Source organism: Anomaloglossus baeobatrachus, chromosome 6, assembly GCF_048569485.1.
Source record: "Anomaloglossus baeobatrachus isolate aAnoBae1 chromosome 6, aAnoBae1.hap1, whole genome shotgun sequence".
Classification (NCBI taxonomy): domain Eukaryota; kingdom Metazoa; phylum Chordata; class Amphibia; order Anura; family Aromobatidae; genus Anomaloglossus; species Anomaloglossus baeobatrachus.
In genome coordinates, this window is record NC_134358.1 from 172,264,621 (window position 1) to 172,336,709 (window position 72,089).

The following is a 72,089-nucleotide window of genomic DNA, read 5'->3' on the forward strand; positions in this document are numbered from 1 at the left end:
ACTTGACCCCGCTGCATCAGTGTGGATGTCTAGATCAAAATTTGAAACCGGTGGTCTGATCCACAATGACCTCCCATTAAACTCCATTAAGAACTGTTCCCATACCGCCAGATCGTCCTTTAATATTCTAGCCAGCCGCACAAAGTGATGTGGAAAGGTTATACCTGAGGTAGCTGCAGCTAGGCGCCTACAAAAAACTCTACCCATTGGAATAATGCGACACGCAAAGTTCATTTTTCCTAACAGCGATTGTAGATCCTTTAATCTGATCTTACGGTGAGATCTAGCTTCTCTGACTGCCTCCAGCAGATCACTGACCTTGTCATCCGGTAATCTGCACTCCATTGTCTCACTGTCAATCAAAATTCCTAAAAACTTGATAAGTGTAGACGGGCCTTCTGTTTTATCTGATGCTAACGGTACTCCGAAACGCTTAAAAACCGACTGAATCGCTGACAATAATGAAGCACAAACAAATGACTTTGGTGGACATATACATAGGAAATCATCTAGATAATGCAGGACAGAACGCACGCCGGCTTCCTTCTTTACTACCCACTCCAAAAATGTGCTAAATGATTCAAACAAGGAGCATGAGATGGAGCAGCCCATCGGTAAACACAAGTCTACATAAAACCTTCCCTGCCACTGACAACCCAAGAGATGGAAGCTTTCTGGATGGACTGGTAGGAGTCTAAAGGCAGCTTCAATGTCTGTTTTTGCCATTAAAGCTCCTCTGCCGTACTTCTGTACCCATGCAATCGCTGTATCAAATGAAGTATACGAGACTGTGCAAAGTTCCTGATCGATTGCATCATTAACTGAGCTTCCATGAGGGAAGGACAGATGATGGATCAGCCTAAACTTATTGGGTTCCTTCTTTGGGACCACTCCCAATGGAGAGACTCTTAAGTTTTCTATTGGCATTTTGGTGAATGGGCCTGCCATGCGGCCCAGGTCAATTTCTTTGTTTAGTTTTGTGGAGACAATGTGAGAATATGTATAAGCTGAAGCAAGGTTACGAGAACAGGTTAATGGGCCTGAAGTAGATGGGATCTTAAAACCTTCTGAGAAACCCTCCCCCAGCAATTGTGCTGCTTTTCTATCTGGGTACCTGCTTAGATAGCCCACCATCTCCCCGAGTCTAATTGGGGTTTCCCCCTTTTTGGTTAATCTCTGCTGTTGGGGTTTTATTTCGTTTAAAGCATTTTGATAGGCTATGGTTTCCACTACAGAAGGTGCATTCATGTCTGTACCTGCATGTGTTTCCGAATCTGCACTGGCTATCATTGAACTGCCAGCAGCAACCTTTTCTGTTTGCTGCCGACAATCCGATTGCTGATGATCTGCCGACATAGCCCTGAAAGGGCTGATTAACCCCACGTGGCGCTGTCATGAGACGCATCCATAAACCAATATCTTTGTGATCCCAACGAATCCCTTGGCGACCAGCCTTTCGTTGGCGAAACTGCTCATCATAGCGCAGCCATGCTAAACCTCCATACACACGGTGCGCCTCCCCGATAGAATTCATGTAACAAAATAAGGCAGAGCAATGTTCAGGAGTTTTTTGGCCTATTACACTTGCTAATATGGCAAAAGCCTGGAACCAATTGGCAAATGTTTGGGGGGATGAGACAATACCGTCTTTCTTGTTCCTCTCTTTTCCTCTCATCAAACCTTACTCTATCCAAGTTATATTTTTCTAAGGGCAATAATGAAAATATTTCCACATATTCGTCGGCCCAAATCTTCTCCCTAACCTCCTGTTTCAAATGAATTCCTAGAGGACCCTCAAAACATACATATAATTCTCCTTTTGCTGCATCAGATAATGTAACCCCTTGTGAAATTACTGCGTCCTCCTGTGTCTGTGGATCAGCACACAACTGACTTACCACCTCCGATGTCCGGCGACCATTTCCACACCATGCAGCAATAGGAGAAGAAGTTATAAGTAAGCTAGACTGACTCAAAGCCTCCTTAACCCCTGACACTAATTGCTGTACTACTGAATTAAGATCCCATCCTACATTGCCGGGAACTGTACCCCCAACTGCGCCCACTGGACTCATTACAGGTGTTGTTACACTAGATATAGGACAAGAAAAAGTGTTCTCACCAATACCTGGCTGCGTCCTAGGTTGACCAGCCGTCCCTCACCAATACCTGGCTGCGTCCTAGGCTGACCAGCCGTCCCTCACCAATACCTGGCTGCGTCCTAGGTTGACCAGCCGTCCGTGACGTATTAGTTATAGTCTCTACAGCCCCTTCATTATTGAAGTGCTGCGTGCTGCTGCCCTCTAGTGGGGAGTCGTTATCTGTGTCATAGTCATTGTCTGGAATCTCTTCTGAGTCTTGTAGCTGTAGATTTATTGCTTGACTCACATCCTGAGCCGGCCGATGAAGTCTTTGTCTGGTTAAAGTACTTTTGCGCAGTTGTCTTTTTGGATTCCTACCACTCCTCGTGTAATGAGAACCCGGATCCGGAAATGTTGTGTGTCCTAAGCCCATCCCCCCGTGTTGGTTCAGTTCCTGGGGTGAGGCCGTATGATGTCCTCTAGAATGATGCAAAGATTGTTGAGGAAGTTCTAAGGATTCATGGTGGGCTGTCGTCACGTCAGTTGTAGCTTGTGTGGCTGCTTCTCTGGCTGGCACCTCAGTAGAGCTGGACTTTCTCCTTGCACTTCTTGGTGTCTCTCTGGTTAGATGATCTGGCTCTTTTCTCTGTACCTTGTTATTCTTGTACTGTAGTTTCCTTCCTGGTTTGTAAGAAGGATCAGAGGCCGTGCTGCGCTTTGCTCTTTTCCTAGAAGTAACAGAAGGACTTATGATCCTATTGTGAGTCCTATTGGCCATTTCAGAAGTTAGTCTCTCAGGAGGTCTTGATCTTCTTAGAGTTTGATGTTCAGATAGTTCAGAAGGGACAGATGCTGTATCCCGGGCATTCTTCAGCAATTCGTCTAGCTGGGCCTGAATCCATTCGGGCCTACACGTCAAAGCCGCAGCCTGAACAGTCTTCAGCAAGGCATCCATACTGCTGGTTCAGTCTTTGAGTCCAGGACAAAGGAATGACACCTTAACATGGGACCTATTTCTTATATGGCCCCTGCCCCCCATCTCTCCTCCTGCTCGCTGACCCCCCACCACATTCCTTAGGTAAAAACCCCATCCCTTACTCCTTAACCCTTTCCTGGATCTATCACTGCCTCAGTCATGTACGTTACGGCTATCTGCCTTCACTCTGCTTGACTGATGGACTAGTGAATTGCGCTCCTGGTAACCTAATAAATAAGACACCACACACTGCGTGACATGGATTAAAATTTTGGCCACAGCAGCCCTTTATTTTTTTATAAGAAAAAACATCAACAAGAAAAACAAGATTATCGGCCCAGAGATGTGGTTGTTATAAATCCCAGCCCCATATCCCCCTCCGCCGTGTACACCTAGCTCAAGGGGGAATCTGGGTATACCCCTTGATCATTTTCCTTGTGTCCGCTGAGCTCCTCCCCAGGGACCCATCTATTCCACTGTCCACTGAGCTCCTCCCCAGGGACCCATATTCCACTGTCCGCTGAGCTCTGGCCCAGGGACCCCATTAAAAACATAATTCTCCAACCAACAAAGAGGGGGTTTAAACAACCACATCCCGCCAAGACTCGCTCTTGTGACACCTTACAAGAGTGAGTTCCTCCACAACTTAATGGCTCGTTCTACTCCTTCTTGTATTCACAACATCCATATATCAATGCCAATGTCATTAAGATGTACCTTATCATCTCTCCAAAATTGTTCCTTTGTATTTTCAAGCATCTGGTGACGTATGGCCACCCCTCCGTTTTCCAACACAAATTTTGTTATTTTTTTATTAACCTTTATCCTTGTATTATTGATGCGAGCCACTGATCGCGCTGTTCTCCACATTTGTCTAGCTACTATATCCGACCAGACCACCACTGTTTCTGGGTAAGACCTCCATAAATTCAACATATCAAGCTTTATGTTCCTAACTAAATGTCTTGATGTTCTTATTGCTAAATCATTACCACCTAAATGGATAAGTAAGACGTCCGGGGGGCGGTAGAACTCCACATGATACTGGATTTCTTTCAACAGCTGATGCCACTGCATTCCCCTCTTTCCTATCCATGTCACCCGTGCCAAGGAACTGGGCAACCCCAACTGTTTGCCATTAGGCCTGACTGCTGCACGTAAGGCCCCCCAAAAAACAAATGAATGTCCCATGATCCAAACCAGGCATTGCTGTTCAGCTAAAACAAAAACAAAAACACAATTATCACACAATTGTCTAAATGAAGACACAACTACTATAAGATTACCAAAATGTACACATATATATACATGTACGCCATTTATAATAAATGCAATCTAATGTAACTCTTAAATCTGCTCGATTCCCATCTCCCGATTTTTTTAACTATGTCAGGCTCTAAGCCCCATCTAGCAGCTTCTGTGGCTGCTCCTATCCTAAATGAGTGTGAAGTGAATGCGTTTGGAGACTCTCCCAATATTGTCAGGCATTTTTTAAGAACTGCTGTGAATTGAAATTGTGACAATGACTTACAATCCTCATGAATTAGTAATGAACCTTGGATATTTGGCCTTATTGAGACATAGTTTCTAAAACAGATGACCGGGCAGGCCCTGGAACCGCTTAAAGGAAACAATGTGATCCATTTTCCTCTACCCTGTTGATCAGTTTTTTACTTTGCCAGAAAACATTCCAATCTGTCTGTGTACTGATGCACGTCCTCGGCTTGTAGACCCCGTCTGTCTGTGTACTGATGCATGTCCTCAGCTTGTAGACCCCCACTTCTGGTGGAGCTACTCGACACTAACTCGCTGATTCTAAAAGCTCCAAAAAAAGGCCAGTGTGAATGCACAACTAAAGAGTAACACTTCAAACGGACTGCTACAGACTCGGCCTCGTACACTCAGTATCTGCTGCAATAACTGGAAAGAAATCGGACGCCGTTTATCTCTGGTCTTCTTACAACTTTTTCTGTAACCCTTTAGGGCCTGCTTAACTAAAAAATGCTTTGTGTAATCAGTGAAGTCGTGCAACTTAAACCAAAAAGCTAATCCAGACATTTTACTATCAATACTGGACAATGAAGTACCGTCCACAAAGGCCCTGCTAATGTAAAATAACAACAAGGAAACATTGTCATGTACACTGGCATCATGTGCCACTAGAGCACACAAGTCTTCCCATTCCCTCCATGCTGACTGGTACCTCTGCCATGTGCTTACACCCACAGACCGTTCTATCAGAGCGTATGCGGTGTCACTGGCAGTGACCACAGAAAATCCGGACACTTCTTGCCTTGTACCTCTGCCATCGGGGCTAACGAACGGAATCTGTCCCACTGAAAACGAGACAGAGCATCAGCCACAGAATTGCAAACACCGGGGACATGCACAGCTGTAATCTGACAATTTGACTTTAAACAGCGCAGCACTAGATGACGCAGCAACGTAACAACAGGCAGGGAAGAAGCTGATTGTTTGTTGATGACTTCTACAACTCCCAAATTATCACAATGAAATCTCACTTTTCGGTTTTGGAAAATATTGCACCAAATTTCACAAGCAACCACTATGGGGAACAATTCAAGGAGTACTAAGTTTCGTGTTAACCCATTGTTTCTCCAACTCTCTGGCCACCTATCTGCACACCACTGTCCAGAACAATATGCACCAAAACCACTTGACCCCGCTGCATCAGTGTGGATGTCTAGATCAAAATTTGAAACCGGTGGTCTGATCCACAATGACCTCCCATTAAACTCCATTAAGAACTGTTCCCATACCGCCAGATCGTCCTTTAATGTTCTAGCCAGCCGCACAAAGTGATGTGGAAAGGTTATGCCTGAGGTAGCTGCAGCTAGGCGCCTACAAAAAACTCTACCCATTGGAATAATGCGACACGCAAAGTTCATTTTTCCTAACAGCGATTGTAGATCCTTTAATCTGATCTTACGGTGAGATCTAGCTTCTCTGACTGCCTCCAGCAGATCACTGACCTTGTCATCCGGTAATCTGCACTCCATTGTCTCACTGTCAATCAAAATTCCTAAAAACTTGATAAGTGTAGACGGGCCTTCTGTTTTATCTGATGCTAACGGTACTCCGAAACGCTTAAAAACCGACTGAATCGCTGACAATAATGAAGCACAAACAAATGACTTTGGTGGACCTATACATAGGAAATCATCTAGATAATGCAGGACAGAACGCACGCCGGCTTCCTTCTTTACTACCCACTCCAAAAATGTGCTAAATGATTCAAACAAGGAGCATGAGATGGAGCAGCCCATCGGTAAACACAAGTCTACATAAAACCTTCCCTGCCACTGACAACCCAAGAGATGGAAGCTTTCTGGATGGACTGGTAGGAGTCTAAAGGCAGCTTCAATGTCTGTTTTTGCCATTAAAGCTCCTCTGCCGTACTTCTGTACCCATGCAATCGCTGTATCAAATGAAGTATACGAGACTGTGCAAAGTTCCTGATCGATTGCATCATTAACTGAGCTTCCATGAGGGAAGGACAGATGATGGATCAGCCTAAACTTATTGGGTTCCTTCTTTGGGACCACTCCCAATGGAGAGACTCTTAACTTTTCTATTGGCATTTTGGTGAATGGGCCTGCCATGCGGCCCAGGTCAATTTCTTTGTTTAGTTTTGTGGAGACAATGTGAGAATATGTATAAGCTGAAGCAAGGTTACGAGAACAGGTTAATGGGCCTGAAGTAGATGGGATCTTAAAACCTTCTGAGAAACCCTCCCCCAGCAATTGTGCTGCTTTTCTATCTGGGTACCTGCTTAGATAGCCCACCATCTCCCCGAGTCTAATTGGGGTTTCCCCCTTTTTGGTTAATCTCTGCTGTTGGGGTTTTATTTCGTTTAAAGCATTTTGATAGGCTATGGTTTCCACTACAGAAGGTGCATTCATGTCTGTACCTGCATGTGTTTCCGAATCTGCACTGGCTATCATTGAACTGCCAGCAGCAACCTTTTCTGTTTGCTGCCGACAATCCGATTGCTGATGATCTGCCGACATAGCCCTGAAAGGGCTGATTAACCCCACGTGGCGCTGTCATGAGACGCATCCATAAACCAATATCTTTGTGATCCCAACGAATCCCTTGGCGACCAGCCTTTCGTTGGCGAAACTGCTCATCATAGCGCAGCCATGCTAAACCTCCATACACACGGTGCGCCTCCCCGATAGAATTCATGTAACAAAATAAGGCAGAGCAATGTTCAGGAGTTTTTTGGCCTATTACACTTGCTAATATGGCAAAAGCCTGGAACCAATTGGCAAATGTTTGGGGGATGAGACAATACCGTCTTTCTTGTTCCTCTCTTTTCCTCTCATCAAACCTTACTCTATCCAAGTTATATTTTTCTAAGGGCAATAATGAAAATATTTCCACATATTCGTCGGCCCAAATCTTCTCCCTAACCTCCTGTTTCAAATGAATTCCTAGAGGACCCTCAAAACATACATATAATTCTCCTTTTGCTGCATCAGATAATGTAACCCCTTGTGAAATTACTGCGTCCTCCTGTGTCTGTGGATCAGCACACAACTGACTTACCACCTCCGATGTCCGGCGACCATTTCCACACCATGCAGCAATAGGAGAAGAAGTTATGGGTAAGCTAGACTGACTCAAAGCCTCCTTAACCCCTGACACTAATTGCTGTACTACTGAATTAAGATCCCATCCTACATTGCCGGGAACTGTACCCCCAACTGCGCCCACTGGACTCATTACAGGTGTTGTTACACTAGATATAGGACAAGAAAAAGTGTTCTCACCAATACCTGGCTGCGTCCTAGGTTGACCAGCCGTCCCTCACCAATACCTGGCTGCGTCCTAGGCTGACCAGCCGTCCCTCACCAATACCTGGCTGCGTCCTAGGTTGACCAGCCGTCCGTGACGTATTAGTTATAGTCTCTACAGCCCCTTCATTATTGAAGTGCTGCGTGCTGCTGCCCTCTAGTGGGGAGTCGTTATCTGTGTCATAGTCATTGTCTGGAATCTCTTCTGAGTCTTGTAGCTGTAGATTTATTGCTTGACTCACATCCTGAGCCGGCCGATGAAGTCTTTGTCTGGTTAAAGTACTTTTGCGCAGTTGTCTTTTTGGATTCCTACCACTCCTCGTGTAATGAGAACCCGGATCCGGAAATGTTGTGTGTCCTAAGCCCATCCCCCCGTGTTGGTTCAGTTCCTGGGGTGAGGCCGTATGATGTCCTCTAGAATGATGCAAAGATTGTTGAGGAAGTTCTAAGGATTCATGGTGGGCTGTCGTCACGTCAGTTGTAGCTTGTGTGGCTGCTTCTCTGGCTGGCACCTCAGTAGAGCTGGACTTTCTCCTTGCACTTCTTGGTGTCTCTCTGGTTAGATGATCTGGCTCTTTTCTCTGTACCTTGTTATTCTTGTACTGTAGTTTCCTTCCTGGTTTGTAAGAAGGATCAGAGGCCGTGCTGCGCTTTGCTCTTTTCCTAGAAGTAACAGAAGGACTTATGATCCTATTGTGAGTCCTATTGGCCATTTCAGAAGTTAGTCTCTCAGGAGGTCTTGATCTTCTTAGAGTTTGATGTTCAGATAGTTCAGAAGGGACAGATGCTGTATCCCGGGCATTCTTCAGCAATTCGTCTAGCTGGGCCTGAATCCATTCGGGCCTACACGTCAAAGCCGCAGCCTGAACAGTCTTCAGCAAGGCATCCATACTGCTGGTTCAGTCTTTGAGTCCAGGACAAAGGAATGACACCTTAACATGGGACCTATTTCTTATATGGCCCCTGCCCCCCATCTCTCCTCCTGCTCGCTGACCCCCCACCACATTCCTTAGGTAAAAACCCCATCCCTTACTCCTTAACCCTTTCCTGGATCTATCACTGCCTCAGTCATGTACGTTACGGCTATCTGCCTTCACTCTGCTGTGCGCACTGTACTATACTGTGCGCACTGTACTATACTGTGTGCACTGTACTATACTGTGTGCACTGTACTATACTGTGTGCACTATACTATACTGTGTGCACTATACTATACTGTGCGCACTATACTATACTGTGCGCACTGTACTATACTGTGCGCACTGTACTATACTGTGCGCACTATACTATACTGTGTGCACTGTACTATACTGTGTGCACTGTACTATACTGTGTGCACTATACTATACTGTGCGCACTGTACTATACTGTGCGCACTGTACTATACTGTGCGCACTGTACTATACTGTGTGCACTATACTATACTGTGTGCACTATACTATACTGTGTGCACTATACTATACTGTGTGCACTGTACTATACTGTGTGCACTATACTATACTGTGTGCACTGTACTATACTGTGTGCATGACTGATGGACTAGTGAATTGCGCTCCTGGTAACCTAATAAATAAGACACCACACACTGCGTGACATGGATTAAAATTTTGGCCACAGCAGCCCTTTATTTTTTTATAAGAAAAAACATCAACAAGAAAAACAAGATTATCGGCCCAGAGATGTGGTTGTTATAAATCCCAGCCCCATATCCCCCTCCGCCGTGTACACCTAGCTCAAGGGGGAATCTGGGTATACCCCTTGATCATTTTCCTTGTGTCCGCTGAGCTCCTCCCCAGGGACCCATCTATTCCACTGTCCACTGAGCTCCTCCCCAGGGACCCATATTCCACTGTCCGCTGAGCTCTGGCCCAGGGACCCCATTAAAAACATAATTCTCCAACCAACAAAGAGGGGGTTTAAACAACCACATCCCGCCGCCAAATGCTGCTGTAACATACAATATTAAAATGTTAATACAATATTAATATGTTGATATGACATTGTCAATTTGGATACATTACTGATAACAATTGATACAATACTAATAATGTTGATAAAATACCGATGATGTTGAATACCAAAAACATTGTTAGAATATTGACAGTGTTGCAATGTCCTGATATTGATACATTTCCCTTTATTATAGGGAGGGTGGGTGGGACAACTGCTGGTTCAGTCTTTGAGTCCAGAACAAAGGAATGACACCTTAACATGGGACCTATTTCTTATATGGCCCCTGCCCCCCATCTCTCCTCCTGCTCGCTGACCCCCCACCACATTCCTTAGGTAAAAACCCCATCCCTTACTCCTTAACCCTTTCCTGGATCTATCACTGCCTCAGTCATGTACGTTACGGCTATCTGCCTTCACTCTGCTTGACTGATGGACTAGTGAATTGCGCTCCTGGTAACCTAATAAATAAGACACCACACACTGCGTGACATGGATTAAAATTTTGGCCACAGCAGCCCTTTATTTTTTTATAAGAAAAAACATCAACAAGAAAAACAAGATTATCGGCCCAGAGATGTGGTTGTTATAAATCCCAGCCCCATATCCCCCTCCGCCGTGTACACCTAGCTCAAGGGGGAATCTGGGTATACCCCTTGATCATTTTCCTTGTGTCCGCTGAGCTCCTCCCCAGGGACCCATCTATTCCACTGTCCACTGAGCTCCTCCCCAGGGACCCATATTCCACTGTCCGCTGAGCTCTGGCCCAGGGACCCCATTAAAAACATAATTCTCCAACCAACAAAGAGGGGGTTTAAACAACCACATCCCGCCAAGACTCGCTCTTGTGACACCTTACAAGAGTGAGTTCCTCCACAACTTAATGGCTCGTTCTACTCCTTCTTGTATTCACAACATCCATATATCAATGCCAATGTCATTAAGATGTACCTTATCATCTCTCCAAAATTGTTCCTTTGTATTTTCAAGCATCTGGTGACGTATGGCCACCCCTCCGTTTTCCAACACAAATTTTGTTATTTTTTTATTAACCTTTATCCTTGTATTATTGATGCGAGCCACTGATCGCGCTGTTCTCCACATTTGTCTAGCTACTATATCCGACCAGACCACCACTGTTTCTGGGTAAGACCTCCATAAATTCAACATATCAAGCTTTATGTTCCTAACTAAATGTCTTGATCTTCTTATTGCTAAATCATTACCACCTAAATGGATAAGTAAGACGTCCGGGGGGCGGTAGAACTCCACATGATACTGGATTTCTTTCAACAGCTGATGCCACTGCATTCCCCTCTTTCCTATCCATGTCACCCGTGCCAAGGAACTGGGCAACCCCAACTGTTTGCCATTAGGCCTGACTGCTGCACGTAAGGCCCCCCAAAAAACAAATGAATGTCCCATGATCCAAACCAGGCATTGCTGTTCAGCTAAAACAAAAACAAAAACACAATTATCACACAATTGTCTAAATGAAGACACAACTACTATAAGATTACCAAAATGTACACATATATATACATGTACGCCATTTATAATAAATGCAATCTAATGTAACTCTTAAATCTGCTCGATTCCCATCTCCCGATTTTTTTAACTATGTCAGGCTCTAAGCCCCATCTAGCAGCTTCTGTGGCTGCTCCTATCCTAAATGAGTGTGAAGTGAATGCGTTTGGAGACTCTCCCAATATTGTCAGGCATTTTTTAAGAACTGCTGTGAATTGAAATTGTGACAATGACTTACAATCCTCATGAATTAGTAATGAACCTTGGATATTTGGCCTTATTGAGACATAGTTTCTAAAACAGATGACCGGGCAGGCCCTGGAACCGCTTAAAGGAAACAATGTGATCCATTTTCCTCTACCCTGTTGATCAGTTTTTGACTTTGCCAGAAAACATTCCAATCTGTCTGTGTACTGATGCACGTCCTCGGCTTGTAGACCCCGTCTGTCTGTGTACTGATGCATGTCCTCAGCTTGTAGACCCCCACTTCTGGTGGAGCTACTCGACACTAACTCGCTGATTCTAAAAGCTCCAAAAAAAGGCCAGTGTGAATGCACAACTAAAGAGTAACACTTCAAACGGACTGCTACAGACTCGGCCTCGTACACTCAGTATCTGCTGCAATAACTGGAAAGAAATCGGACGCCGTTTATCTCTGGTCTTCTTACAACTTTTTCTGTAACCCTTTAGGGCCTGCTTAACTAAAAAATGCTTTGTGTAATCAGTGAAGTCGTGCAACTTAAACCAAAAAGCTAATCCAGACATTTTACTATCAATACTGGACAATGAAGTACCGTCCACAAAGGCCCTGCTAATGTAAAATAACAACAAGGAAACATTGTCATGTACACTGGCATCATGTGCCACTAGAGCACACAAGTCTTCCCATTCCCTCCATGCTGACTGGTACCTCTGCCATGTGCTTACACCCACAGACCGTTCTATCAGAGCGTATGCGGTGTCACTGGCAGTGACCACAGAAAATCCGGACACTTCTTGCCTTGTACCTCTGCCATCGGGGCTAACGAACGGAATCTGTCCCACTGAAAACGAGACAGAGCATCAGCCACAGAATTGCAAACACCGGGGACATGCACAGCTGTAATCTGACAATTTGACTTTAAACAGCGCAGCACTAGATGACGCAGCAACGTAACAACAGGCAGGGAAGAAGCTGATTGTTTGTTGATGACTTCTACAACTCCCAAATTATCACAATGAAATCTCACTTTTCGGTTTTGGAAAATATTGCACCAAATTTCACAAGCAACCACTATGGGGAACAATTCAAGGAGTACTAAGTTTCGTGTTAACCCATTGTTTCTCCAACTCTCTGGCCACCTATCTTCACACCACTGTCCAGAACAATATGCACCAAAACCACTTGACCCCGCTGCATCAGTGTGGATGTCTAGATCAAAATTTGAAACCGGTGGTCTGATCCACAATGACCTCCCATTAAACTCCATTAAGAACTGTTCCCATACCGCCAGATCGTCCTTTAATGTTCTAGCCAGCCGCACAAAGTGATGTGGAAAGGTTATGCCTGAGGTAGCTGCAGCTAGGCGCCTACAAAAAACTCTACCCATTGGAATAATGCGACACGCAAAGTTCATTTTTCCTAACAGCGATTGTAGATCCTTTAATCTGATCTTACGGTGAGATCTAGCTTCTCTGACTGCCTCCAGCAGATCACTGACCTTGTCATCCGGTAATCTGCACTCCATTGTCTCACTGTCAATCAAAATTCCTAAAAACTTGATAAGTGTAGACGGGCCTTCTGTTTTATCTGATGCTAACGGTACTCCGAAACGCTTAAAAACCGACTGAATCGCTGACAATAATGAAGCACAAACAAATGACTTTGGTGGACCTATACATAGGAAATCATCTAGATAATGCAGGACAGAACGCACGCCGGCTTCCTTCTTTACTACCCACTCCAAAAATGTGCTAAATGATTCAAACAAGGAGCATGAGATGGAGCAGCCCATCGGTAAACACAAGTCTACATAAAACCTTCCCTGCCACTGACAACCCAAGAGATGGAAGCTTTCTGGATGGACTGGTAGGAGTCTAAAGGCAGCTTCAATGTCTGTTTTTGCCATTAAAGCTCCTCTGCCGTACTTCTGTACCCATGCAATCGCTGTATCAAATGAAGTATACGAGACTGTGCAAAGTTCCTGATCGATTGCATCATTAACTGAGCTTCCATGAGGGAAGGACAGATGATGGATCAGCCTAAACTTATTGGGTTCCTTCTTTGGGACCACTCCCAATGGAGAGACTCTTAAGTTTTCTATTGGCATTTTGGTGAATGGGCCTGCCATGCGGCCCAGGTCAATTTCTTTGTTTAGTTTTGTGGAGACAATGTGAGAATATGTATAAGCTGAAGCAAGGTTACGAGAACAGGTTAATGGGCCTGAAGTAGATGGGATCTTAAAACCTTCTGAGAAACCCTCCCCCAGCAATTGTGCTGCTTTTCTATCTGGGTACCTGCTTAGATAGCCCACCATCTCCCCGAGTCTAATTGGGGTTTCCCCCTTTTTGGTTAATCTCTGCTGTTGGGGTTTTATTTCGTTTAAAGCATTTTGATAGGCTATGGTTTCCACTACAGAAGGTGCATTCATGTCTGTACCTGCATGTGTTTCCGAATCTGCACTGGCTATCATTGAACTGCCAGCAGCAACCTTTTCTGTTTGCTGCCGACAATCCGATTGCTGATGATCTGCCGACATAGCCCTGAAAGGGCTGATTAACCCCACGTGGCGCTGTCATGAGACGCATCCATAAACCAATATCTTTGTGATCCCAACGAATCCCTTGGCGACCAGCCTTTCGTTGGCGAAACTGCTCATCATAGCGCAGCCATGCTAAACCTCCATACACACGGTGCGCCTCCCCGATAGAATTCATGTAACAAAATAAGGCAGAGCAATGTTCAGGAGTTTTTTGGCCTATTACACTTGCTAATATGGCAAAAGCCTGGAACCAATTGGCAAATGTTTGGGGGATGAGACAATACCGTCTTTCTTGTTCCTCTCTTTTCCTCTCATCAAACCTTACTCTATCCAAGTTATATTTTTCTAAGGGCAATAATGAAAATATTTCCACATATTCGTCGGCCCAAATCTTCTCCCTAACCTCCTGTTTCAAATGAATTCCTAGAGGACCCTCAAAACATACATATAATTCTCCTTTTGCTGCATCAGATAATGTAACCCCTTGTGAAATTACTGCGTCCTCCTGTGTCTGTGGATCAGCACACAACTGACTTACCACCTCCGATGTCCGGCGACCATTTCCACACCATGCAGCAATAGGAGAAGAAGTTATGGGTAAGCTAGACTGACTCAAAGCCTCCTTAACCCCTGACACTAATTGCTGTACTACTGAATTAAGATCCCATCCTACATTGCTGGGAACTGTACCCCCAACTGCGCCCACTGGACTCATTACAGGTGTTGTTACACTAGATATAGGACAAGAAAAAGTGTTCTCACCAATACCTGGCTGCGTCCTAGGTTGACCAGCCGTCCCTCACCAATACCTGGCTGCGTCCTAGGCTGACCAGCCGTCCCTCACCAATACCTGGCTGCGTCCTAGGCTGACCAGCCGTCCCTCACCAATACCTGGCTGCGTCCTAGGTTGACCAGCCGTCCGTGACGTATTAGTTATAGTCTCTACAGCCCCTTCATTATTGAAGTGCTGCGTGCTGCTGCCCTCTAGTGGGGAGTCGTTATCTGTGTCATAGTCATTGTCTGGAATCTCTTCTGAGTCTTGTAGCTGTAGATTTATTGCTTGACTCACATCCTGAGCCGGCCGATGAAGTCTTTGTCTGGTTAAAGTACTTTTGCGCAGTTGTCTTTTTAGATTCCTACCACTCCTCGTGTAATGAGAACCCGGATCCGGAAATGTTGTGTGTCCTAAGCCCATCCCCCCGTGTTGGTTCAGTTCCTGGGGTGAGGCCGTATGATGTCCTCTAGAATGATGCAAAGATTGTTGAGGAAGTTCTAAGGATTCATGGTGGGCTGTCGTCACGTCAGTTGTAGCTTGTGTGGCTGCTTCTCTGGCTGGCACCTCAGTAGAGCTGGACTTTCTCCTTGCACTTCTTGGTGTCTCTCTGGTTAGATGATCTGGCTCTTTTCTCTGTACCTTGTTATTCTTGTACTGTAGTTTCCTTCCTGGTTTGTAAGAAGGATCATAGGCCGTGCTGCGCTTTGCTCTTTTCCTAGAAGTAACAGAAGGACTTATGATCCTATTGTGAGTCCTATTGGCCATTTCAGAAGTTAGTCTCTCAGGAGGTCTTGATCTTCTTAGAGTTTGATGTTCAGATAGTTCAGAAGGGACAGATGCTGTATCCCGGGCATTCTTCAGCAATTCGTCTAGCTGGGCCTGAATCCATTCGGGCCTACACGTCAAAGCCGCAGCCTGAACAGTCTTCAGCAAGGCATCCATACTGCTGGTTCAGTCTTTGAGTCCAGGACAAAGGAATGACACCTTAACATGGGACCTATTTCTTATATGGCCCCTGCCCCCCATCTCTCCTCCTGCTCGCTGACCCCCCACCACATTCCTTAGGTAAAAACCCCATCCCTTACTCCTTAACCCTTTCCTGGATCTATCACTGCCTCAGTCATGTACGTTACGGCTATCTGCCTTCACTCTGCTGTGCGCACTGTACTATACTGTGCGCACTGTACTATACTGTGTGCACTGTACTATACTGTGTGCACTATACTATACTGTGTGCACTATACTATACTGTGCGCACTATACTATACTGTGCGCACTGTACTATACTGTGCGCACTGTACTATACTGTGTGCACTATACTATACTGTGTGCACTGTACTATACTGTGTGCACTGTACTATACTGTGTGCACTATACTATGCTGTGTGCACTGTACTATACTGTGCGCACTGTACTATACTGTGTGCACTGTACTATACTGTGTGCACTATACTATACTGTGTGCACTATACTATACTGTGTGCACTGTACTATACTGTGTGCACTATACTATACTGTGTGCACTGTACTATACTGTGTGCATGACTGATGGACTAGTGAATTGCGCTCCTGGTAACCTAATAAATAAGACCCCACACACTGCGTGACATGGATTAAAATTTTGGCCACAGCAGCCCTTTATTTTTTATAAGAAAAAACATCAACAAGAAAAACAAGATTATCGGCCCAGAGATGTGGTTGTTATAAATCCCAGCCCCATATCCCCCTCCGCCGTGTACACCTAGCTCAAGGGGGAATCTGGGTATACCCCTTGATCATTTTCCTTGTGTCCGCTGAGCTCCTCCCCAGGGACCCATCTATTCCACTGTCCACTGAGCTCCTCCCCAGGGACCCATATTCCACTGTCCGCTGAGCTCTGGCCCAGGGACCCCATTAAAAACATAATTCCCCAACCAACAAAGAGGGGGTTTAAACAACCACATCCCGCCGCCAAATGCTGCTGTAACATACAATATTAAAATGTTAATACAATATTAATATGTTGATATGACATTGTCAATTTGGATACATTACTGATAACAATTGATACAATACTAATAATGTTGATAAAATACCGATGATGTTGAATACCAAAACATTGTTAGAATATTGACAGTGTTGCAATGTCCTGATATTGATACATTTCCCTTTATTATAGGGAGGGTGGGTGGGACAACTGCTGGTTCAGTCTTTGAGTCCAGGACAAAGAATGACACCTTAACATGGGACCTATTTCTTATATGGCCCCTGCCCCCCATCTCTCCTCCTGCTCGCTGACCCCCCACCACATTCCTTAGGTAAAAACCCCATCCCTTACTCCTTAACCCTTTCCTGGATCTATCACTGCCTCAGTCATGTACGTTACGGCTATCTGCCTTCACTCTGCTCTATACTATACTGTGTGCACTATACTATACTGTGTGCACTGTACTATACTGTGTGCACTATACTATACTGTGTGCACTGTACTATACTGTGTGCACTGTACTATACTGTGTGCACTGTACTATACTGTGTGCACTATACTATACTGTGCGCACTATACTATACTGTGCGCACTGTACTATACTGTGCGCACTGTACTATACTGTGTGCACTGTACTATACTGTGTGCACTGTACTATACTGTGTGCACTATACTATACTGTGTGCACTGTACTATACTGTGTGCACTGTACTATACTGTGTGCACTGTACTATACTGTGCGCACTGTACTATACTGTGCGCACTGTACTATACTGTGCGCACTGTACTATACTGTGTGCACTATACTATACTGTGTGCACTGTACTATACTGTGTGCACTATACTATACTGTGCGCACTATACTATACTGTGCGCACTATACTATACTGTGCGCACTATACTATACTGTGCGCACTATACTATACTGTGCGCACTATACTATACTGTGTGCACTGTACTATACTGTGTGCACTGTACTATACTGTGTGCACTGTACTATACTGTGTGCACTATACTATACTGTGTGCACTGTACTATACTGTGTGCACTATACTATACTGTGCGCACTATACTATACTGTGCGCACTGTACTATACTGTGCGCACTGTACTATACTGTGTGCACTGTACTATACTGTGTGCACTGTACTATACTGTGTGCACTATACTATACTGTGTGCACTATACTATACTGTGTGCACTATACTATACTGTGTGCACTGTACTATACTGTGTGCACTGTACTATACTGTGTGCACTATACTATACTGTGTGCACTATACTATACTGTGTGCACTATACTATACTGTGTGCACTGTACTATACTGTGTGCACTGTACTATACTGTGTGCACTGTACTATACTGTGTGCACTGTACTATACTGTGTGCACTGTACTATACTGTGTGCACTATACTGTGTGCACTGTACTATACTGTGTGCACTGTACTATACTGTGTGCACTATACTATACTGTGTGCACTGTACTATACTGTGTGCACTGTACTATACTGTGTGCACTGTACTATACTGTGTGCACTATACTGTGTGCACTGTACTATACTGTGTGCACTATACTATACTGTGTGCACTGTACTATACTGTGTGCACTATACTATACTGTGTGCACTGTACTATACTGTGTGCACTGTACTATACTGTGTGCACTGTACTATACTGTGTGCACTATACTATACTGTGTGCACTATACTATACTGTGCGCACTGTACTATACTGTGTGCACTGTACTATACTGTGTGCACTGTACTATACTGTGTGCACTATACTATACTGTGCGCACTATACTATACTGTGCGCACTGTACTATACTGTGCGCACTGTACTATACTGTGTGCACTGTACTATACTGTGTGCACTGTACTATACTGTGTGCACTATACTATACTGTGTGCACTATACTATACTGTGTGCACTGTACTATACTGTGTGCACTGTACTATACTGTGTGCACTATACTATACTGTGTGCACTATACTATACTGTGTGCACTATACTATACTGTGTGCACTGTACTATACTGTGTGCACTGTACTATACTGTGTGCACTGTACTATACTGTGTGCACTGTACTATACTGTGTGCACTGTACTATACTGTGTGCACTATACTGTGTGCACTGTACTATACTGTGTGCACTGTACTATACTGTGTGCACTATACTATACTGTGTGCACTGTACTATACTGTGTGCACTGTACTATACTGTGTGCACTGTACTATACTGTGTGCACTATACTGTGTGCACTGTACTATACTGTGTGCACTATACTATACTGTGTGCACTGTACTATACTGTGTGCACTATACTATACTGTGTGCACTGTACTATACTGTGTGCACTGTACTATACTGTGTGCACTATACTATACTGTGTGCACTATACTATACTGTGTGCACTATACTATACTGTGTGCACTGTAGGGTGTTACAGATAAGTCTCCTGTAAGTAGAATTTCCACTTTGTGAGGCCTCAGAGTGGTTCAGGATTACAATGTGATCCTTGGTCCAAAAAAACTAGTGCACCCCTGGCCTAAAAGAACATCAGCATAAGTCAGTGTGCCTGTGAGCGTCCATCGCCCTCCCGCTGTCTTCCGCTGTGCACGGCCCCAGAGAGCGCCCTGATCGCCGCCGTGCACGGCCCCGGTACGGCAGCTGCAGGAACTCCCGCGAGAGCTGAGCGGCCGCTTCCATACAAGGACATATGTCAGCCAATGTCTCATGACGTCATCCCGCCTGGAATGCGTCCCACCCTTCACTGGGACTGTACCACCTGCGGTACCGGCACACACCGCATACTCCAGTTATTCATCACTGAGTTTCTGCACAATATGTGTGGCCATTTATAGGTCATAGAGCAAATAGAAACAGTGTGAAGAAGAGTAATATTGTTTAGGAGAAAGGGTTTCCTTGGCTGCTCCTCCCCCATGCTCCTGAGTGGTTCGGTCCATCCGCTCCCTGTGGCGAGTAATGCGGAAGTGAGTGTGTGTGGGTGGAGCTGTGCGCGGGTGTTGGTCTGAGGCTGAGAACGTCTGAGTGACTCCGGCTCTTCTCCTCTCCGCTTAGTGTGCGGTAAGTGTGTACCGGGGTCTTTACAGCCAGTGTCCGGGGGCTGCACCTATAGTACCGGGCGGGCCGGCTCTTCGCTGTGAGGTATAGGGCAGGGGTGTAGCAGAGCTGTGCTCGGCACTCACCCACAACCGCCGGAGCACAGCGCATCACAGCTGCTGCCAGACATCACCTTCCAGAGTGGCCTGCCCAGCGTGCTGGGAGTTGTAGTGCCACAATCTGCTCGCAGCCCAGTCTGCACTGTGCTCTCCCTGGTCCAGGCACGGCTGCAGCTGGGCAGGTTGTGTCCTATCTGTCTAGGTGAGGGGAGGACGATCGTCCGTCAGCGGCAGATCGGGCAGGTCGGTGAATGCCTGTAAGGTGGAGTACGGGAGCCGGAGCAATCTGAGCACAGCCGCTTTATCAATGGACGATCGTCTGCACAGAAGTCGCCTGTGGTGAAAATCTGTGAGAGATCGTTCATTCTTCTCTGATGTTATTGAGCTTGTGGGGTCAGTCTGCACCACTGTGGCACGGCGTGTCTGTTCCATCTGACAACAGAGCAGGGCCCCTGGGCAGAGGATGGCGTCTGGGCCCCTGGGCAGGTGAGGGCCCTCACAGTCCAATGGTTCAGCATAATACACCCTGTTTCTGCTTTGGAGCTGGCCCCCTTCTCCCTCGGGCCCCTGTACAGTTGAAGGTATGGCATGGCCCCCACAGTGGTAAACCTCCACCCTGATGTGAGCTGGCGCCCCTGGCGGTAACCTCCCAGCATCTTGAGGGCAGAGTCATTGCTCCGCTGTTGCCACATAACCTTGATGCTGTTCTCCAGGAAGTGTCTGATCTTTCTTCAGCCTCTTGTGAGAGTAATTCTTTATCTAGATGGTGCACCCATGTTGGAGCGGTTTCCTTCCCCTCCGTTTTCCTGTCTCTGATGGGTGATGTATGAAGTCTGAGATGGGGTGACTTGTACTCTGGAGGAATGGAATATGTCGGGACCTTTATTAGAATGTCAGTAATGCCCCGATCAGACTTACTGTGGTATCTTACTAGAAGTGGCGACTGCTTTGGCTATAACTTTTTTTTTTCATTTCTTTTTAAATACTTTTCTGATAAGTCATCCCTCTCAGATTTCTGAATCACTAAAGTGAATCTGTCAGCAGGTTTTTGCCATTTAATCTGAAGACAGCATGATATAAGGGCTAACACCCGATTTCAGTGATGCCTCTTAGGGGTGCTTCACACACAGCGAGCTCGCTGCCGAGATCGCTGCTGAGTCACGCTTTTTGTGACGCAGCAGTGACCTCATTAGCGATCTCGCTGTGTGTGACACTGAGCAGCGATCTGGCCCCTGCTGCGAGATCGCTGCTCGTTACACACAGCCCTGGTTCGTTTTCTTCAAAGCCGCTCTCCCGCTGTGACACACAGATCGCTGTGTGTGACAGCGAGAGAGCGACAAATGAAGCGAGCAGGAGCCGGCATCTGACAGCTGAGGTAAGCTGTATCCAAGATAAACATCGGGTAACCAAGGTGGTTACCCGATATTTACCTTAGTTACGAGCCTCTGCAGCTCTCACGCTGCCTGTGCTGCCGGCTCCGGCTCTCTGCACATGTAGCTGCTGTACACATCGGGTTAATTAACCCGATGTGTACAGCAGCTAGGAGAGCAAGGAGCCAGCGCTAAGCAGTGTGCGCGGCTCCCTGCTCTCTGAACATGTAGCTGCATTACACATCGGGTTAATTAACCCGATGTGTACTGTAGCTATGGTAGGAGAGCAAGGAGCCAGCGCTCAGTGTGCGCGGCTCCCTGCTCCCTGCACACACAGCTGTGCGCTGGTAACTAATGTAAACATCGGGTAACCATACCCGATGTTTACCTTAGTTACCAGTCTCCGCAGCTTCCAGACGGCAGCTCCGTGCAAGCGCAGCGTCGCTTGCACGTCGCTGCTGGCTGGGGGCTGTTCACTGGTCGCTGGTGAGATCTGCCTGTTTGACAGCTCACCAGCGACCATGTAGCGATGCAGCAGCGATCCTGACCAGGTCAGATCGCTGGTCGGATCGCTGCTGCATCGCTAAGTGTGAAGGTACCCTTAAGGTCTGTGCTGTTTACTTTCAATTATTGTTTTAGCACCAGGAGCTTATCACTGCTCAGACTACTGACTACATTGCTGTGTGCCTGGCAGTCGGCACGCCCCCTCCTCTGATAATCTTCTCACCATGTATAGACAATGTACACAGAGAGCCTGGTGTGGCCAGGGGCAGCTTTCTCATCTCTACTACATGCTAAATCTAAAAATTGTGTCGGAAAGGCTGTGCCCAGTTATCTAAGTGATAAGTCGTTGGATTTGGGCTCTCTGCCTACATCATGCTGCTGTCAGATGAGGTAGCAAAAGCCTGGTGACATATTCCCTTTAATGTAACGGTCTTGGAGGTTTTCGAGGGGCTACTAATGTCTAAGGCGACTTATCTTAACATTGCAAAATCTCACAGACCCATCAACATGTTGAGATAATTAGGATTTTTGAAAAGCCAACCAAACTGCATGCAGATGTTGCTGGAGGAGGTTGCACAATCTCCGTGCTATTCTAAAGGCCCCTTTACACACTGAGACTTTCTAGCGATCCCACCAGCGATCCCAACCTGGCCGGGATCGCTACAAAGTCTCTGGTGAGTCTCTGGTGAGCTGTCAAACAGGCAAACCTGGCCAACGACGCAACAGCGATCCGGACCTGCAGAACGACCTAGCTGGTCATTGGGGACTTTGTAAAGCAGCTTTTTGAAAGGGAAGTCGCTGTAAAGGCCCCTTTTCACACTGAGACTTTCTAGCGATCATGCTGCACAGCGGGAAACAAAGGTCCAAAGAATGGTCCTGAGAGATGTGTAGTGATCAGCAACTTCACAGCGGGGGCCAGGTCGCTGATGTGTTTCACACACTGCAATGTCGCTGGGGAGGTCGCTATTACGTCACAAAACCGGTGACGTTACAGCGATGTCCTTTGCAATGTTGCAGTGTGTAAAGGGGCCTTAAGACTGTACGTTACTCCCGGCTGCTGCCCTGGTGACTTGTGCTGCCATCGCTAGTCCTGCCCTGTGTCGGCATCTGACACTGGTGTGCTGTGGGACGCTCCGCACATCGGGTCCGTACAGACAGGACTTCTGTTCTCATTCCTCTCATCATTGGATGCTCCATTTTGTTTCAAAATCAGGGGCATACTCTTCTGTGTGCCCGGAAATATTGCAGGTGGGAAAATAAACCTGACGCTGCCCGTGTGTGAACATGTCCTTAAAGAGCTGCCCCAGGAATAATCTATAAATATGAGCGGGTCCAGCTGTACGAACACCGTGTAATCCCTGTACAGTCAGGCCTGGCACAAATGCCAGAATATTATCTTTCTGTTAGTTTATAACTTGTATTTTCGTAGTGTGGAGTAAAGGCCCAGTCACACACAACGACTTACCAGTGATCCCAAAAACGATACAAGCTGATAAGGATCGCTGGTAAGTCGCTGGGAGGTCGCTGGTGAGATGTCACACAGTCAGATCTTACCAACAACGTAGTAAATATCAACGACCTGTATAAGGATCTCGGCGGGCGTTGGGACCGTGTTAGGAGGTCGTTGGTAGGTGTCAAACACAGCGATGCGTCCTGCCTAGCAGGTCATCACCTTTGAAGAAAATGGTCTGGACCATTCGGCAACGACTAGAGATCTCACAGCAGGGGCCTGATCGCTGGTAGGTGTCACACATAACGAGATCACTGGCGAGATTGTTGCTACGTCACAGAAACTGTGACTCCGCAACGATCTCGTTAGCGATTTCGTTGTGTGTGACGGGGCCTTTTGGGCTGCATCTACCCTGATCGTCTACATCTGGCCAATGTGGAGTAGTGTCTTAGGGGTATTTTACATGCTGCGACATCGCTAGCGATCTCGTTAGCAATATGAAATTCTAAATCGCAAGTGCGATCTTTTGGGAGCGCACATAGGTCATTTTACGCATGTGCGATCTCAAAAGATCGCACTTGCGATCTAAAATTTCACATCGCTAATGAGATCGCTAGCGATGTCGCAGCATGTAAAGTACCCTTAAGCCTGACTAGACAGGTGAACTGCACAGTATAATCCTTGAAGAGAACCTGTCTCCGGGTTTTTCCCTTATAAGCTGCGGCCACCACCAGTGAGCTCTTATATTCTGCATTCTAGAATACTGTATATAAGAGCCCAGGCCGCTCTGTATAACGTAGAAAAGACTTATTATACTCGCCTAGAGAAAAGTCTGGTACGACGGGAGTTGCTGCTCTTGGTCCGGCACCTCCTCCATCTTGTGCTATCGTTGATATTCTGCCCAGCCCCGTGTGCATGACGTGTCCTACGTCATTCACACTGAGAGTCCATGCACACTTTCATCTGCCTGGCTGAGGGTAAAGCAAAGTACTGTAATCCGCAGGCGCGAGGAAAGGTCAAAGACCGCATGCGCGCTACAATACTTTGATCTGCCTGGCTGAGGGCAGATCAAAATGCGCATGCGCAATGGAGGCCTCTCTGAATGACACAGGATGCGTCATGCACACGGGGCTGGGCAGGAGGACATCAATCAGGTCGGGCCAGGTCCAGGGCTCGGGCCAGGTCCAGGGCTCGGGCCAGGTCCAGGGCTCGGGCCAGGTCCAGGGCTCGGGCCAGGTCCAGGGCTCGGGCCAGGTCCAGGGCTCGGGCCAGGTCCAGGGCTCGGGCCAGGTCCAGGGCTCGGGCCAGGTCCAGGGCTCGGGCCAGGTCCAGGGCTCGGGCCAGGTCCAGGGCTCGGGCCAGAGCTCGGGCCAGGTCCAGGGGCGCACAAGTAGGCTGTAAAGCTTCATGTCCACTCATGCTTTGCTCTCCTTGTAGGTAACTAGCTGGTCTGGGAGTACACGGTTGCCAGTAATGTAGGCAGCAAGCTTTACACTGTTCTTGAGAGTAGACAGGATTTTTTAATAAGGAGTTAATTATACAAAGTTACTTGTTGTTACTCGCCTGTTGCAGAACTTGAGACAGCCTCTTTATTACAGTCATTCTGTAGTTGTTTTTTCTTCAGCATATCCTATTGACATGAACAATGTGCTGCTGAGTGATGATTTTTCTCAAGCAGGGTTAAAAATAATTTTACCTGACCAGCGTTTTGCTCTTTATTTGGGTGGTTGTTGGGCTGTTACAGGGTTTGTCCACTACTCTGATAACCCCCTTCTCAAGTACTATATTCCCCCTGTAATGTAAATTAGTACTCTGGTGCGGACGCAATTCCAGCAATATCACTGCCCGCTCTCCCAAGGCTTGCTTGACATTGTCACATGAGCCCTGCAGCCAATCAGCAGCTGCTTTACTCTCCTTTCGTGTGAATCTGTAATCCAGAAGAAGTGAGCGCTGCTGCCACTCTCCGCCTCCGGATGTCAATTTTGTCCAAAGGAAGTGAGTGAAACTGTTGCTGATTGGCTGCAGGGCTCATGTAACATAACGTTAAGCAAGCCTTGGGAGAGCGGGCATCGACATTGCTGGAACTGCGTCCGCACCAGAGGCGAAAATAGGTGGTGGTATTCTACATGGGAAAATAGTCGTTAAAAAGGGGATTGAGGTGGTCAGCCCAATAATCAGGAAAACTAGCATTTCTAGGGATACTTGTTCCCAATTATGAGCCAATGTGAATGCACCTTTAGGCCTCATTCAGATGGCAGTGTTATATCTCTTCTTTTTCACAATACCACAAATACCTATTATAATGTATGGCGCTATTCAGATGGCCGTGCGTCTTCACTCACTGTGTAGTCTATATAAAACAGATATGTCAGGTTTTTTTTTTTTTATGCAGGACGAAGGGCAGGGGCAATACAAGTCTGAGTCCGTGAAAACATGTACAACACATGGATGGCATCAGTGTACTGGCTGGGCGCTGTCTGTATTTAACATTGTAAAGGATAACAGAAGCTTTATAATTTATCCATTTGTGAAAGGCACTGACATACTGATGGGGGACACACAGACCCTCGGACCGGACAGTGATGGGGGGGAGGGGGGGCATGGACCCTCGGACCGGACAGTGATTGGGGGGGGGGCTCGGACCGGACAGTGATGGGTGGGGGGGCTCGGACTGGGCAGTGATAAGGGGGAGGGGGCGCACGGAGCCTCGGACCGGACAGTGGTAACACTGGTGCCATTTTTTTTTGTTTTTATAGACACATTTATACTCGTATGTGTGAATGAGGCCTCATTTGGTACACCTTACTTTGCAATGATATCCTCCTGCACTATTGTACTGAGAAATTGCGATCACCATGCCAGATTGAAGGACAGGGGAGGGAGGTTGGGATTGATATATGGACCAACGTTTCCTAACCCACCCAATGAATAGCCCTGTCTGTTTTGTTTTTTTTGTTTTTTTTTTTTAATCCACTTTGAGCTGGTTGACAAGGGCCCCTAGGCTGTTATGATCGCCTTATTACCACAGCATCCAAGCCTTTGGCCTCCTTTGTGATGTGTACATCCATTGATAATGGGGGTTATGGTCCAGGTAACCTATCTTATCAAATTGACACATCCCTTGTATATAAAAGCATACCTGGGTACGTTTGCTGGGTGGTGGTTGCGGTGTTGGTGGCCGTATACCCAGCTTTACCAGGGACAAGTACAGCGTAATAGAATTTTGAGAAACAATAACCAAACCCCTAGCCATAAATAACATAAGCAGGGATAATGCATTGCTGTGCACAGGAGTGTGATGGTGTAATGGGAGCAGCGTACAGACCGACACCAGGTGATGGTTTATGCACGGTGGCTCAGTGGTTAGCACTGCAGTCTTGCAGCGCTGGGGTCTTGGGGTCTATTCCCACTAAGGACAACATGTGCAAGGAGTTTGTATGTTCTCCCCGTGTTTGCGTGGGTTTCCTCTGGGGTCTCCGGTTTCCTCCCACACTCCAAAAACATACTGATAGGGAATTTAGATTGTGAGCCCCAATGGGGACAGTGTTGCCAATGTATGTAAAGCGCTGTGGAATTAATAGCGCTATATAAATGAATAAATATTATATTATTATTATTATTATTATTATTATTATGGGCAGGTACAAGCTCCAGATTGTACAGTGCTGTTCAGTGTCCATAGAAGTCCTGCACCTCTGAATAAGCAAGAATAAAGTGCTCCACAAGAGGGTATCCTTCTATGGAAGCCCCCCTGACAACCTGCAGCTCTGCAATACGGCCCCCCGAGGCTGCGCCCCATGTACAGACTTATGGACAGGGCTGCAGTCATCAGTTTTTGTAAATTGAACATGTTTGGTTTTTTATTTACACTTCGACAATTCTTTCAACTGATCGATTGCTGACCTTTCATTCACTCCTGACTCCCATAGAGTTGAATGTCCAAGTGTAATCCCCAAAAACCTGATGAGATGAGTGCATGGACGGACACATGGATCCATTAACACTGATGTGTGACCGGTTCCAATAATCTCTCTGAATCAGTTTGGTGTCATTCCTAAAAAATGGCTAGTACACGGATTAGGAAAATGGGTGTGTGAATATAGCCTAAGACGTGAATTTCATGTGGCGTAGACTACAACGCTCCATGATGAAAACCCAGGAAAAGAGCGGACAGTGCTGACAGCTGCCTTTACAATAGAAACCAGAGGAAAGAGCTGGGGGCCAGTGGGAAGGAATCACAGCACAGAGAATCCAGCATGGCTCCTAGACCAGGGAATAAGTGACCGGATGGACTACAGAGCGAGACGTCTGGGTGAGAAAATTGCTGGGTGGACGGATGTTCTTACAAGAACAAACCACGAGAGGGAAGACGCGAGCAGCAATCCTTGTAATTAAATCCACATGTACGGCTAGTGTGTTTTGTAAAACTGTATGTACACAGACGCACTGAGACATCTCAGCCAGCCAGTTCTCCTGCTCGGCTCTGTAGACGATGCATGTCCACAGCAGGACCTGTATATCAGGCTTCTTGCTAGAGGATGCATGACCTGTGTACAAAAAAAAAGCCAGGCTGTCTACAAGATTAGTGTCTGCAGGGATTTTTGTTCATTCATCCAAAAGATCAGACCCTGTTGGAGGAGAGGGCTTGTCTTCAGGCTCCGTACGGCCAGTGAAGTTCATCCACACCAAACTCCCCCAACCATGCCTTTATGGACCGTGCTTTCTGCACTGGGGCACAGTTACATGGGAACAAAAAATGTCCTTCCCCAAACTTTTCTTAGAAAAGTCAGGAGCATAGAATAGTCCAAAATGTCTTAGAAGAGGTCTAGGCCGCCCCTGAAAAACAACCCCTTAGCATTACTCCTCCACCAAATGTTTTAGTTGGCACAGTCAGGCAACTAAAGTCAGGCAACTGTTCTCATGGCAGTCATTGACCCGAGACATGTCTATCAGACTACAAGAGGTGTGAGACATCACTCTACAGAGCACATTTCCATTGTTCCAGTGGCTTTGTCCTTTACAGCTCTCCATCTGACGCTTGGTAATGTAAGGCTTGCATGCAGCTGTTTGACTGTAGAAACCCATACCATGCAGCTCTCAGCACTTGTTAATAGTAGGGAAGGTTTGCACTATACAGTTTTGGAAACAGTGATGTATGCTCCTCAGCACTCGGCCATCCCGCTCTATAACGTTACATGATCTGCCACTTCTTGGTGGTTCCTATCACTTCCACTTTTCAATAATAGCACTTGTAGGTGATCGTGTAATATTTAGGAGGCAAGAAATTCCGTAACCACATTTATTAGGGTACTTTCACACTTGATTTGTTTTCCTTCAGTTGCAATCCACCGTTTTGGAAAACAGTGGAATCGGTTAACGGATTCCGCTGTTTCCCATAGACTTGTATGGATGACGGATTATGCCAAAGGTACCTGCGTTGCTTGCGCTGGCTGACGCTGTGTTGCTTCCACCGAGTGGAAGGAATGCAGCATGTAACGTTAATTGCTTGCGTTAAAATGACACCGAGCGGCGGATTCCGTTACATCCGTCAATAGTTATAATGGATCACTATGGTGGCGGATTCTGTAGCAAAGTGCTTTACAATGGAATCCGCCGCTGGATTCCGCTAATTTCTACTGAGCATGCCCAGAATGAAAAAAATGAAAAAAAAAAACAAAAACTGAGCCGACGCATTCTGTTTAACGGACGCCAAACGGATGCAACGGATTCAACGAGTCCGTTATTTCACAGGAATCAGCTAACGGATTCCTGTAAAATAACGAACCCGTTGCATCCGTTGATAACACAAAAATAACTGATGCGTCAAAACGACGCAGCAACAGACCCAGCGGATTCAACTCAACGCAAGTGTGAAACTAGCCTTACAACGGTGGCCTCTTATTACAGAACTATTCCCGCATTCAGTGAGAACGACCCATTCGTTCACAGATGTCTGTAAAGACTGCTGCATGGCGGAAATAACACTGATCAAGGAGTAATATATCTTCACAAGCTGGGGGGGGGTTCTTTTACATCGTAAACGTGGTCCTGAGAGATGATACAGGAGTGTGATCAGCGCTCATAAAGAACGAACTGCAGCTATGTTCAAGTAGGGGTTCACATGAACCATTCACAAGGTCATATGCTCCCCCTTCTGTCATTAATGGCTGCAGCACACCTCTACTTGCTCAAGGGGATTTTATTACCAACCAACAACAATTTTCAGGTCCATATTATTAGAATAATAAAAAAAAAATGCGATCAGGCGCCAAACCAGCATGATTGTGGGCTGATCGCTGGGGATGTTTGCACAGGGTAGTGATTGGAAACAAGAGTCTCCATATAAAAGAACCTTAATTAGGTGTGCGGAAGAGAAGTGCGGCCTGCCAGAGGATTCACCCAGACGACCCACACTGATATCATACAGTATATAAAGCTGGCCTTCATTTGGGTGTTGCGTTACATGGCAGCTATGTGACCTTTCAGAGCTGGATGACGGTGGCATCACAAAGGCTATTAGAGGGTCTCTGTCACTGCTGCTGGGAATTGTCCTGTGGAGATGAGTCAGGTAACAGCTCTATATGCCTTCAGCTGTATATTCGTGTGGGGACGGGGGAATCTTTGATTCTAGTGTAGATGCATCGTTTTCTATACCTTTTGTGCAGTCCCTTGTAGGTGCTCCCAAGAATGTGTTTGGGCTGTTAGGCTATGTTCACACAAGGCATCTTTTATTGTGTTTTTGAGATCACCTAAGATGCACCTATATACATGCATTTCCTTCCCCAGCAAAGTCTGAGATCTCTATTTTTGTCCACATTGGGCATCTTTTTTGTCAATATCTTGGTTGCATTTTTGAAGATGCAGCATCTCAATTCATTTTGCTTTTTTCAGCGTTTTTGAGCCCTTCAGTCAATAGATTTGACATAAAAAAAACCACATTGGGCAAAATGCAGTAAAAAAAAAAGTCAAACGCATGCTTTTTTTGGGGTTTTTTTTTTTTTTTGGGGACCAAAAATGCTGCATCTTTGTGGGTAGAAAAGATGCACTGTGTGAACATAGCCTTACTATTAGTCAGGTTAGCCATTAGGGTGGTGTAATGGAGAATACAGGATTGTATCCTCCCATTCTCTGTCTGGTAGTTTTGATTATTGAACCAGGTGAGGTAGAAGTAATGTCCTCCCTTATTATACATATAGAAAAGTAAGGCTCTGCAGTCATAATGGAATCATTATATGAGAATGCCATGCTGCTTAACACATTCCTGATTATTGTCAAGATCTCTTCTCATTGTTAGTGATGCGAGCACTGGTTGAAAACCTACTAGCTTTTATATCTGTGCGCCCAACTTCCCATATTCAACTTTGATGCTATATATCTAGTGTGTAAATAGTAGTAGGTCTGGCCTGTTGTCTGTATATCCATGTACAAAAGCCTCAGCTGGTTTGTAACAATGAGTCTGGAGTACAGATTGTCACAGTATATGGACCACACTGTATACATTGTATCTACGTGTTCACTGAGAAGCTGGCTATGCTCCGAGCACAAAACATTTGTGGCATGAATGATGGAAATGCTGAACCCCACTGCTTATGTTAATCTTTAGATATCATTTTATGAAACCCCCATAAAACTCAATGGTTCCCTTCTGTTTACTTTTGGTACATTTACCAAATGGACTGGTTTTATGTGTATTTGGCACAAATGTTTCCGTTTCTAAAATGGAAGAGACAATCCGATGTGAACAGAACCCAAGTGGTACTTTGTAGCCCCCAAATGCAGAACGCTGATTCACTGACGGCAATGTCTTCTGGAAATTGATGTGTAATTTATATTAGGATTGTGCGGCTGACATCGTATAATGGTGGGGGACGCTCTATTGTGGGACTGTGCTTTGAACATTTACAAATGGATTTGTTTAGGATAGACTATGGGGTCCATGGACCCACCGCTAATATTACATTTTTAACCTCTTGTAATACCCGAATTGTCCGACCTGGAAATGATACTGTATTTTAGATTAATTGGCCCAGGGAATTAAAATTCTCAAAAACAAGTGAACATCCCAATAAGTTTAGCAGTTTTAATTTCCCCTAAATAGGTACCTTAACACCCGGGCCCTGGGATGTCCAAGCTTTTTCATAATCCCCCTAACAAGATATTGCTGTTTTGTCCTACTCCCTGATCTGAAGTATTATACTTCTTTTTTTTATTACCCTTTTATATTATTGAACTGTTAAGATATTCATCTTCATTTTTCTTTTAGACTAACAACACCACCGCCAAGATGTCGAGCAAAAGAGCAAAGACAAAAACCACCAAGAAGCGCCCACAGCGCGCAACATCCAATGTATTCGCTATGTTTGACCAGTCCCAGATCCAAGAATTTAAGGAAGCCTTCAACATGATTGATCAGAATCGGGATGGTTTTATTGATAAGGAGGATCTGCACGATATGCTGGCTTCCCTTGGTAAGTAATACCCTCAGCATGTACCTCTATGATGTGATAATTGCCATAATCGAGGTATTGATGGCTTTCCCTTCTTCCATCACTGAGCAATGAATTATTGATGGAGGAAGTCAATTTATTGGGAAATGTCATCACTAAGTAAAGGTTATTTCTGTTACAGGTAATATAGTAGTAATAAGACATAATAGGTGCAGAAATTCTGCAACATCAAAAGCTCATCATAGGAATTCAGCCTAAGTGTCCCCTACATACTGCTGAGAGCACAGGTAGGGTGTGTATTTCTCCATAGCCCTGCCACCATGTTATCAGATCAGCTCTCGCCCTCTAAACAGAGGTCCCCAACTCCAGTCCTCAAGGCACACCAACAGTGCAGGTTTTTGGGATTTCCTTAGTATTGCACAGGTGTTAATGTAATTACCTGCCCAGGTGCTGGTTCCAACAGCAGTGCAATGCTAAGGAAATCCTGAAAACATGCACTGTTGGTGGGCCTTGAGGACTGGAGTTGGGGAACCCTGCTCTAAAAGGATGAAATTCTGTAAACTATTGGACAGACTAACAAATACATGATCATTAAAGGCTGCATTCACAAGTTCCGTTGGATTGCATTATTTTATTTTTTTAGATTGTGGCAAAAAAAATGCTGTCTTTTTCACAATTTTGGAAATTGCATTAAAATTGCACTTCAACTGCACATAAAAACGCAGCTGGAAATACCTACACATGTAATGATATATGATCATTAGTGATGAGCGAGCACTACCATGCTCGGGTGCTCAGTACTCGTAACGAGGTGTTGGATGCTCGGATGGGCGAGACTCAAGTACCTGAGTAGAATGCAAGTCAATGGGTTACGAGCATTTTTCTGGAAGATTTCCTTGAAAAATGGTAAAGTTTCCCATTGACTTCCATTACATTATACTCAAGTACTTGAGTCGCGACCTTATGATTATCCAACTGCTTGTTACGAGCACATCACGTGTGTGTGTGTGTGTGTGTGTGTGTGTGTGTGTGTGTGATTAATATATACATATGTTTACAATTCTCCTTGTGTTTATTACTGAAATGGTGTAACTGATGGAAATTAGCTATATCAGTCTAGGGCGTATTTTAGTTTCATTGCTGGGTGGTACCTGATTTACATTAGTGTTTAGCCTCCTGTGTTACAGAAACATGCCTGCTCAAAGTTACAATTTTCTTAAGAAAATGTAATAGTTGTGCTACCGCTTATCACCTTGTCAGGACTTGTGGGCTTTAGTGTTGAGCGAGTAGTTAACTATTTGTTCTCGCTATGCTGTTAGCGAGTACTGACCACTACTCGCATATTCGTTACGAGTAGCGGGTGCAATGTAAGTCAATGGGAGATACTAAGCAGCGAGTAACCTGAAAGCTGTTCTTTTTGTGCAAGTAACAAATAGTACGGCTTTCGGGTTACTTGCTACTTAGCAAGTATTTCCCATTGACTTACATTGCGCCCGCTACTCGTAGCAGACAGTACTCGCTAACTACTCGCTCAACACTAGTAGGCATCCATCACCAACCTAGTGGTGGGCGGTGAGGCGCTCCTATTCCGTTCTTGTCCTGCACCCTGTCCCTATGCTATAGTCATACTGAATGTGCTGGGTCATGTCAGGAGCAAGTATCAGAATGGTGGCTAATGAGAGGAACAGTGGCCAGCAAGCCGCTCTATTAATTTTGAGAAAGAAAGTGCTGTTTGGGACCCACTGCATTATTGGCAGAGAGCACAGCCTACATGTCAGTGAGTAGGTCCTTCTAGCTGATTTAGGCTAGTTTCACACATCCGGCTTTTCGCCGGTTTGCCGGATTTGACGCACGCCAGTACAGTATATACAGTACACTGGCAGAGCGACAAGCGCCGGTCACATGCTGTCATGTGACCGGAGCATGTGACCCGGAAGCTGCGGCCACTGTACTGGCGTGTGCCGAATCCGGCAAACCGGTGAAAAGCCGGATGTGTTAAACCGGCCTTATCCAGCTGCTGATTTGATTCTGTAATTGAACAGATAACCCTGAAGGCAAGAGGCGTGAGGAATTTATTATTACATTTATATAATGAGTTAATTCAATTTGCTTCTAAAATTGTCACCATGAATTATTTTGGGTTTATGCAGGGGAAGGACGTTCTTTTCGTTATCTGCACAAATATATTGTTTTATTTTGATGCAAAATGAATCCAGATAAGAGGTGGCACATTAGAGAGTAACATGTCCGTCATAGAGCGCTGGTTTTATCACAGCATGTAAATGTGGTAAACTTAATGCAATTTCTCTTTATGCTTAACCCCTTCAGCCCCCAGCCTGTTTTCACCTTAAAGACCCGGCCATTTTTTGCAATTTTGACCAGTGTCACTTTGACAGGTTATAACTCTGGAACACTTCAACGGATCCTGGCGATTCTGAGATTGTTTTTTCGTGACATATTGTACTTCATGTCAGTGGTAAATTTAGGCCGATATGTTTTGCGTTTATTTGTGGAAATTTCGGAAATTTAGCGAAAATTTTGAAAATTTTGCAATTTTCAAAATTTGAAATTTTATGCCCATAAATCTGAGAGATATGTCACACAAAAAAGTTACTAAATAACATTTCCCACATGTCTACTTTACACCAGCGCAATTTTTGAAAAAAAAAAAAATTCCGTTAGGAAGTTAGAAGGGTTCAAAGTTCATCACCAATTTCTCATTTTTCCAACAAAATTTACAAAAAAAAATTGTTTAGGTACCACATCACATTTGGAGTGATTTGAGAAACCTAGGCGACAGAAAATACCCAAAAGTGACCCAATTCTAAAATCTGCACCCCTCACTCTGCTCAAAACCACATCCAAGAAGTTTATTAACCCTTTAGGAGCTTCACAGCAACCAAAGCAATGTAGACGAAAAAAATGAAAATTTTACTTTTTTAACACAAAAATGTTACTTTAGCCATAAAAATTAGTATTTTCACAAGGGTATCAGGAAAAATGCATCATAAAATGTATCATGCATTTTCTCCTGAGTACGCAGATACCCCATATGTGGTGGTAATCAAATGTTTGGGCACACAGCAGGACTCTGAAGGCAAGGAGCGCCATTTGAATTTTTGAGTGCAAAATTAGCTGCACTCATTAGCGGACGCCATGTCGGGTTTGAAGACTCCCCGAGGTGCCTAAACAATGGAGCTCCCCCACAAATGACCCCATTTTGGAAACTAGAGCCCTCAAATATTTTTTCTAGATGTTTGATGTGCACTTTGAACCCCTGGGGGCTTCACAGAAGTTTATAACGTTGAGCCGTGAAAAGAAAAAAAAATTTTTTTACCACAAAACTGTTGCTTCAACCAGGTAGCTTTTTTTATCACAAGGGTATCAGGAAAAAATGCACCATAAAATTTATGGTGCATTTTCTCCTGAGTACGCAGATACCCCATATGTGGTGGAAATCAAATGTTTGGGCGCACGGCAGGACTCGGAAGGCAAGGAGCGCCATTTCACAGCAAAATTGGTTGGAATTATTAGCGGACGCCATGTTTCATTTGGAGACCCCCCTGAAGTGCCTAAACAATGGAGCTCCCCCACAATTGACCCCATTTTGGAAACTAGACCCCTCATGGAATTTATCTAGCTGTTTAGTGAGCACTTTGAACCCCTGGAGGCTTCACAAACGTTTGTAATGTTCAGCCGTGAAAATATTTTATTCTTTTTTTTACCACAAAATTGTTTTTTCAAACAGGTAGCTTTTTTTTCCACAAGGGTATCAGAAAAAAATGCACCATAAAATGTATTGTGCAATTTCTCCTGAGTACGACGATACCTCATATGTGGTGGAAATCAATTGTTTGGGCGTACGGCGGGGCTCAGAAGAGAAGGAGCGCCATTTCACAGTAAAATTGATTGGAATTATTAGCAGACGCCATGTTTCATTTGGAGACCCCCTGAGGTGCCTAAACAATGGAGCTCCCCCACATGTGATCCCATTTTGGAAACTAGACCCCCCCCCATACAAAAAAAATTAGTTTGGCGAAATAAAAAATACAGACATCAGTAAAAAAAAAAAAAAAGAGCGCCTGCCACTAAGACCAGTGCCAAACGTGAGAGCAATGCACGAGTCTCGCATCGCATCATCCACTGCAGTCTGGAAGCGAGCAACTGCGCTGGATAATACGATGCGAGAGGGCGGGGCGGCAGATGAGAAAGGGCGCAGCGGATGGAAGATGGGAAAGGGCGCAGCGGATGGAGGAGCGGCAGAGGATGGGAAATGGCGCAGCGGATGGATGGGAAATGGCGCAGCGGATGGAGGAGCGGCAGAGGATGGGAAAGGGCGCAGCGGATGGATGATGGGAAATGGCGCAGCGGATGGATGGGAAATGGCGCAGCGGATGGAGGAGCGGCAGAGGATGGGAAAGGGCGCAGCGGATGGATGATGGGAAATGGCGCAGCGGATGGATGGGAAATGGCGCAGCGGATGGAGGAGCGGCAGAGGATGGGGGGGGTGAGATGGGGATACCTACCTTACAGGATGGATCTAGGCAGCAGGATCACAGCAGACAGAAGAGGCAGCAGATGAAGGAGGCAACAGATCGAGGAGGGTGAGAGGGGGCAGTAGATGGAAAATGGGAGAGAGCAGGCAGCAGATCGGGGAGGGGGGCAGAGTCTGATGCGAGAGAGAGATGGCACATGTAGGGGAAGGGAGGGGGGCTTGAAGCACATGTAGGGGAAGGGAGGGGGGCTTGCAGCACATGTAGGGGGAGGGAGGGGGGCTTGCAGCACATGTAGGGGGAGGGAGGGGGTCTTGCAGCACATGTAGGGGGAGGGAGGGGGGCTTGCAGCACATGTAGGGGGAGGGAGGGGGGCTTGCAGCACATGTAGGGGGAGGGAGGGGGGCTTGCAGCACATGTAGGGGGAGGGTGGCGGGCTTGCAGCACATGTAGGGGGAGGGTGGCTGGCTTGCAGCACATGTGCTGCAAGCCAGCCACCCTCCCCCCACATGTGCTGCAAGCCAGCCACCCTCCCCCCACATGTGCTGCAAGCCAGCCACCCTCCCCCCACGTGGGGGGAGGGTGGCTTGCAGCACATGGAGGGATAGGTGGTGTGGCGATGGAGAAGGGGCAGCCGATGAAGGAGGCGGCGGCCGCCGCCGATCGGGGGCAGCAGCGGCTGAAAAAGGTGGGTGCGACGGCGGCGGGGACAGTGGCGAGCATGGCGGCGGGGACGGCGGTGGATCGGGAGCGGCGGCGGGGACAGCGGTGCAGCGGGAGCATGGCGGCGGAGACAGCGGTGCAGCGGGAGCATGGCGGCGGGGACGGCGGTGGATCGGGAGCGGCGGCGGGGACAGCGGTGGAGCGGGAGCATGGCGGCGGAGACAGCGGTGCAGCGGGAGCATGGCGGCGGGGACGGCGGTGGATCGGGAGCGGCGGCGGGGACAGCGGTGGAGCGGGAGCATGGCGACGGAGACAGCGGTGCAGCGGGAGCATGGCGGCGGGGACGGCGGTGGATCGGGAGCGGCGGCGGGGACAGCGGTGCAGCGGGAGCATGGCGGCGGAGACAGCGGTGCAGCGGGAGCATGGCAGCGGGGACGGCGGTGGATCGGGAGCAGCGGCGGGGACAGCGGTGCAGCGGGAGCATGGCGGCGGAGACAGCGGTGCAGCGGGAGCATGGCGGCGGGGACGGTGGTGGATCGGGAGCGGCGGCGGGGACAGCGGTGCAGCGGGAGCATGGCGGCGGAGACAGCGGTGCAGCGGGAGCATGGCAGCGGGGACGGCGGTGGATCGGGAGCAGCGGCGGGGACAGCGGTGCAGCGGGAGCATGGCGGCGGAGACAGCGGTGCAGCGGGAGCATGGCGGCGGGGACGGTGGTGGATCGGGAGCATGGCGGCGGGGACGGCGGTGGATCGGGAGCGGCGGCGGGGACAGCGGTGCAGCGGGAGCATGGCAGCGGAGACAGCGGTGCAGCGGGAGCATGGCGGCGGGGACGGCGGTGGATCGGGAGCGGCGGCGGGGACAGCGGTGGAGCGGGAGCATGGCGGCGGAGACAGCGGTGCAGCGGGAGCATGGCGGCGGGGACGGCGGTGGATCAGGAGCGGCGGCGGGGACAGCGGTGCAGCGGGAGCATGGCGGCGGAGACGGCGGTGCAGCGGGAGCATGGCGGCGGGGACGGCGGTGGATCGGGAGCATGGCGGCGGAGACAGCGGTGCAGCGGGAGCATGGCGGCGGGGACGGCGGTGGATCGGGAGCATGGCGGCGGGGACAGCGGTGCAGCGGGAGCATGGCGGCGGAGACAGCCGTGCAGCGGGAGCATGGCGGCGGGGACAGCCGTGCAGCGGGAGCATGGCGGCGGGGACAGCGGTGCATCGGGAGCATGGCGGCGGGGACAGCGGTGAAGCGGCAGCAGCGGTGGGGCGATCGGGGACAGGGGCGAGCGGCAGGGCGATCGGGGACAGGGGCGGGCGGCGGGGACAACAACTTACCGCTCTCCTCGGCTTCTAGGGACGATCACAGGCCGCAGATCCACATTGATTGGAGAGAGCGGTCACAAGACCGGTCTCTCCAATCAGAGCTGGGGGCGGGTGAAGCATCGATCACCCAGCTCCAGCCAATGGCCAGTGCTACAGCAGCACTGATCAGGGCTGGATTTCAATGTTCCAGCCATTTTCAATGGCTGGAACATTACAGTGGCTATAATTGGCTGAGCGGCGTTCGTCAGCCAATCACAGCCTCTGTAGGTTCGGGGAGGAGGCACCACCCCTCCTGAGGTCAGGCAGAGGTCCCCTCCTTCCCGAATCTACCGTTTAAGTAAATAAATTTCACTCCCCGGGGCTCCGGGACCGCGATTTCGCCATGACGTACTGAGTACGTCATGGGTCGTTTAGCACCATGTCACCATGACGTACTCAGTACGTCCAAGGTCGTTAAGGGGTTAAGTTTTAGGCTGACAAAATTTCTGACCAGTTTAATGAATCTGCGACTGTTCACACTACAGTGGATGGGCTCGGTGTGTCCCGCTTTGTTACACCAATGGTGTAGTGCCTGGAAAATTGTGCAGACAATCTTTGTGATTGTGAGGAGACTTAAGTTGTTGGGTGACTTAATTTTGCAGACTGTATATTTGGATTTCTAAAAGGCAAATCATGCACTTGGTTTAGAATGAGCGGCCTTTTGAAAATAACAATAAATAACATTTGTAAATTGATAAAATAAAATGATTTCTGTTTTAAGGTAAAAATCCAACAGATGAATATTTGGAAGCCATGATGAATGAGGCGCCTGGACCCATTAACTTCACCATGTTCCTGACCATGTTTGGGGAGAAGCTGAACGGTACAGATCCAGAAGATGTGATCAGAAACGCGTTTGCGTGCTTTGATGAAGATGGGAATGGTATGTAAATGTTCTGTGGCATCAGGTTGTATAAAATAGAAAGTAATTGCAAAACACAAATTTCTTGAGAACCCTAAAGTTGGTCAGATATATGTAATGTGTTCCAAATTTTGAAGATTAAATATTTGTAATTGTCAGAGCTTTGTCAAATAGGTCAGTGTATATTTAAAGGGGTTGTTCATTAATAGGACAAGTCTTTCTGATACCACATGGTTGCCCCAGGTAAAATTAATAAAGCCTATACTCTCTTCCTGTGCGGAGGCCATTCCATTGGTGGTCTGGTTCGCGGTGCCAGGGTTCACATAGGGTTGGGATGTTGTGCGAGTCCCGCATCCATTCCGCGCCGGCTTCTGGCTCTCTGCTTTGAGACCAAATAAGTTAACAGTAAGTGAGCGCAGCGGCTGTGTTCACTTCCTTTTGATTGTTCGTTTGGTCAGAAGGCAGAGAGACAGAAGCTGGCACTGATTGCACGCGGGACTCGCGCGACACCCCAACCCCATGTGAGCACGGCACTTGTACAGGAGGTGAGTATAGACTTTATTATTTTACCTAGGGGAAACGTCGAATCAGAAGGGGTTGTCCTAGTAGTGGACAACCCCTTTAATGATGCGATGCAGTGCTTGCTGGATGGCATGGTAGTTAAGGAAACTGCGCAGTTCAGTTATAATCAGACCTTTTGCTCAATAGTCGGTGAGCATGGTCGATGCCTCTGTAAATTTATTGCCCAGCGTGTACTTTCATAATTACACACCCAATGAGAATTGAACATAAGATTATGGCTTGAGAAGACAATAAATGCAGCCCTTTAAAGGGAACCGGTCACCAGATTTGGCGACTATAAGTTGTGGCCATCACCAGTGGGCTCTTATATACAGCATTCTAACATGTAAGAGCCCAGGCCACTGTGCAGAGCGTAAAAATGACTTTATAATACTTACCTAAACGGACGGTGTGGTGCAGATGTGTCAGATGGGTGTCTGTGCTTTGGGTGCGGCGCCTCCTTTTTCGGCCATCTTTGTCGTCCTCCTTCTGAAGCCTGGGTGCTTGACGCGTCCTACGTCATGCACACAGGCGGGCATTGAGGTCCCGCGCAGGCGCACTACAATACTTTGATCTGCCCTATGTAAAAGAGTTGAAGAATCATGTCACCATTTTACCACATTTGAATTCCCCCCCCCCCCTTTAGGTTTGCAGTACATTACATAAGGACTCTTTCACATGTCTGCGTAAAACACACACATTTTACTGTGTGTGTGTGTGTGTGTACCTGTCAATCAATGACTGCTGGCGAGAAGAAGCCACCACGGATCCATATGGTAGACTAGTCTGCTGGGCAGCTCCTTCTCTGGCGGCATTAAAAGTAAAGCTTAAGGCCGCATGCGGATTTGGTGCGGATTTTTTCCGGATGTCCGGAAATCTTTCACTCCCAGAAGTTTCTCTAGAAATTTTCTTGAGAAACTTCACATTTCTAGTGCGCACATAGCCTAATAGCCATAGCCGTGATCAAATAGTCTTCTTATCAATCGTTGCATCCCTCGGTGCAGAAAAAGCCCTATGTTTGGGATGGGTAAAGGCTGTGAATAGAGAAGACTCATGTTTCTTCTATCTGCCCACAGGTCATATACCAGAAGAATATCTGCGAGAACTGCTGACCACGATGGGAGACAGATTCACAGATGAGGAGGTGGATGAGCTCTTCAGAGAAGCGCCAATCGACAAGAAGGGCAATTTTAATTACATTGAGTTTACACGCATCCTGAAACACGGCGCTAAGGACAAGGATGATTAAATCTTGGCCTTCATCTCCACTTTTCTCTAGCTTTCTGCTCTGAGTTCCTTCTGGTAGATCTGTGCATGCATGTAGCTCTGTAAACCTTCTTTTGTGTATTTATGGATTTATTCCAAGCCAGTATGGCGTACGCACATCTATAGGCAAACTGGAAACAGAAGATGTAATTGTAACATTTTACTAGGAAGTATAAAGAATTGCTGCACAGCAGACCAAAAGATTCTGTTTTTTGACTCAAGCTGGATTTTTTGCAATTTTGTAATAAAATAAAAAATAAAATAAAACGGAAATAAAGAACTGTCTATCAAATTGTATCTCGGTGTGGTCTGGCAGAGTGGAAACAAATGATGCTCGAAGTGGCTATGGTTCAAGTGAAAATGTCACTGTGCCTCTTTACTTCCAATATGCTGAAACCATACGCCTTGTTTCACTTGCTAAAGGTCACACTATCCTCTCTGGCGGCTGCCTGCACGGCACATTGTTCTTTCATCTTCTGGATATTCTATTTCTGAGACTGTTACACCAAGTATTGAGGAAGATGCACGAGGGTGCCCCATTAGGGGTTAGCAAGGAGAATACACCAGCGGCATATAGAAAAGGGCAAACAGATACACTTTTATTTTCAGATTAGTTGCAATATTTCAACATTTTTATAAAATAAAAGTGTTTTTATCAGAGTTTGTGTTTTGAGTGGTATTTCTTACAGATTCTCTGTGATTACCGTAGAGTCAATACCATTAGGAAATGAGAAGCTAAAATTAAAAGCTGATCTTATCATACATATGAATACAAACCTCATCCGCCTAAGGCTGGACTCACACGAGTGTATGGCATCCAATGCGGGAGCTAATGACCCCCGGCTCAGGCTCTGCTGCGAATGTGAGCCGAGTGTCATGCGACTGTGACCCGATCTTGCAATTGGGTCACAGCTGCAAAGCTGAGGGCGGGCGCTGCGGAGGAGAAGGAGGGGTTAATCCCCCCCACCATCTCCCCCATTGTCAGCCTGTGCGTATATTGCACTGCACTGGGATAACACTTGAGTGCAGTCTGATGTTTCTCTCGCACCCATTCACTTGAATGGGTGCGTGGTATACGGCTCTCGCAGAATGTTGCAACTTTTCTCGCATCCACAATCTGGATGCAAGAAAAGTTGACTAACTGTTCTCCCTCATTCACTAACATTGGTCAGAGTGCAATGCGAGATTTTCTCGCATTGCACTCGTTCGTGTTTCACGCTCGTGTGAGTGTGCCCTAAGGCTGCATTCACATTCATGCTGGTTTTTTTCCTTGGATAGCAGATGGACCCACAGATCATTGGTCCTTACAGATATCCGATTTAAAAACTAATTCATGTTTCCAATTGTTGCCCGTTTTGCAGATCAGACTGGATTTGTATAAAACTGATGAAACATGGAAATTGGACTTCAGTTTTTCATCCGTGTATTATTCATTATTTTTACTGATCCACTGTTAAGAGTCAATGGATAAATACAATTCTGAAAGTTTACTTCCTTCAGTTTTTACGAACGGATGAGAAAAAAACTGAGCCAATATGCATAACACGAGATAAAAATGGAGGGTGGTGTGTGTGAGTGAATGCAGTCCAAATGTAGAATTTTAGGCACTGATAATCAATTAAATCTTGTCTAGATCCATTTATTCAAACTTGCATGAATAGGAAATGTAAATGTACAGATCATTTTGTGGCATTTTTTTTCTTCATTCTTCAAATAGGAAGGTTTTTGGGTTTTTTTTTCCTCTTCAAGATTTTCTATTTCGCCTGCAGTTCTCAATGACAAAAAAACATTAGTGTGCCCAAAAAAAATCCTACAAAAAAACCATAAGGGTCTCGATTCATTCAAACAATTTCCAAGAATTCTGGTGTAAATCACTTAGATAAGTTGCTAAATGTTGGCACAACTTGGAGTTGAGCACAACTACTACTTTTAATGTTTTAATGCCAGTTTCCCCCCAGCTCTGACAAACCTGATGGGACGGGGGCGCCATATCTTGTCTAATTAATGATGAACTTTGGTGTTCTTGACCCCAGAAACTTTACTGGATGTGCACAGAATTCTTGGATGTGGCTGTTTCATGAAAAGGTGTGCACCTCTACATGAATTGGGAGTGTATGACTTTACCCAAAAATAAATCGGGCTGGATGAATCTGGGTCAAAATAGATTTTACAAGCCAAAAATAAGCTGACAGCCTTAAGAAGAACGATAACGGAATTTTGTAAAGTTTAATTACTGGTGAGAAATGTCGGAGGATCCGCCAGTAAATGTTTGTATTCCATTTTCTGTCTTGTGCCTTTCCTCAATTATTCCTACCAGAAATCCATAACTAAAATGTACAACTTTATTACTGTTCCTCTTGTCTATGGGATGTGCTTCTGACCCTGTCCAATCTTCATATCAGGGGTCCACAATTGGGTGGTGGTTTTTCTGGGATCCATAAAATGGATGAAACAGACACTATGCATTTCTATGGGACTGCTCAATGTCCAGTGCTGCACCCATAGTGCCCTAAAATGCCGCTTGTTTCACTGGAATTGGCCCAACAGTTATTGTCTCAGACCTTGTTTGACCTTTTTAAAAAATATATACTTCGGAAAAAAAATGCTAGAATCAGTTTCTACTTAATATAAAATGACCGTGTCATTATCTAGGCGTTTTTCGATCGACTTTAGGCAGTATGCACTAATCTTTCTTTATCCTGAAAAGCCGTCTTGTTAAAATTAGTGGACAGCTGCATCTATTTGGATCCCTAATCTATGCACAATGGCTCCTCAGAAGTATGCGAGTTATTTATCCCGCTCACTCATGGCAAAGGAATTGCTGTATTATCCGAGACAGATGCAGTAGAAAAACAGAAGTACTGATGACAGGAGATACCAGAAGTAATTCTGTAACTAGGACAAAGTGTCGCAACGCTAAAAACATAACATATGTGCAGTACTGAGTTGGTAACATGCCTCAGAAAATGACCTGGTTTGTGGTATGGTCCTACAGGGTTAATACTAATATGTTCAGTCCTCCAATGTGATACCGCAGAAAGAGTTTACATACAGGGACGGAGTGTTGTCCTAAAGTGAGTGAATAGGATGATGGGAAAGGTAGTGATAGCCCAGAAGTGCAGTATTGGGTCATCACATGAATGCTGCAATATCAATGTGCCATTGGTCCTTTAAGCTGAACGCTACGTTTTTACCCATAAGGGTATGGGCCTATAATGTCATTTTCAGATAGTCGAACACACGGAGTTCTTCTTAAGGAAGACTCATCAGGAAGCACCAGCGGATTTTTTTTTCTGGAGGATCTCTTCTAGTGTGTTTCTGTTTTGTTTTTTTGTTGTTTCCTGGGCAGTTTTTCCCTGTTTTTTGATAATTTATTCATCGTTTTTGTGTTGTTTTGTGTTTTTACTTACACTTTCTGGCCTTTATTTTGTTTTCTACTTAAAGGGACTCTGTCATCACAGAAAGATTGTTCAAGTACAGGCGCTTGGTGCATCATGGTGGAGCTAATTATTTCAGGGCACCTCCCCACCTGTTTGTATACCATCTATCTCCTCCCTTCTCTGCTCTCTGAAGCCAGGGCTGTCTATCAAAAAGAGGGGAGATTGGAGATACAGGGAAAACAAGTAGGTGGGAAGATGTATTCAAATGACTGGTCCTGCCATGATGCACCGAGCACCTGTACTCTGAACAGTTATCCTGTGCTGATAGTCCCTTTAACACTGCAGAAATCATTAGTTGTTCCCAAGCAAAAACGTGGACAAAATACTCCAAAAAGACTCCTGGGCATCCTCCAGGTATTATTTTTTTTTTTTTGAGAATGCCCATAGACTTGTAAGTTACAGTACATATTTAGAGCAAAAGATGCCTGAAGAATTCTCTGCTCACATTTTTAACCAATTAATGTCTTTGGAAATTTGGAGCTGTTAAAAGATGCTCAAAAACTTGTGCGAATGAAAAGTCATTTCAACGTGGATACGCATGTTTTTTTTTTCTTTTGAGCGTTTTCTTAGCGCTTTTTCAAGTGGTTTTTGGAGTGGATTTGTCTGAGAAAGATCTTGGTGTGGACGTGACCTAACACTCAAAGCAAAGTTGGAAGGGCAACAACAAGGAAGGTAGGTGGGTGGGTGGGTGGGGGGGGGGTTTATAAGCTCTTTATTTCTTTGTCGCTCCATTGGGAGACCCAGACAATTGGGTGTATAGCTACTGCCTCCGGAGGACACACAAAGTATTACACTTAAAAGTGTAAAGCCCCTCCCCTCTGCTATACACCCTCCCGTGCATCACGGGCTCCTCAGTTTTTAAGCTTTGTGCGAAGGAGGCACACATGCAAGCATAGCTCCACAACTTAGTCAGCAGCAGCTGCTGACTATTTCGGATGGAAGAAAAGTGGGCCCATATAGGGCCCCCAGCATGCTCCCTTCTCACCCCACTCTGGTCGGGTGTTGTTAAGGTTGAGGTACCCATTGCGGGTACGGAGGCTGGAGCCCACATGCTGTTTTTCCTTCCCCATCCCTGCAGGGCTCTGGGTGAAGTGGGATCCATAATCGGTCTCTAGACACTGGGACCGTGCTCCCTCCGCAGCCCCTGGGAATCTGCTGGACAGGAGCTGAGTATCGTCAGGGACATGGCCCTGCTACTGCGAGGTACTCTGTATCCCCTTGGGGACGGCGCATGGCGCGCTTGTGTCGTACACGCTGCAGCACTGCTGGGCGTGTTAGTGCGCCGGGACCGCGCTTGTGGCCGGCTGCGCTTACTCTCTAGTCTCCGGCTTCTGCCTGGTAACGCATATTCCAGGTGCTCTGTGTCCCCGTTGGGACGGCGCATAAAGCACCTTGGGCACAGACGCTGCAGCGACTGCGGCGTGCGTGTGGGTCCGGGACTACCGCGCCGACCGTGCATTGCCGGTCGGCCGCGATTTCAACTTTAATCCCCGGCTTTTTGCGGCCTAGTATGGGATTCTCCCGCCCTCAGACCTGCCAGTCAGGAAAAAAAGCGGGACGGTCGGTGTGACGCCGACAGTGAGGGCTGCAGTACATTGAGCTGTCCTCCGCCCCCCTCACTACCCACGCTGAGGCACCAGATTCCCGCACTTTTGTGTGAACACGCCCATGCCTCCCTCCTCCTCAGAGAACGCCGTCAGCCATGTTTTTTCAACTTCTGGCTGCAGCTGAGGGAGATCCGGGTCAGAGAATCTGAGGGCTACAAGCCACATCCGCAGCCCCTGCCGGAGACGGAGTATCGTCAGGGACACCCTGCAGCTACAGGTACTCTGTGTCCCCGTTGGCACGGTGCCTGAAGCACCTTGGCCTCAGACGCAGCTGCGATTGCGGTGGGCATTCTTTGTGACTACCGCGCCGACCATGCATGTTTGCCGGCCGCGGTTTTACTTGAATCCCCGGCTTTTGCGGCCTAGTGGGTTAACACTCCCGCCCCTGAGCCTGCCAGTCAGGGAGAGGGGCGGGAGGGTCGGTGGGTTGCCGACAGTGAGGGCTGGAGCACACCTCGCTGTCCTCCGCCCCCCCCACACTGATCCCTATAGACCACCGGATTCCTGCAGACACCTGCATCATAACGTAGGGAGGGCTGGAGCATACGTTGCTATCCTCCTTCCCCCTCACTGAGCACTGGGCAGTTTTTCAAAGGTGGTCTTCCTAGGGTGTTGTCACCCCCTGGGTGCCGCAGTGTATAATATATATATATATATATATATATATATATATATATATATATATATATATATATATATATATATATATGTGTCTATCTATATGATTTCACTGTTCGGCAGCATTATTGTTTTTGGCTGTATACCCTCACTGATTACTCTGCGGACGACAGGCTGTTGTCTGCTCTTAAAGAGTAAGGGTGCCAAAACACTGGCTTATTTTAACCTCTTGTGCGCCTATATTACAGGCACTGCACAGATAACAGCTTCGCCGGCGTTCCCGGTCCAAGCGGCAGGGACAGAGTTACAGCTTGCTAAGAAACTCTCTGGGTCATTTTCCCTATCCATGTCTCAGGCTATGGACAAGTGGTCGGCTAAGAGACTAGGAGTTTGCAGTCCAGACCGGTCCCTTAAACAGGCCCCGGGCACTGCGAGATCGCCCCAGGCCTCTGTCGGTCTGCGACGAAGCGTGTTCCTGGGGTGGCCTCTAGTTATGACGTGGGGTACTCCGGCACGATCCGCAGTCCCAGTCCGGCTAAGCAGCCTTGCTTGGAATCTTCCCCGACTTCTTCAAGGGCTGAGGACCCTCTAGAGGATGGGGCGGAGGTCGCAATCCAGGACTCTGTCCGGACGTGGCTCTAAACGTCTTATAACAGTGGCTGACGGGTCCACGCTCAAAAATGCCACGGACAGACAGATAGAACTCCTATTGAGATCCATCTATGAAGCTATCGGCGCGTCCTTTGCTCCGGCATTCGCAGCCGTATGGGCACTCCAAGCTATCTCAGCTGGTCAGGCGCAAATTGACGCACTCACACGTACGTCTGCGCCGCAGGTGGCGTCCATAACCTCTCAAACATCGGCATTTGCGTCCTACGCTATTAATGCTGTCCTGGACTCTGCGAGCCGTACGGCGGTTGCAGCCGACAATTCGGTGGCAATACGCAGGGCCTTGTGGCTACGGGAATGGAAGGCAGATTCGGCTTCCAAAAAGTGCTTAACTGGTTTGCCATTTTCTGGCGACCGCTTGTTTGGTGAGAGGTTGGATGAAATCATCAAACAATCCAAGGGAAAGGAAACATCCTTTCCCCAGGCCAAACCAAAAACACCCCAACAGAGGAGGAGACAGTCGAGGTTTCGGTCCTTTCGGGGTATGGGCAGGTCCCAATTCTCCTCGTCCAAAAGGCCTCAGAAGGATCAGAGGAACTCCGACGCATGGCGGTCTAAATCACGCCCTAAAAAGACCGCCGGAGGTGCCGCTACTAAGGCGGCTTCCTCATGACTTACGGCCTCCTCACACCGCATCCTCGGTCGGTGGCAGGCTCTCCCGCTTTTGCGACACCTGGCTGCCACAAGTAAAAGACCATTGGGTGAGAGACATTTTGTCTCACGGTTACAGGATAGAGTTCAGCTCTCGTCCTCCGACTCGATTCTTCAGAACATCTCCGCCTCCCGAGCGAGCCGAGGCTCTTCTGCAGGCGGTGGGCATTCTGAAAGCAGAAGGAGTGGTGGTCCCGGTTCCTCTTCAGCAACAGGGTCACGGTTTCTACTCCAACCTGTTTGTGGTTCCAAAGAAGGACGGGTCCTTCCGTCCTGTTTTGGACCTAAAACTGCTCAACAAACACGTAAGGACCAGGCGGTTCCGGATGGACTCCCTCCGCTCCGTCATCGCCTCAATGTCCCAAGGAGATTTCCTAGCATCGATAGATATCAAGGATGCTTATCGCCACGTACCATTTGCTCCAGAGCATCAGCGCTTCTTGCGCTTCGCCATAAAAGACGAACACCTTCAGTTCGCGGCACTGCCGTTCGGCCTGGCGACAGCCCCAAGAGTTTTCACCAAGGTCATGGCTGCAGTAGTTGCGGTCCTCCACTCTCAGGGTCACTCAGTGATACCTTACTTAGACGATCTGCTGGTCAAGGCACCCTCTCAAGAGGCATGCCAACACAGCCTCAACGTTACTCTGGAGATTCTCCAGAGTTTCGGGTGGATCATCAATTTTCCAAAGTCAAATCTGACACCGGTCCAATCGCTGACATATCTTGGCATGGAGTTTCATACTCTTCCAGCGATAGTGAAGCTTCCGCTGAACAAACAGCGTTCACTACTGACAGGGGTGCAATCTCTCCTTCAAGGTCGGTCGCACCCCTTGAGGCGCCTCATGCACTTCCTGGGGAAGATGGTGGCAGCAATGGAAGCAGCCCTTTCGCGCAGTTTCACCTGCGTCCACTTCAATGGGACATCCTACGCAAGTGGGACAGGATGCCGACGTCCCTAGACAGGGACGTCTCCCTCTCTCAGGCAACCAAAGCTTCCCTTCGGGGGTGGCTTCTTCCCACCTCATTATCGAAGGGAAAATCCTTCCTACCCCCATCCTGGGCGGTGGTCACGACGGACGCGAGTCTGTCAGGGTGGGGAGCAGTTTTTCTCCACCACAGGGCTCAGGGTACGTGGACTCAGCAAGAGTCCTCACTTCAGATCAATGTTCTGGAGATCAGGGCAGTGTATCTTGCCCTAAAAGCGTTCCAGCAGTGGCTGGAAGGCAAGCAGATCCGAATTCAGTCGGACAACTCCACAGCGGTGGCTTACATCAACCACCAAGGTGGGACACGCAGTCGGCAAGCCTTCCAGGAAGTCCGGCGGATTCTGCAGTGGGTGGAAACCACAGCATCCACCATATCCGCAGTTCACATCCCGGGCGTAGAAAACTGGGAAGCAGATTTTCTCAGTCGCCAGGGCATGGACGCAGGGGAATGGTCCCTTCACCCGGACGTGTTTCAGGAGATCTGTTGCCGCTGGGGGATGCCGGACGTCGACCTAATGGCGTCACGGCACAACGACAAGGTCCCAACATTCATGGCTCGATCTCAAGATCACAGAGCTCTGGCGGCAGACGCCTTAGTTCAGGATTGGTCGCAGTTTCGGCTTCCTTATGTGTTTCCTCCTCTGGCACTGTTGCCCAGAGTGTTACGCAAGATAAGGGCCGACTGCCGCCGCGCCTCCTCGTCGCTCCAGACTGGCCGAGGAGGTCGTGGTACCCGGATCTGTGGCATCTCACGGTCGGCCAACCGTGGGCACTGCCAGACCGACAAGATTTGCTGTCTCAAGGGCCGTTTTTTCTATCTGAATTCTGCGGCCCTCAACCTGACTGTGTGGCCATTGAGTCCTGGATCCTAGCGTCTTCAGGATTATCTCAAGAGGTCATTGCCACTATGAGACAGGCTAGGAAAACAACGTCCGCCAAGATCAACCACAGGACGTGGAAAATATTCCTGTCGTGGTGCTCTGCTCAGGGGTTTTTCTCCCTGGCCATTTGCCTTGCCCACTTTTCTGTCCTTCTTCAATCCGGATTGGAAAAGGGTTTGTCGTGAGGGATATTTCGCTCACATGTCTTTCGCAGAAAGTGGTTTTTCTAGTAGCAGTCACCTCACTTCGGAGAGTGTCTGAGTTGGCAGCGTTATCATGCAAAGCTCCTTTCCTGGTGTTTCACCATGACAAGGTGGTTCCGCGTCCGGTTCCGGAATTCCTCCATAAGGTGGTATTCCCTTTTCATCTCAATCAGGACATCTCCTTACCCTCGTTGTGTCCTCATCCAGGTCACCGATGTGAAAAGGATTTGCTCTTGTTAGGTCTGGTGAGAGCACTCAGACTCTACATTTCTCGTACGGCGCCCCTGCGCCGCTCGGATGCGCTCTTTGTCCTTGTCGCTGGCCAGCATAAAGGGTCGCAGGCCTTCAAGTCAACTTGGCTCAGTGGATCAAGGAACCAATTCTTGAAGCCTACCGTTCTGCTGGGCTTCCGGTCCCTTCAGGCTGGAGGCCCATTCCGCCAGAGCCATGGGTGCGTCCTGGGCATTGCTGCACCAGGCTACGGCTCGGCAGGTGTGTCAGGCGACTACCTGGTCGAGTCTGCACACTTTCACGAAGCACTATCTAGTGCATACCTACGCTTCGGCAGATGCCAGCTGAGGGAGTCGGGTCTTTCAGGCGGCGGTGGTCCACCTGTAGGAAGGAGCCGTTTTACGGCTCTTTTATCGAGGTATTCTTTTACCCACCCAGGGACTGCTTTTGGACATCCCAATTGTCTGGGTCTCCCAATGGAGCGACAAAGAAGAAGGGAATTTTGTTTACTTACCGTAAATTCCTTTTCTTCTAGCTCCAATTGGGAGACCCAGCACCCGCCCCTGTGCCCTTCGGGCTGTTATTTTCTTTGTGTACACATGTTGTTCAGATTGAATTGTTCTTGGTTATGGTTTCAGTTCTCCGAACATCCTTCGGATTGAATTTACCTTAGACCAATTTATAAGTTTCCTCCTTCCTGCTTTTGCACCAAAACTGAGGAGCCCGTGATGCACGGGAGGGTGTATAGCAGAGGGGAGGGGCTTTACACTTTTAAGTGTAATACTTTGTGTGTCCTCCGGAGGCAGTAGCTATACACCCAATTGTCTGGGTCTCCCAATTGGAGCTAGAAGAAAAGGAATTTACGGTAAGTAAACAAAATTCCCTTCTTTTAATGGGGGCAATCATTGGGAATGAGAAGGGGATCTAGTAGTGGACAACCCCAGTAAGATTTGAGAGATTAGTGTGGGTCTAAATCCCGGGAGCACACCAATTCTCTGACCTAGCACTGCAACACCTTTACTGGTTTTCCTGTACTGTAAAGGCCCAGTCACACACAACGACTTACCAGCGATCCCGAAAACGATGCGACCTGATAGGGATCGCAGGTAAGTCGCTGGGAGGTCGCAGGTGAGATATCACACAGTCAGATCTTACCAGCGATGCAGGAACAATACAGGTCGCAGTAGCGACCTGTATAACGATCTCGGCAGTCACTGTGACCCTGTCACGCAGTGTCAAACACAGCGATGTGTCCTGCCCAGCAGGACATTGTCTTTGAAGAAAATGGCCTGGACCATTCTGCAACGACTAGAGATCTCACAGCAGGGGCCTGATCGCTGGTAGGTGTCACACATAACAAGATCGCTAACAGGATCACTACTGCGTCACAGAAAACGGGACTCAGCTGCGATCTCGCTAGCGATCTCGTTATATGTGACGGTACCTTAAGTCTGTGTGCACACATTGCAGAGTTGTCATAAAACCTGAATGGTTTCTTGATGCCAACAAAGTAAATGAGAATCCTGAAGTCTCATACACAGGTTGCGTATTTTCTCCTTGTTGATTTGGTGCAGATTTAAATTTGCAACATGTTAATTTTTGCTGCAGATTTCACCCCTGCAAGTCTGCATCAAAATCGCACTTTTCCGCCACTGAATTTTTTTTTCTGTCATGAGATGCAAAAATGGTACCGAAATTTCTGCCACCAAATACTTTGTGTGCACATAGTCTAACACTGCCAGCCACTTACCTGTTGGGGATCTGAATCGGCACTGTGGCTCCATCATGAGGTGGGAGTAGCTATTCAGTTGGGGAAGATGTCGCAATTTTCAAACTTTAAATTTTTATGCCCTTAAATCAGAGAGTTATGTCACACAAAATAGTTACTAACATTTTCCACATGACTACTTTAAATCATCAAACTTTTTTTTTTTTGTTAGGAAATTAGAAGGATTCAAGGTTTATCAGCAATTTCTCATTTTTCCAACAAACTTTACAAAACCATTTTTTTTTAGGGACCACATCACATTTGAAGTGACTTTGAGAGGCCTAGGTGACAAAAAATACCCAAAAGTGTCACAATTCTAAAAACTGCACCCCTCAAAGAGCTCAAAATCACATCCAAGAAGTTTATTAACCCTTCACATACATCACAAGAACTAAAGCAACGTAGAAGGAAAAAAAAATGAAAATTTTACTTTTTCCCCAAAAAAATATTACTTTAGCCACAAATATTGCATTTTCACAGGATTAACAAGATAAAATGCACCATAAAATTTGTTGTGCAATTTGTCCTGAATACACTGATACCCCCTAAATGGTGGAAATCTAATTTTTGGACGCACAGAAGGCAAAATTGGCTAGAATCGTTAGTGGACACAATGTGCATTTGTAGAGCCCCTCAGGTACCTAAACAGGGGAGCACACCCACAAGTGACCCCATTTCGGAAACTAGACCCCCTCAAGGAAGTTAACTAGATGTTTGGTAAGCACCTTGAATCCCCAGGTTCTCCACAAAAGTTGATAAAGTTGAACTGTAAAAATAAAAAAATATATTTTTACCACAAAATTGTTGCTGTAACCCCAAATCTTTCATTTTTACAATGGTAACAGGAGAAAATGCATTGAACAATTTATGTAATTTATCCTGAGTATGCTGAGACCTCATATGTATTAGAACATTACTTTTGAGGCACAGTACAAAGTGAAGAAGGGAAGGAGAGGCATAGTTCAGATTCATACAAAAACTTGTGAACAAGAAGGGGTATTTATCATGTTTTTTTAAGTAAAACTACTGTACCACAGTTGTGAAAAAGTATACAGTTTTTATTATTACAAAAAGTGCAAATATCAAAAATCACATGTGATGACAGTTAGTAGTTAGACATACATAGTTAAAATCCAATTAGATGAGACAGAGAGAGAAAAAGGTCCCAGGGAGGGAGACAGACTACCCCTTAGCTAAAACTGGTAAGAAAGTAGTATTACTATATCCCAGGGGGGCATATAAGTAACCAAAAGATATCAATAGTATACCCCCTGGGCTAGTGGAGTGATGGAATGTCCATACATTAAACAGTAACCAACAGGCTAAGGTCCAAATCAGGGCCTGAGTACACCAGTATGTAACACCACCAGAATAACCTCAGAAAAAAAAAAAAAGTCATATAGTGGTGGGTAAATTGGCACCTGAAGGACCTACCTGTGGTATGTATAGCACCCAAAAAGGCAGTCTGTCAGCCTCACATGTGGACCTGGTCCCGACACGTGTTTCACATGTGCTTCAACGGGAGACTGTGAGTTTTTTCACAACTGTGGTACAGTAGTTTTACTTAAAAAAACATGATAAATACCCCTTCTTGTTCACAAGTTTTTGTATGTATTCTATGGGGTCCATGTATATTACAACAAATATGAGGTCCGCTCTACTTGGTCTCTGTTTCTCTAATAGTTCAGATTCAGTTGGAATGGTTTGCGGGTGTCAGAGATAATGGGTGGGGACTTGTGTTTTGTGGGTTGAGTTGAATGCTTTTTGGTGGCGATTTAGGTCCAGAGCATTTTGGATCAGTTCACATTTATCCTGTGCTCTAGGCTGAGCACTTACATCTGGGTTTCCATCTACATCTCTGAAATATGTGACTGAGGTGAAATCCCCAATGGATCCATTCACTAATGAGGCAGCAGAGTTACTCCGGACTCTGTTTGGCCTCTGTTCAGTGGTGTTGGTCTTCTCAAAGGTGAACAAAAACTGTTGATGACCGCACTTTTGTACATGCATAAAAAGATGGACACCCCCGCACCAGTTATACAGTGGTGTATAAGTGATAGAGCAGCTTTATTCCTCAGGTGATTCAGTATGATTACAGCGATATTTTACAAAATAAAGGTTCTTTGCATCACTGAATTTTTAAAGGCTATAGTTTCTTTTTTTATTTTTTCTGCCAACAGTCATGTATGAGCTTTTTTTTGTGTGATGAGTTTTTATTGATACCATTTTGGGCCACATAATATTTTTTGTTTGCTAGTTTGAGGTAAAATCAAGAAAACATCAATTCAGAAATTTTGTTTTTTTATTTTATTTTTTCTTTTTACGCCGCTCACCGTGTCATAATGACAGTTTTATGCTTTGGGTCAGAAAAATTACAGCGATAATACATTTATATGCATTTACACCATAAATACGATTTTATAGGAAAAAAAAATAGTTTTTGCATTGCCGTATTCTGAGTGCTGTAGCTTTTTTTATTTTTTCGCTGATGGAGCTTGTTTTTGCAGGACATTATTTAAAAAATGTTTTACTTAGTTCCTACATGCGACATTACCTTTCACAGCTCTGATCGCAGCTGCACTGTATTGGAATGATCGATCATAGCAGTATAGTGTGGCTATCAAAGCTGCACTGTCAGACACTTCAGTGATCATGCTGCAGAAATGATCCCTGAGGCTTCTCGTACTCTGGTGACCCGAAGGTTATCATGGCAACCTCAGGTCACTAGGGCGATAATCGGCCCTCATGATTGCATTGCGGGGGCACCGTTCAGAGGGGAGAGGGAGCACAATCCCTCTCCCAATTCCTTAAGTGGCGCAATTGATATGTGGCATTCAGGTGATTAAATAGCCACAGAGTGCGTGGACCATCCCTGGCTATTAGAGCTGGGGCTCATCTGTCGGGAAAGTTGAGTCCCCTGTGGCAATCGTGACGGGCATAGCTCCTGTGCCCCCCGCGATCACCAGGACATACCTATACATCCTAGGTCAGGAACTACTTCTCTTCTAGAATGTATAGGTACGTCCAAGATTGTGAAGGGGTTAAACAGGTTATTCACTACTTTTACATTGATGGCCAGGCCTTATAGATAGGTCATCAGTATTTGATTGGCCAGGGTCTAACACCCGATACCCCCACCGATCAGTTGTTCTAGGTGATGGTGGCAGCTGGAGACGCTATGCTCAGTTCTGGGGCTGCTCCGTCTTCTGATAGCGGCCGTGTACTGCACATCCACCTCATTCAAATCAATAGGAGGCAGATATGCAGTACACATCCGCTATCAGAAGACGGGGTCCAAGATACAACATTTACAAACTGTATACCATTCAAATTCCAACGTTGTGTGAAATTGCAGCTAGCTTTTTTACCCCGCTGTTATTAAAACCAGAACAAGGGGGTTAAACAAACTAAATGTGATATTTTCTGGGATTTTTTTTTTTAGAACATGGTTGAATTTCCTCTGAAGTCATGAAGAATGATAGAATAGGTTTATTCCCCGGTATATTTGGGGTGGTTACTCTTTGAACTGAATAATGAAACAGAATTGTTAGTTTGTAATTGGATGTAGCATTTCTTGAAGGAACATTTTATTGTGTAAGCTGATGCATGAGTCTGGCCACACACAGAGAATATACAATGTATACAATGTGGTGGTAAGGAAATGCTAATGATCTCTTTCCTCTTTGTTAGGCTATGTGCGCACTAGAAATGTGAAGTTTCTCAAGAAAATTTGTTGAGAAACTTCTGCCAGTGAAAGATTTCCAGACCTGCGGAAAAAATCCGCACCAAATCCGCGGATTTGCCGCGGATTTACCGCGGATTTACCGCAGGTTTGTCCCTGCAATAAATAATAAAGATAATCGATAGACAGATAATGGATAGAGGGAAAGATGGATAGATGAATAGATAGATAGATGAAAGATAGATGAATAGATGAATAGATAGATAGATAGAGGGATAGATAGATGAATAGATGAATAGATAGATAGATAGAGGGATAGATGGATAGATAGATAGATAGATAGATAGAGGGATAGATAGATAGAGGGATAGATAGATAGAGGGATAGATAGATAGATAGATAGATAGATAGATAGATGAGAAAAACCTATATAATGTTCCACCTCCCTGCATTTTCTAAGCTGGCACCCTTTAGTGACTTTCATGTGGCACTAAAGGGTGCTTAGCCTTGTATTTAGCCATAAAATAAATAAATAATTAAAAAAAAACGACGTGAGGTCCCCCCATATTTTGTAGCCAGCTTGGGTAAAGCAGACGGCTGCAGCCTGCAGACCACCGCTGGCAGCTTCACCTTGGCTGATAATCCAAAACAGTGGGCACCCCACGCTGTTATTTTAAATTATATAAATAATTTAAAACAAAAAACGTGCGGTCCCCCCCATATTGGATCACCAGCCAAGGTAAAGCGGACAGCTGGGGTCTGATATTCTCAGACTAGGGAGGTCCACTGTTATTGGACACTCCCCAGCCTAAAAATAGCAGGCCGCAGCCGCCCCAGAAGTGGCGCATCCATTAGACGTGCCAATCCTGGCGCTTTGCCTCAGCTCATCCCGCGCCCTGGTGCGTTGGCAAACGGGGTAATATATGGGGTTGATGCCAGATGTGTAATGTCACCTGGCATCAAGCCCTGGGGTTGGTGAGGTCAGGCGTCTATCAGATACCCGACATCACCAACTAAGTCAGTAATAATTAAAAAATAGACAACAAAAAAAGTTTTATTTGAAAAAACACTCCCCACATAGCCTCTTTAACCAATTTATTGAAAAGAACAATCAATCCACGTCCGGCGTAATCCAATAAGGGGGGGGTCCCACGGCGATCCATACCATAGTCACTGTCCCAGTCAATGAAGAACAGAATGTTCCCCATTGGCTGGGAGAGCAATGCAGTGACCTGAGCTAACATCAATAGGTCAGCTCAGGTCACTGCAGGGGATGACGAGCGCTGCCATCAGGAGCATAGATGAGATCATTACCTTCTGTGATCATCTCCTGTACTGCTGATGTCAGTGCTGTCACTGACTTCTATGCCCGCCGCGTTGTCAGAAGTATCGCGAGAGCCCGTGACGTCACCGCTAGTGACAGTCTCGGGCCGCTCGCGAGACGGGCATAGACAGCAGTGACCGCGGTGACGTCAGGAGGCAGGAGATCGTCACAGCAGGTAATGATCTCACCTCCTGACAGCAGCGATCGTCATCCTCGTGGCTCCCAGCACTGCAGGATGTCAGTGTCTGCCTGCGCTGCCGCGTGACAGGCTGCTGACACTGCGGGCAGACACTGACACCCTGCAGTGCAGGCAGCCGCGAGGCTGGAGCGGGACACAGACTGCACGGGCACCTGGAGGTCGCACGGAAGTGCTTCTGTGCGGCGTCCAGGGAGTGTGACGTCTGTGTTTACTCTGCTCCGCTTCCTCTTCCTGGCATAATGACATCGCTTCCTGCAAAACCGCAGGCAGCGATGAGCATTCCCGCAGGTAATTCGCGGCTATTCCGGTGGTATACCGCACATCATTGCTACCTGCGGAATACCCCCGGAATACCGCAGGTACCTGCGGAAATTAATGGACATGCACATTTTCTCAAGAAAGTTTCTCGAGAAAATTTTCTCAAGAAATTTTCTTGAGAAAAATCCGCACAGTGCGCACAGCTATTTTTTTTTCTCATTGAATTTCATTGGAAATGTCTGCACAAAGATTGCAGACATTTCTCAAGAAATTTCCGGGGCAAATCCGCGGGTAAAAAGCTCTAGTGCGCACATAGCCTTAATGTAACCGACACCTGTGTCCAGAGCCCACACACTGAGCAGCGGGGCACCGAGTGGATCCTGCACCCTGCCATCATGTTATACAGTAGATTACCCCCATGTAGCCGAGGTACACGACACATATCCTACTCTGAAATGCATTTTTTGCATGTGTTCATGTTATTCTTCCCTCATGGCAGGACTGGCTTTCCATTGTGTTCCACCCCAAGCACAGGGGCTTCAACAGAGGTATAGCAAACTATTCCAGGGAGCACAACAGGCCCACACTGCCATGGACTCCACCCAGCAAGACATGGTAGAGCAGCTCATTGCTGTCATCCTTCTGGATCACAAAACTGAGAGCTGTCATTACAAGGCAGCGGAATCTTCTCTTCCATGGACAAACACATGTGAGCGCCCTCTAGTGGCTTCTCAGAGAGAATTGGTGAAGAGCAGAGCAGTGACCACTGAACAGTCAACTTAGCTGTGATGATCTGCTCCATATACTGTCCACAGGTGATAACAGCTATTCACTGGGGGTGACAGGTGTATGACTCCCCCAATATATTTATGTATCCTAAGGAAAGGTCACCATTATAAAATAGTGGACTACCCCTTTAAAGCAACTCTAGCAAAAATTAAAAGATAAGATTTTCGCACTCTTCCATTGTTTTTACATAGAAATATTTTAGCCACAGGGAATCTGTCACCAGCTATCTCATCAGAAAGCAGCATGTTGTAGGGGCAGAGACCCAGATTCCAGCAATATATCACTCACTGGGTTGTTTGCCGTAGTTTTCGTAGAACAATGAATTAGACTTATGAGTGCTATGCATGAACTTTCACAACATATGCAAAATGACATATGCACTATAGCCTTATCCGAACAAGAAACCATGAATCTCAGGGTTCTTTACACTTCCAGCTACATGTGTAATCTGTAAGGAGACTGATCAGTTGTTCCCACACAGTTTGCTTGCTCTGTTGACAATAATGATTTTTGGACCCACAGGAAAGACAGTGGCTCAGTGGTTAGCACTGCAGTCTTGCAGCGCTGGGGTCTTTGGTTCAAATCCCACCAAGGACAACATCTACAAGGAGTCTGTATGTTCTCCCTTTGTTTGTGTGGGTTTCCTCCAGGTTCTCCGCTTTCCTCCCACACTCCAAAAACATACTGATAGGGAATTTAGATTGTGAGCTCCAATGGGGACAGTGATGCTGATGTATGTGAAGCGCTGTGGAATTAATGGTGTTATATAAGTGAATAAATATTACTATTAGTAAATAAACATATTAACCATTTAAACCAAGATCAGGAGTGGAAAAAATGGAAATTGTATGCTTAAATTAGCACATGGCATCCCATGTAATATATTAATGACACTCGGCTCAGGGTCTGCTGTGAGTGTGAGCTCAGGGTCATGCTAAGGTGATCTGATTCTCTTGCATGTGAGAATCGGAGCACAGATGATAAGGAGAGATTAATTTCTCCATATTCTCCATTGCCTGTCTCTGAGTATATTGGACTGTACTCTGATGTCAATAGTGCAGTCCAATGTTTCACACGCAACCATAGACTTCTATGGGTGCACATAATCTGATATACGCTGGTAAACACTGGACTATTAAAAATAGTGAAAAGTAAGTGAAAAATATTTAAAGTAAAAAAAAAAAAAAATAAGAGTTAAAATCTCCCCTTTTGCTTAATAATATTATATTATAAAATTATTATTATTATTTTGCCCCAATGAAAAAAAATTAAAAAATACACATATTTTGTATCGCCGCATTCAGAAAAGTCCAATTTATCAAAATATAAAAATAAATAACCCGATTGGTAAATACAGTACTGCAAATAAAAAAAAATTCAAGAATGATAAAATTATGTTTTTTGTTAGCTACGATACCACAAAAAATGCTGTAACTTCATATCTATCCTAAAATGGTCTCACTCCGCAAAAAAAACTAAGCCATCACACGGCTCCATCGACCGAAAAATGAAAATGTTACAAATCTTGAAACATGGCAAAACAACCCCCAATTTTTTTTTTCCAGACAAAACTAGACATGTTTGGAATTGCTGTAATTGTACTCATAAGGAGAATATTATTCCGAGGTCATTTTTACTATAAAATGTACACCGCAAAAACAATTCCTGCAAAAAATATCAGAATTGTGTATTTTTTCACAATTTCCCTCCATTTGGAATATTTTTTCCCATTTTCCAGTACACTATGACTTGAGTCATTCAAAAGTACAACTCAGCCCACAAAAAAAACAAGCCCTCATTTGGCTATGTGAACAGAAAAATAAAAACAATTGGCTCTGGGAAGAAGGGGAGGAAAAACGAAAATTGGTCCCATTGTGAAGGGGTTAACTTAATATAGCCGGTATCTGTCTCTTGTGAAGAAAGCTTAGCCCCTGAGCCCCCTCTACACATGATCACCCCTGTGATCACGTACATGAACATGATATTGCATTAAGGGTACCAGTTTTTACATATATTCGTATAGGTATGGCTGTTTAGGGGCTTCTCCCGCAATAAAAATAATACCATTTATATAGCGATCAGATGTCTTAAGGCCACTTTACATGCTGCGATATCGGTACCGATATCGCTAGCGTGGGTACCCGCCCCCATCGGTTGTGCGACACGGGCAAATCGCCCAGACCCATCACACTACTTACCTGCATAGTGGTAGACAATGGCATAAACATCTGCATATCGTTAATTCAAATATAGTAATGCATATATACATACATATCCATCATATATAGCGCAGAAAGGACAATATTATACGAACCAAATCGCTAAGGAAGCAACCAAACAAGAAAGAGAAGAGGCGATCTGCGGTTCATTGCATATTTTATTAATATTCATGGAACAAGTGGACAAGTGAGGGGAGGAAAACGGTGTACATCACCACAAACACTATAGGTAAAAGACAAATATGTCAATAGTGTCCCAAATTCATGATACATAGTACGAGGGCCAATCCAAAAAGGGTAGAGGTCCCATAACATGGAGAAAAGACCACATCAAGCCACTATCTCAAAACAGTTCCTGCTGTACAAATATCACACATAGCATATAGCCATATACTTATATAAATATGTGGAGGCAGGAACAGTGAGACAAGACACTTCAATGTGGAAAAACCTCCTTAATCATCATAAGGTCTTATACCATCCATAATAGTACACATCCATGTGTTCATAGACCAAGAGGAGAATCCTAGTCAATGTACAAAAGTAACAAATGACAGGAGCAACAATATAGAGATACCTCACAGGCTGATATCATAAATGTATATACGCATACACACACCTAATCCCACATGGGTAAAAATCAAAGAACTAATCCCACATAGAAGTCAATGTGTGCATCACAAAGACAAAAGGCAATGTAGTGGAATACCTCACAAGATAATTGTAGACCCGTGTCTGCATATGCACACATAAAGTCCCACATCGAGACCAGTGCATTGAAACCACATGGAAGTCAATGCACAAATCCCACATGAGATCAACGTCTGCATCACACGAAAAAAAGGGGGGATACTGATATATATATGCCTATGGACATGTGAGCAGACGGGACTGCAGAAAAAGACCATCACAGGCTACAACATCCCATATGGAGGCAAGTGTGTGCACACATTGACTTCTATGTGGGATTAGTTCTTTGATTTTTACCCATGTGGGATTAGGTGTGTGTATGCGTATATACATTTATGATATCAGCCTGTGAGGTATCTCTATATTGTTGCTCCTGTCATTTGTTACTTTTGTACATTGACTAGGATTCTCCTCTTGGTCTATGAACACATGGATGTGTACTATTATGGATGGTATAAGACCTTATGATGATTAAGGAGGTTTTTCCACATTGAAGTGTCTTGTCTCACCGTTCCTGCCTCCACATATTTATATAAGTATATGGCTATATGCTATGTGTGATATTTGTACAGCAGGAACTGTTTTGAGATAGTGGCTTGATGTGGTCTTTTCTCCATGTTATGGGACCTCTACCCTTTTTGGATTGGCCCTCGTACTATGTATCATGAATTTGGGACACTATTGACATATTTGTCTTTTACCTATAGTGTTTGTGGTGATGTACACCGTTTTCCTCCCCTCACTTGTCCACTTGTTCCATGAATATTAATAAAATATGCAATGAACCGCAGATCGCCTCTTCTCTTTCTTGCATAGTGACGTCGCTGTGACCGGCGAACCGCCTCCTTTCTAAGGGGGCGGATCTGTGCGGCGTCACAGTGACGTCACTAAGCGGCCACCCAATAGAAGCGGAGGGGCGGAGATGAGCGGGACGAACATCCCGCCCACCTCCTTCCTTCCGCATTGCGGGTGGGACGCAGGTAAGGAGAGGTTCCTCGTTCCTGCGGTGTCGCATGTACCGATGTGTGCTGCCGCAGGAATGACGGACTACATCGTTACTGCAGCAGCAACGATAATCGAGAATGGACCCCCATGTCACCGATGAGCAATTTTGCACGTTTTTGCGACGATGCAAAATCGCTCATAGGTGTCACACGCAACAATATCGCTAAAGCGGCCGGATGTGCGTCACCAATTCCGTGACTCCAATGAGATCGCTTTAGCGATGTCGTAGCGTGTAACGCGGCCTTTAGTCAAGAGAAATCTGGCATAGAGGTCATATGCAAATCAGGCTGTAAGTGCACTGGGGTGTGGCCATGCATGTGGAAGAGGCAGTCTAATTGCATTGGAACCCCCCAGTGCACTTCTAGCCTGATTTGCATATGACTTATTTGCTAGATGTATTACGACTAGCATGATAAATCACTACAAAAAAATATATGTTTATTAGGGGATAGGTGCCAATACTTGCATATTGTGCAGGTTCAGTGAGGACAGACAGATGTGCTTCACGGCCTATGTCAGCACATTTCTTTGGGCTAACTGCGTGGTGATTCATGGAAGAAAAAATATTAATGTTATAGGTACAGATCATGGCTGAAATATAGTAATGTGATCATGTACATTCATTGTAAGATCTGGATAGTACAGAACAAATAATACCTGTACTTATGTAAAGTGCTACTGAATTATTCAATGGAAATACTGTAGGAAGTCTGAAAGTATGGGGGATTTGATTTCACCACTTTATCTCAAATATTTCCCATTCTGAGACTTCCTAAATATGTGAATCCAGTCTAAAAATCCTAAAATTCAAACAATAATAATCTTTATAAAGCGCCAATATATTCCCCAGCGCTTTACATACAACAGGAACACTGTCCCCATTGGGGCTCACAATCTAAACTCCCTATCTGTATGTCTTTGGAGCATGGGAGGAAACCCACTCCTTACAGATGTTGTCCTTGTGGGGATTTGAACCCAGGACCCCAGCGCTGCAAGAGTGCAGTGCTAACCACTGAGCCACCGTGTCACACTGATATACTAGAATAACAACCAGAGAGGTTAGTGCTGCAGTTGCTGAAAATGGAGAGTAATTTAAACACAAAGGGATGAATTAATCAAGACGAGCATTTCTTAGGGGTACATTGCACGTAGCAACATTGCTACTGCGATATCGTCGGGGTCAAATCGAAAGTGACGCACATCCGGCGCCAGTAACGACGTCGCAACGTGTAAAGCCTAGATGCACCGATAAACGATCACAAAAGCGGTGAAAATCGGTGATCTGTGTAGCGTCAGTCATTTTTATAATATCGCACCAATAGGAGATACAATGTTGTTCCTCGCTCCTGCGGCAGCACACATTGCTGTGTGTGAAGCCGCAGGAGCATCTCCTTACCTGCCTCCACCGGCTATGCGAAAGGAAGGAGGTGGGCGGGATGTTTACGTCCCTCTCATCTCCGCCCCTCCGCTTCTATTGGACGCCTGCCATGTGACGTCGCTGTGACGCCGCACGACCCGCCCTCTTAGGAAGGAGGTGGGTCGCCGGCCAGAGCAACGTCGCAGGGCAGGTAAGTGCGTGGGAAGCTGCCGTAGCGATAATGTTTGCTACGCCAGCAATCACAAGATATCGCATGTGCGCCGGGGCAGGGACTATTGCGCTCGGCATCGCTAGCCGATGCTAGCGTTGTCGCAACGTGCAAAGTACCCCTAAGGCCAGAATCACACTTGCTAGTGCCTCGCGTGTAACTCACGCGAGTCTCTCATGGTAGAACCCAGCATGGCCGCACACTCCCCTGACAGGAGCGGGTCGGTTGCATGTATCTCTATGCAGCTCAGACGCTCCTGTATGCATAGTGTGCGGCCATGCCGGGGGATTCAATGAGAGACTCGCACGAGTTACACGCGAGGCACTAGCAAGTGTGACTCCGGCCTTACTCTTCATCAAAGGCCAGCTAAGATAATGGTTTGGACAGACAACCATATTTTAGCTCCGACTGCTATCCTACAAAACATCAGATCGCACTCAAACGTATGTAATTCAATGAGGCAGTGCACATGTCCAATGTGATCCTTGGACCAAATGGTCTTAGGCTAGGGCCCCACTTTGCTTTTTACCTGCTTTTTTTTTTTGCTGCTTTTTCAACTGCAGCGTTTAATGCCAAAATGGTTGTGTTCTGCTTTTCAAGCAAAGTCTATGGGAATTTGGGTTTCTAGACCACACTATGCAGTTCAAACTGCAGCCTTTTTGTGGCAGAACTTTGGGAAAAAACTCAGCTTTGCAGTGCAAAACCCAAATGGCAAAAACAATTGACATCAATTGTTTTTGCCATTTGCGTTTAGAGCGGCAAAGCTGAGTTTTTACCCAAATTTCTGCCACAAAAAGGCAGCAGTTTGAACTGCATAGTGTGGTCTAGAAACCCAAATTCTCATAGACTTTGCTTGAAAAGCAGAACACATCCATTTTGGCATTAAACATTTCAGTTGAAATAGCAGGTAAAAAGCAGGTAAAAAGCAAAGTGGGGCCCTAGCCTAAGGAAAAAAATTGCAGCATGCACATTTTGCCTCAGAGAATAGGATAGAACTTGGCTATTCAAGTCTATGGATCCGTAAAAGAATCAGACCGCACTCAGATGAGATCCAAGTGCAGGCTGATTGTCACGGATTGACAAAATGGAGAAACTTTATGTTTTATTCTTTTCCACATCAGAGAAAAACGGATCCCATTCTGATCAAATTCAGCCTGAGTCTGATTGGCATAATTGGACTGTTATTTTCAGATAGAGAAATGTGAACCCAGCCTAAGGCCCCTTCACACATCAGTGATTCTGGCACGTATGTCGCCATTTTATACATACCGGAATCACGGACATACGCAGACCCATTGAAATCAATGGGTCTGCGTACACATCAGTGATGTCTCAGGGACCGTGTTTCCGTATGGGGCACAGGCGTGTTAGTGTGTTCCGCACAGAGACCGTTGTTCTCCGGCACCAATGATGTCACACGGAGCACACAGTGGTGTGATCTGTGTGACACGTACCGGAGAAAACACGTATCTGTGAAATAAAATGAATTTCTATACTCACCTGTCTCCAGCGATGCTGTTTTTGGTCTGATCTCCGTGTATTATCATAGATAGCACACAGAGAACACACGTGTGCCAAAATCATGGCACATGGAGGGCCATACGCACCTTCAACATGTCAGTGAAAAACGTGTGTTCTTCACTGATATGTGAAAGAAGCCTAAGACACAGTAAATGTATATGCGCACGTCTGCGTTCTGCCGTGACAAATATTCTGCTGCTTTTTGTCACTGCATGTGCGTTTCAAAACGCAGCCAAAAAGGTTCGTTTTGGAAGTATTTTGAATGCAGAATGGATGCGTCCTGGATACTTGTTCTGCCATAGACAGAGTGGGAAAAGCATCCAAAACGCACAAAAGAAGTGACATGTTGCTTTTTAGGCTATGTCCGCACTTTGCGTCATGTTAGTTGCAGTTCTAAACGCATCCTCTGGCAGAAATTGCTTTTGCCAAAGATGCTTTTGACCACAAAATCGCGGTAAATACGCGTGCGTTTTTACCGCGCTTTAGCTGTGCTTTTAGCGCTTTTTACCTGCGTTTCCATTGCTTAAAGTTAGATGCGCTTTGATTACAAAGACACTACTAAATAAAGTTTTGACATACAAACACTACGAAAAAAGGGGAAAAAAAAGGAAAAAAATAATTATTTAAATCATAACGAAATTAGTTATATTTAATATAATTATAGCAGTTTTATACTATATCGCTATAATTCTAATAAATTATTATTTTTCATTAATTTAATTGTCGGACTGTGTGTGTGTAAAGGGACATATCATTCCATTATTGTGTTGATGTTGATGTCAGAAACGCAGTGTTTCTGCAGCTAAGAAGCAGGTAAAACGCTGGAATTTTGATGTTTGTTGCTTTTTACAATTTCTCATTGACTTCAATGTTAGCAAAACACAGCCCAAATGGCAAAAACAATTGACATGCTGCTTCTTTGAACGCAGAGTTTTTGCCCGAAATTATGCAAATTAAACGCAGCGTTTGAACTGCAAAGTGCGCACAAGAAATCCCCATTTCCCATAGACTTTGCTTGAAAATCAAAACGCATGCATTTTGGCATGAAAACGCTGCAGTTCAAAACACTGCAGAAAAGCAGGTGAAACGCAAAGTGCGGACACAGCCTTAGAACACAGTGATTTTGTCAAATATTCGGCATCCAAAACGCTGCGTTTTAAAACGCAACGTGTGCATGGAAATTGCAACATTCTCATTGACTTTGCTAGGGACGCAGAAAACATGCATTTACGCTGCTGTTAGAAACACTGTGTAAACGCATGAAAATACGCAACGTGCGCACATAGCCTAAGGGTATGACCGCACTTCGCGTTTCCACCTGCGTTTCAGGTGCTTTTTAGGTCAGTTTTGAACTGCACCTTTTTCATGCCAAAAGGCATGTGTTTTGCTTTTCCATAATAGTCTATGGAAAATGTGGATTTCCTGTCCGCACTTTGCGTTTTAAAACGCTGCGTTTAATTTGCATAATTTGTGGCAAAAACCATGCGTTCAAAGAAGCAGCATGTCAGTTGTTTTTGCCATTTCTGCAGCGTTTTGCTAACATTGAAGTCAATGAGAAATGGCAAAAACCAAGAAACTTCAAAATTCCTGCATTTTACCTGCTTTTTAGGTGCAGAAAACATGCGTTTTGAACAAACAAAACGCATGCTTTTCTAACATTAAATTAATGGAATCATATTTACCTTTACACACACACATAATCCGACAATTAAATTAAAGAAAATTATGATTTTATTGCTATTTTAGCATTAAATATTATAAAACCGCTATAATTTCATGAAATAAAACTTTTTTCTTTATTAATTCACAAAATATAAATTTTTTTTCTCTTTTTTTCAGTCTGTTTGACTTTGTAAACTTTATTTATCAGTGTCTTGATGTTCAAAACGCATCTGTCAAAACGCAGGTGGAAAAGCAAGTAAAAAGCGCTGAAAACGCATCTAAAACACGGTTAGGGTATGTGCGCACGTTGCTTTTTACCTGCTTTTTTGCTGCTTTTTCTTCTGCGCTGTTTAATGCCAAAATGGATGTGTTCTTCTATTCAAGCAAAGTCTATGGGAATTTGGGTTTCTTGTTCACACTATGTTGTTCAAAATGCTGCCTTTTTGTGGCAGAACTTTGGTCAAAAACTCAGCTTTTCAAAGAAGCAACATGTCAATTGTTTTTGCCATTTGGGTTTTGCACTGCAAAGCTGAGTTTTTGACCAAAGTTCTGCCACAAAAAGGCAGCATTTTGAACAACATAGTGTGAACAAGAAACCCAAATTCCCATAGACTTTGCTTGAATAGAGGAACACATCCATTTTGGCATTAAACAGCGCAGAAGAAAAAGCAGCAAAAAAGCAGGTAAAAAGCAGGTAAAAAGCAACGTGCGCACATACCCTAAATATGCATGCTGGAAAAGGCAACTTTGGCTAAATCAATTAAGGCAAAAATGTGCGTTTAGAACTCCAAGTAGGAGAACGCAAAGTGCGGTCATAGCCTAAGACCATTAGGAGGTACACGTGTCTTTATGTATTTGGTGCATCTTTAGGCTGCCATGCGGCAGAATCACAAATCTGCAGGTGTAAATTATAGTGAATCTCGCTATGCTATGCTCCTACTGCTAATCCTTCCCCACTATTTTGAGCCAACTAATAAATGGTAAATGTCACAAAGTTTTTGCGTAACATGATGAGAAAACTTTTAAACTTTTATACATATTTTTTTTCTGCAAAGGGCATGATGAAGGCTCGTTCGTCAGGTGAAATGATCTTTTGAGCTGCTGAAAAAAATCATCGTTCTTGGCACTGCATCATCCTTAAACTCCCCAAATACTCAATGTGTGCACGTGTCCTTAAGAATTCTTAGGCCACGTGCACATATTGAGTATTTGGTGAGTGTTTTACCTCAGTATTTGTAAGGCAAAACCAGGAGTGGGCAAAAAATACACAAGTGGTTTTATCTTACAAATACGGAGGTAAACCGCTCACCAAATACTCAGTGTGCACACCTGCACTTACTCAGACCCGCAACACACATCCGTTTAATTTGTACGTGTGCAGTACGTATTTGCACGTACCAGAGACACGTACACACGGAGACCCATGTTATTCTATGGTAGATGGCACACACACGTAAAATCACACGGAACGTGTGTCCGTGTGGTAAGTACGTGTGTGCGCTTTTCTACCCGGACGACATGTCCGTTTTTGGCCGGCAGCACGCAGGCACGGACCCGCTTTAGTCTATGGGTCCGTGCCTGCACGTACTGCACACTGAGTATGTCCGTGTTCAGCACGTATCGTCCGTGTCCGTTTTTACACTAGCGATCTTATTTTTTGTTTTTTTTTAAATTAAAGTCAGTATACTTACCTTTTTTTCTGCTGTTCTCAGTCATACTTACATTGGCGCTCGGATTTTTTCTTCCCCCGGCTCATACCGCCCCCCGATCACCGCGCTGGTGATCAGGGAGCGGTAAGTATGAGAGAGGGCCGCTCACTTCTGTCACTCGGGGGATTAGCGGTCACTGGTGAATCCTTCACAGGTGACCGCTAATCAGTACGCGGCACACAGACAGAGCCACAGCATGACAATGAAGTCGGGTGAAGTTCACCCGAGTTCATTCTCATCGCGCAACTCTGTCTGCTGTCATCCGACATGTATGAACGACATTGTGCAACACACAAACGGACATTCCACACGGACATTCCACGTACACATACACGGGCATTTTACACACAAACACGGACATTTTACACGTACACACGGCTCGCATACGCCATCACACGGATGCCATACGTACCGGGGAAACGCCCCAAAAAAACAGAACACGGACCCGAAAAACGGACCGTGTCACACGGACTTTTTTTTGTGGAAGTGTGTTTTAGGCCTCATTTAAAGCAGGAGTTCAATCCACCACAAACTGGATTTAGGTTATGTTCCTGCAATGAGCTTTTGGTGAGTTTTTGACGCTGTGTATTTTCATTGTATATAAAACGCAGCGTCTTACACTCCAGCAAAATGGATGGATTTATAGAAATCTCCCGCTCCTGTGCTTCTTATTACTCATGTGTAAACCGACCTGCGGTGCCAATTACCTCTGTGGGTACACTGAGTTTTCTGCACACATTTTCTCCATTTAAAATAAAAATCTATCTTTTTCATGCTGTATTCCCCGTGGTTGCTGGTTTTTAATTTTCTTGTTAGTATTTTCTCCATAGACTTGCATTAGATGCAGAAAATCCACAGGTAAAAAACACACATGCGCCTTTAGGCTATGTACGCACGCTGCGGATTTTCCGCGGATTTGCTGCAGAAAATGTTTCTAACATTTGTGCAGTCATTCCGCAGCAAAACCTATGGGTATAAAAAAATGCTGTGCGCACCCTGCGTTTTTTTTATACCTGCGGATTTTCCGCTGCAGAATTAATGAGCATGTCACTTCTTTTCCGCAGGAACCTGCGTTTTTTGCCATAGATAATGGTAAAAACCCGCAAGGACCAACCTGCGGAAAAAACGTGGCAAATCAGCACCAAAACCGCGGCAAAACCGCATGCGGATTTCATTGAGGTTTTGGTGCGTTTTTTTACCGCAGGTGCGGGATTCTTTCAGAGGGTCCAGTTTTTCCTTAAGAAAAAGTCAATTTCTAGTGCGCACATGGCCTTCCAGCGTTTCCGCAGCGTAAGCACATAAAAATCGCATGTAATCAGCTCTGCTCTTTATATCAATAAAGTTTTTTCAAAGCCAATTATCAGGAAGTATCAAAAACAAAGCAGCTTTATTTAAAGCACGACATACCAACAAGAGACAAAAGCCGTAATAAAAGCACGTTTAAAAAATGCCCAAAAACGCAATGAAAAAAACAAGTAACCAAATTTAAATAATAGGTGCAGACATTCTGCAACATCAAAAACTCGTGGTGGGAACGTAGCCTTAGCAATACTCCAGCGGAGCGCTTCATCCACTAAGCAATATCGCATCTTTTGCACTAAAATATTGTCCATTAGAATCAGTAGAGACATTTTATTGTTTATTTGAAAAAGAAAATAATGACATACGGATACACAGATATTGAATGTGAATAAATCAGAAGTTCTGTGTAAATATGGCTTTTAACCCGTCGGCAAAATAGTAAAGGATGCTGGCACGGCCGTATTACAATTGTGATACAATTCACCCCAGCAAATGTTCAGAAGGTGGTAATGGACATAGGGGTGCTCTGCAGTGTACAAATACTACAAAATATTATGTCCCCATAGGTATAAAGATTGTGGTAGTCACCACTGACAACATAATCCACTTTATTCAGTTATTAGAGATCTGATTACAGGACATAAAAAAAGAGACAAATAGTTCCAGCTGTGTCACATGGAATGACACTTCCTGCGGGCTACTCTATATGATATATATACGATATATGTGTATTATGTGTATATTTTGTGTGCATATATATATATATATATATATATATATAGTATGGACCAAAAGTTTGGACACACCTTCTCATCTCTAGAACAACTATTAAGAGGAGACTTTGTGCAGCAGGCCTTCATGGTAAAATAGCTGTTAGGAAACCACTGCTAAGGACAGACAACAAGCAGAAGAGAGTTGTTTGGGCTAAAGAACACAAGGAATGGACATTAGACCAGTGGAAATCTGTGCTTTGGTCTGATGAGTCCAAATTTGAGATCTTTGGATCCAACCACCTTGTCTTTGTAGAAAAGGTGAACTGATAGACTCTACATGGCTGGTTCCCACCGTGAAGCAAGGAGGAGAAGGTGTGATGGTGTGGGGGTGCTTTGCTGGTGACACTGTTGGGGATTTATTCAAAATTGAAGGCATACAGAACCAGCATGGCTACCACACCATCTTGCAGCGGCATGCTATTCCATCCGGTTTGCGTTTAGTTGGACCATCATTTATTTTTCAACAGGATAATGACCCCAAACACACCTCCAGGCTGTGTAAGGGCTATCTGACTAAGAAGGAGAGTGATAGGGTGCTACGCCAGATGACCTGGCCTCCACAGTCACCAGACCTGAACCCAATCGAGATGGTTTGGGGTGAGCTGGACCGCAGAGTGAAGGCAAAAGGGCCAACAAGTGCTAAGCATCTCTGGGAACTCCTTCAAGACTGTTGGAAAACCATTTCCGGTGACTACTTCTTGAAGCTCATCAAGAGAATGCCAATAGTGTGCAAAGCAGTAATCAAAGCATAAGGTGGCTACTTTGAAGAACCTAGAATATAAGACATATTTTCAGTTGTTTCACCTTTCTTTTAAGTATTTCATTCCACATGCTTTAATTCACAGTTTTGATGCCTTCAATGTGAATCTACAATTTTTAGAGTCATGAAAATAAAGAAAACTCTTTGAATGAGAAGGTGTGTCCAAACGTTTGGTCTGTACTGATACAGTATATATATATTATATATATATATATATATATACTGTATATATATATATATATACATATATATATATAAAAGGTATATATATGCTTTTCAACAGCAAACACCCTCAAACTAACACAAGGAGGGAATCCAATGATCTTTCAGTCCTCGTTCCATGGCTTACATGGGTTGAGTATAATGAAAGTACTGTACACAAAAGCTTAAAGTCTAGCTGCACCATGTAATTAACTCATATTTATATGCTGAGGCCTATAGTTATGGGAGTGGTTCCTGCCGTTTGCCCCAGGTGTAATCAGCATATCCCATCATTGATGTTACTGTGTGTCCCAACATTATTTCTATATGTTTTTTATTTTATTCTGTTGTTACATGCAGTCAAAACA

The 72,089-nt window shown here is 45.7% G+C and overlaps 1 protein-coding gene across 1 annotated transcript; it reads left to right on the plus strand.

The window, feature by feature from the left end:
• The first annotated feature begins 19,813 nt into the window (after positions 1-19,813).
• LOC142243026 (myosin regulatory light chain 2, smooth muscle minor isoform) lies at positions 19,814-41,647 on the plus strand. Its single transcript, XM_075314491.1, has 4 exons — positions 19,814-19,924; positions 31,607-31,811; positions 39,020-39,181; positions 40,798-41,647. Exons 2-4 carry the CDS (start codon positions 31,628-31,630, stop codon positions 40,968-40,970), a joined length of 519 nt encoding a protein of 172 aa, XP_075170606.1. The 5' UTR covers positions 19,814-19,924; positions 31,607-31,627; the 3' UTR covers positions 40,971-41,647.
• Positions 41,648-72,089: the final 30,442 nt, after the last annotated feature.

Coding starts and splice junctions, on each gene's coding strand:
- LOC142243026 (XM_075314491.1), top strand. CDS start 31,628: ATGTCGAGCAAAAGAGCAAAGACAAAAACCACCAAGAAGCGCCCACAG. Junction 31,812..39,019: donor CGATATGCTGGCTTCCCTTG/GTAAGTAATACC, acceptor TTCTGTTTTAAG/GTAAAAATCCAACAGATGAA. Junction 39,182..40,797: donor CTTTGATGAAGATGGGAATG/GTATGTAAATGT, acceptor ATCTGCCCACAG/GTCATATACCAGAAGAATAT.